Source organism: Pelobates fuscus, chromosome 2 (genome assembly GCF_036172605.1).
Source record: "Pelobates fuscus isolate aPelFus1 chromosome 2, aPelFus1.pri, whole genome shotgun sequence".
NCBI classification, from domain to species: domain Eukaryota; kingdom Metazoa; phylum Chordata; class Amphibia; order Anura; family Pelobatidae; genus Pelobates; species Pelobates fuscus.
Genome location: NC_086318.1, coordinates 416,451,592 through 416,523,680, shown reverse-complemented (window position 1 = coordinate 416,523,680; position 72,089 = coordinate 416,451,592). Strand labels below are relative to the sequence as shown.

The following is a 72,089-nucleotide window of genomic DNA, read 5'->3' as shown; positions in this document are numbered from 1 at the left end:
CTGTGTAAAATTACTCAGATTACTTTATAAGCCTTTCCCCGCCCTGCGGAGCTTAGTTTACACAGTGCCCTTGGATTAAGATGGAATATTTTTTTTAACAACGGGATTATTTTTCCTGCTGATTTTTTTAGGCGCTCAGTTTTTTTTTTATTTCATTAGTTCGACTGGTATTATGTTTTTTTATTTGACCCTTATGGGGCTGAAAAATGTAAGGTTTTTGAAAAAAGAAGACATCAAATTGTAAGTATTTTATATATATTTTATTTATTTACAGGGATTTAGCTTTATTGCCTCCCCCTCACTATTTTTCGGGGGTGGGGGGCGACTTGCGGCTTGGGGACCCCTAGTCACCTAGGGGGAGGGAGGTTTTGACAGTTAGCCCCCACCCATCACCCATGGGGGGGAGGACAGTAGGTGTGTCCCCCATTTTCAATTAGGGCCCCTACCCGCCGCCCATGAATGGGGGCCGGGGGAGGACAATAGGTCCATCCCCCCATTTTCAATTAGGGCACCCACCTGCCACTCATGAATGGGGGCCAGGGAAGAGGACAATAGGTGTCCCCTCATTTTTATTTAGGGCTCCCACCTGCCGCTCATGGGTTGGGGCTGGGGGGGAACAATAGGTTACCCCATTGTCTTTTAGGGCCCCCATCCGCCGCTTATGGGTGTGGGCCAAGGGGCACTCTATGTCCCCCATTTATTTGCATAGATTCCACATGCGAGGCACGGGTGGGGACTGGGGGGACACTATGTCCTCCCGCTGGTTAATATATTCCCCAACACCCCCACCACTAAACTCACTGTAGACATGCCCCTACTCACGGCATAGAAAGATTTAAATCTCCCTTATGCTAATATGAGGGTCATATTGACCCCCAGAGAGTGACGGAGGACATGGGGGTACTCATTGGGGTCCTGACTTCATCTCTTTTGTTGGGTAGCGTTGTGGGTGGTCTCTTTCTTATCTGGCAGCAGCAGGTATTGGTATAATTTCAACACTTTTTCATCTTATCCAATATTCCTATTTTTTGCAAATATGTTCCATTTTTGCCTGGATACTTGGAGTATGATTAACATTTTAATTCATTGCATGCTGTTTGCATAATACCATGCCTGCCTTGATATTCATCATGTATGAGGACTGCCATGATACACTTTCTTTCATATTTCCTTTTTTGCACTAATTATCAATAAATGTGAATTTTTGCAACATATTCATTCCCTCATTTATTTACATAGAAATCTATTTTTTTCTGTGGATTACAGGGGTTTATCCCTGAGTGCAGACCATAACTTTATTCTATGAAGTACATGGGGGGGCTTAGAAAGTGGCGGGAAGCACAGCTCCCTGACGTTTCTATTTTTGCATATTACAAGGAGGGATCTGCACCCCGGTCGTTCCCTACTTGTAATAAACTGAACAAACACCGATATTCTGTGTTTGTTTGTTCATCTGAAATTTCTATTCATTACTTCGTCTTTCTGATGAATGAATGGACGAAATTCCCGTAGCGAATGCCCAAGTGTTTAACTGAGCATGCGCTGGAATTTCACAGTGCTACCTAGTGACTTGTCCCACAGATAACTTGTCCCACTTCATCTACCCACACAAAGATAGCGGCGCCCAGGACCTAGGTTCGGGCAGAAAATAAAGATTAAAAATAGGTAATATGGTGGGTTTAGGAGCATTTGGGGATTGCTAGGGGGACAATTAGATGTAGTGGAGTCAGGAGGGGGGTTTATAAAAAACGGGATTCGGCCATGGCAGTGCCACGTTAATGAAAAAAAGATGATTCATAGTTAGAAGACAACCTATAAATGTTGATTTTATTTACAGATCATGTAAGAAGTGACCTACAGAGGGAAAATGGAGGGGCAGTAAAACAAATGTATATTTATATATTGTACAATAAATCTATAATATATAAATATAGATTTTTTTACTGCTCCTCCTTCTTTTCCGTCCGACTCAGAGCCGGCCTTAGGGGTGTGCAAGCTGTGCGGCTGCATAGGGCGCCATGGCTGCAGGAGGCGCCATGCGGCCAACACAGCTAACACATGGCCGGGTGTGAAGGGGGTTCTAATGCAGGTCCGGCTACTTGGATGGAGGATTTCATTATTCTCCACCTGGGACTGTAACATTTTTGTTTTTTAAATGGCAGTATGAGCGGGCTTACCGAGTGACAGGGTGGGGCTTACCAAGCACCAGAGGCGGAGCTAAAATTGCAGCAGGGGCGGGGCTAAACTCGACCAGAAGCCGATGCTGCACAGGAGGGGGGAAACATGTTCTGCTGCATTCTGTATCTTAGACTTTGTTCTCTTTTATTCATTTCTCTTCCTTTCTTCCTAATTAATCAACTATTTCTGTATATTGAGATATATATACATATATATGTATATATATATATATTTTTTTTTTTATATATATATATATATATATTTATTTTTTTGGGGGGGTTGTATTGTAATGTTAAAAGATCACTAAACACATCCAGAACATTTCATGTCAATGAAGTGGTCTGGTTGAATTTGTCCTTTAGTTTTAACCCTGCAATCTAAAACATTGACATTTAGTAGATACGGCAATGTTATGACTGCAGGGCAAACACACCTCTAGTGACTGTCTTTCTGATTCCTCTGGTGGGGGAAGGGTTAACACCCCAATAGGTAGGTTAAAACTATAAGTGTTTGTATCCTTAATGCTATATCGTTCCTTTAAGAGACGGATTCAGCTCTTTGATCTCTACAAAAACAGGATTGTCTATCATACTTTGCATATTATTATATATGTATGTATTGTTTAAACTAAAAATAAAGATGTATAAAATAAGAATATAAAATATAAATAAATAACGTATTTGGCAGGGTAATATTTTGATAGAAACATTAATTTCTATTCTATTGAATTATTTTAATTATTTTCTCTGTGAATTTATACATTCTTCCCAGTACCAGTTTCTGCACTGTACCTTATTGTACTTTATGGTATAACGTGCATCTTTGTAAAATTCAATAACTTTCAATATTCAAAATTTTGGACAAGCTTTTAAAATAATTTTTTTTAAGTACTAAAATATTAAAAGATATATCAATATAATGACAAGTATCAAAAATATTAAAATATTTTTCAAAATATTAAAACACTTTAAAAGTTTATCCAAAAATATGAAATAAGGCAAAAAGTTGAATCCAACAATATTAGATTGAGGCCTTAATGTAATCTGGCCAGTATTAATGCAGAATCTAGAGAAGCATGATTGATTAATTATACATTTTCAGCAGCCGCGGTTTAAGAATAGATTGGTGTCATGGGAGATTTTATTTTCCTTAGGTCAGTGGCTGCTTATGCCGTTACCGCTTGTCAAACTGTGTACTAAATGATGCATCACAGGAACCTGTGTGTGACTTCATATTATTTTTAATATTTATAATATATTTATAAAGTGCTGCTCTCTGACAGTCTGTACCCACTGGAGTGGATTTTGGTCTTGAGAGGTACAAATAAAACATTAAAAATAGCCGAAATCTATTCTGGAAATCTAATATTTCATATCATCCATTAAGAAAAAGTCCAAACAGAAAACATCACGGTTTCTCTAAGCTGAGAATTGTTTAGAGTTGATGCAAAATGTTAGTTCAAAATACCTGTACTGCAAAAGTACTCCAACTGTTTTCACATATTTTGATAAAAAGTTGAAAATCATTTGCCATTTCTCCATAATTTCCTAAGTAGTAGAACTATAAAGACTATGCAGCGTAGTGAGGACCAATACACAAGGTTCCGTAGATAGCATATGGCAACATCATTCACTGTGTCATTAACGTTTTTAGTTTTGTAGCTCTCTGTCTTTTTGGCAGCAGCAATGCTGGTATGCAAAAACACTTATGTAACGTGCCTGAGACAGGCCTGGATTGGCCTTGCTTTTGACTGCCGCCAGAAATATCCCTGGGAATTGGCATATGAGGAAAACTATTTACTCAGTCATTAGTGTTGAAACAGCGGCCTTCAGTACCTCTCTTGGCACAAATCTGCTGCCCTGTTTGCTAATGCCATGGTCTTTGCATGCCAACCAATGTAGAGTATGCGTATATGCCTACATAACCCACGTCATCTATCGTCTGTGGTTTTGTCTGTATGCTTGCATCTATGTTTGTGCTTATGCATGTTAAACCGTATGAATGTGAGTATATGACTGTATATATGTATGTGTGTATGTGTATCTATGATTGATTACATGCGTGTGCTACCTTATCGTTTTTTTAGGATAGTGCGGGAGTCAGGGGCAGTTGTTGACCAAGCATTCTGTGTCTCCTTACTCATGAGATGTATATCCTAATCAACTATCTCTGCCAGTTCTGTTCTGCCATCACTTGAATTTAAACCAAGCTGGTATTCTTAATCTAAACTGAATGTAAATGACGTAACTGTGCAAATTGTGAATGTTTATAGAGAACAATCAAATCCTCAATCAATTTGTATCTATGGAATAGTCAAACCAACGTGTGTTGTCCAATTTATTTATTTATTCAATTATTATAAGCAAATCTTTCCAATTTGAACATATATAAAATAATGCATAACCTTAGATACATACTACTTGGCCTTATTTGGGAAGAAAAAGGTAAGTTTTTCTGGAAAAAAAAACACCTATTTTTTATAGAAGAATGAAGATGTTTGTGAATTGCATTTCTCATGATGTTCAGACAGTTTAAATTCTTGGGTTCCACAATAACATCACTGATGTGCTGCACAAGTACAATTTTATACCTTTTATTCTCTGAGATGATCTGCTCCAACTCTCACCGCAGCTGACACCACTTTGTTCCCTATTATAGTGTGACCCTAATAGTAGTGTAATACTTCTCCAAGAAATTATTAGGGGGTCATAGATTCAGAATGTATAGACCATAATCCTTACCACCCTCTAATAGATCAACTGGAGTACAGAGGTACGTTAACTCTCTGGAGTACTCTTTGCCTCTCTTGGCAAACTTATTACCTCTTTTGGATTCCGCTACCACCTGTACGCTGATGACACCCAGCTCTATCTCTCCTCCCCGGACCTCTCCCCTGCCGTCCTGCAACGTGTCACTGCTTGCCTTTCTTCCATCTCTGACTGGATGTCCTCCCGCTTTCTGAAACTAAATCTCTCTAAAACTGAGCTCCTTGTCTTTCTTCCTCCTAATACTTATCCTCCTCTTTCACTCTCCCTTCAAGTTTGTGGTACCAACATCAGTCCATCCTTGCAAGCGCGCTGTCTTGGCGTCATACTTGACTCTGGTCTCACCTTTAAGCCTCACATCCAGCATGTTGCTAAATCCTGTAGATTCCATCTTAAAAACATAGCCCGCATCCGCCCCTTTCTTGCACCAGATACTACCAAGGAGCTTGTCCATGCTCTAGTAATTTCCCGCATGGATTATTGTAACCCTCTCCTGATTGGTCTTCCCAAAAGCCGTACTGCACCCCTACAGTCCGTAATGAACGCTGCTGCTAGACTGATTTTCCTCTCTAGTCGTTTCTCTCACACCTCACCCCTCTGCCAGTCCTTAAAAAGTGTGAGTGTATTACTTTTATTTTTTTATTTCAATACATTTTACACACTACACTATCAGTTTTTCCTTTTTTTTTCTCACTATATATATCCTCAAGGACATCACAGACGCTATACCATTTTCTGCTTTTTCCCATCCTCTGCCGGACAAGACTCCGGATCCAGTGATCGAGCTGCCTCTTGAACTGTTACAGTATTGTAAAAGCACTGGATTTCCCTCTGCTTTTATTAATTCAAGCATGCCTCTAGGTGGGCTGTGGTCCCTGGATGTCATGCAGGCCCCTGGGGTGTATGAAGGCTCTGTGCTGTGGAAAAATTTGGCTAGTATTTGTGATAGTTCTGCTCCAGGCAGGGAGTGGGCAGTATACTGGGTTTATAAATATATATAAAACACTGGCACTCTTCCTTAAAAATACACCTGCCTTGGTACTTCCAATGCTGTGTACAATATTCAATATGAAATACTGGAGCACTCTTATGACTTCTTAATTGCAAAAAATATATTACTTCTTTATTTAAACTTCTCACATCGTGATTATTACATTTGTGTGTCGTGTGTATCTGTGCACGTATGTGAGTACACAATACGTTTACTCATATACAAACAGTTTTACATATATACACAGAAACGTTTACACGTTGCATATGCACATACTTACACAGAAATGGTGAAGGGATGTATGTCCCTTTTCTGTGATGTTTCCTGAAATATTCTGAATTTGATAAACCCCTGGCCATGCCTTCAGAGACACTTGCTAAATCGTGTGCTGTTTGTCACATTTAATAAATAATATTCCAAAACAGGCAAACTTGGCAAAACCACGGATTAGGAATAACAACCACAGCAGTGGTCAAAGATTTTTGCTTCAATGTTATATTATGTTTAATAATTATATTGGCTACATTCTCATAATGGTTTTAATAGCTACATTTTTGGGAAGGGTGCTGACACATAAATATGTGTTGCTGATAAGGACCACTAGATGGTGCTAAGCAGCTTACAAAACATTTAGGTTTAGGTGGTCTTTCGTGTTAGGTGTGATCTAAGGCTTTCCTAGATCGAAACCAATGAAGTCACAGTCCACAACAACTTGAAGGCACTTTTTACACACTACACGCTTTGAATTTTCAACAATTGTCATTTAAAAATAACCCTGTATACATCAATCACCATATTCCCAGAATTTAATGTCATTTTGTGACAGTGTCTTCTGTATCCATTCCCCCATTAATGTTTTTCAGGAAAATAGTCATGAATAATTAACATTTGATATGTTGTATTATTATAGTTAAGGCTATTACTACTTCCTACAACCTCGATTAATGAATACACCAGAACAAAATGTCACTAAACACAGAATGCAGCTACCAGGAATCCAAACAGTTAGACAGACCAACTGCTGTCTGTGTAGAACTCAGCATCCCACACTGGAGGAAGGGGGATTACCTAGCTACAGTCAATAAAACACTAATACCAGGTTTCTATGCAAGATAAGGGTTTACCACTAGGATGGATGCATTAACTAACTCAATAAACAAGTTAGCAACCACAAACTCCCACTACATTCTATAGAGAAAAAAAAAGATAACACTAAAGAAACACTAAGGGGTTAATTTAACAAACCAGGAATTGGAATGAGTTGAAAACACAACTGCAAAAGTAAGGCCAAAATATTCAAAAGGTAACTCAATTCCATAAAATTCACTGTTTAATGAATAAACCTCTAGGGATATCATATGAGAAGCGTGTCCTTGTGGACTTACTACGGCAATTAATTAGAAACATTTTTGTTCGGTTTGCCAACACTAACTGGTGGTTGGTACCAGTGGAGACATCTATAACTAGCTGTCAGTATTTTGGCCCAAGAGAGATAGTGCCGCTAAGCGGACAAGGGCGCATGTATGAGTGTGTGTATGGGTGTGTGATTGATTGGTTTGTATGTGTGGGGGAGAGGTTTGTAAGATGAGTGGTTGGTAGCAAGAGTAACTGACCTCAGAGCCATTTTAGTTTCTAGCCAGTAACCAGTTAAAAGTAAATGGTCAGACGAGTGGGGAGAACCCAGTGGAGGTTATGAGCATATGTATTTGGTCGGTTAGAGATTGGCAAGGACGTTTAACTAAAGTTAATTAAAGTTTAATTAATCATTCTGTATGACTCTGTTAGTTATTATTTTTTTATTTATTGCTGTTATTACATGTAATAATGATTTATAAGTTTATAATAAAAGAAGAATGTGTTATACAGTATTAATATGTTTAATAAATGCTGTGGCCTATTTCATCCAAGTTGGTGTCCAGTGCCCACTACGTACATACATGTAGCTGTAATAATAATATGTTAACTATTGGTGGTAACAATGTTTAACTTTTTTGTTGTCTAGCATGGAAGCGAACCCTATACTGGAATGTTAGAATAATTCTACTGCGCAATGCATTGCTTAGAAGATCCAGGTACTTTCTCTCTCGGTAGGTAGTGATATGACAAAAAAAAACATGGGGAATTTCTTCACTTCACATGATATGTGAAAAACAGTATGTAGATTATTCACTAAATAAAACATTTTGAGTTGAAAAACAAATATCCAAATTTAGTCTAACATAATCTAGCTGTAATTAGAGCTGAATCTGACAATTTTTCAGAACAATGCTTTTTGCCTCGATTGTTTTAATTCAATTTCCAGTTCTTTTTAACTTGCGTTTAGTTAATAAATCTTCTATTTTTCCTTGTGTGTTCAAAACATTCATCCCCACATGCACCCATGCAGATAACTGTCTTGAATACTATTGTTTATTTTCTACTGGGACTTAATACGTTACTTATAAGGCATTGGTTAGAAAAAAACATTATTAATCATTTTGTCTTGGGTAACTCTGATGAATGAATTACTCATGCATCCTTTTCATTTAGGACATGACTTTAATTTTCCTGATCTGTCGTCACGCCGAGACATACTTTGTAAGGGTGTAGCCAGACAATATAAACGCACTATGCGTAATTAAAGAAAAGGACAACAACATTACACCATGTGTACCGGTGATGAAGACATTAGTAAGGTTGTATGTTGTAATATTACACTGTGCAAATATTATATTTCAGACAGAAAACTGCCGCCTTTTACTTTCTTTCTGGTTTTATACCCTTGAGTATGACTAAGATCAAATGTATATCTCGTGTTTCTCTGCCTGTTTATGTAGGTCTCGGAAAACAAAGATTTAAAACAAAATGAATCAGATATAGTGTTTCTTTAACTGTGTCATGTTTCCCAGCCCCATGGTGTCCAAATAGTTAGCATTGTTAGATTCTACAAACTATTCAATTTGTGAAACTTAAAAGTTGAAGAAGAACCCTTGAAACTCTCAACAAGTCAAAAGTTAATCTCATATCTTCAAGTTGGTCTTAAATATTATTTGGCACATAATACAAACCCATCTTGCACATGTTTATCTATGTATTTTCCTTTTAGTTTCTGTTTGCACAATTTATATTTCAATTTGACAAGTGCTCAGGTTGATCTGATCCCTAACTGTTTATTGATGCACGTTGTTTCTCTGATCTCGTGTTTTATTGAAAACCAATAAATATGGAAACGTGAAAACAAACCAGATAATTTTCAATCTGCAAATATATTTGTGAAATGTATCCAGCCATCAACAGTACAAGCAAGATGTCACACTTAAGATGTCTTTATTAAGCCCCTTATATCATTTTGTATGTGTTCAATACTTTTTTCACCTTTTCCTGACCAGTGTCCTCTCAGGTACATTACAGGTAATATATATGTAACAAAATAGAAAAAGCAAAATTTACCAGATATGTGACATGATTTTTTTTACCCATCCCCTCGGCAAGGGATAGGCTGCCATTGGTACTGTAGATGTTGTGGGCTACATCTCCCATAATACTCCTGTAGCCACAATGCTGGCATGGAAAATGCTGTCCACAACATCTAGAGTGCCAAAGATTGCCAATCCCAACCCTAGGCTGGGGGATTGACGGGATAAAAATATGAGTTTTTTGATGATTTTACCACAGGACATGGTATTTAATGGTTCTCTCCTTCCTCTCACCTGATACGCCTTGAGCAAAGAGTTAATCAATGTAGCAACTGGACAGTTAGCCTGGATAGTAGAATGGGAAACTACAATTTATTTGATGGTCTAGAGCACCACCTATGCCTGAAAATAGGACACTGCACAATGGTTCTCCTCTTACCCATGTATGGTGGATTAGGGTTTTTAATATGACTACGGTGGTCCCATGAGATTTCTTCCATAAATTTTAATCCCCATATCAAGGGTTTGCCATGCACTATCCCTTGTTAACCCTCCATATTCACAAGACTGCCTTATTAAAGGTTCAGAAAAAGTTTTCCATTCAAGAATTATGAACTTTTATGATATTGATGGGTTCCTTCAGGACTCTGAGCATTTCAGTGAGCTTCATCATATGGTAACGAATGGCCTTGTACACCTACTGGTAAAGAAGTTGAATAGATGTGAAGACATTCCACAACAAACCAAGGGAGACAATCAAAATGATATATATGATATACAAAGTGTTCTGAATATATATGACCGACCACTCCTGAGATGTACACAAACAATTTCTGAGAGCTACAGAAAAGGGACAAAAACATAAATTATAACTGTGTTATACCAGGCTACTGTAAGTGAATGGTGAGAAGGTAGAGGCTTATAAGGATGATGAAGGCTATACGTTGATGATATTGGAATGGAATCACTGACTTTTCATCTTCTGGAGTGAAAACATAGAAGGGGTTTCAGCATTCCAAAACCTCTGCCACCACAGACTGCTCTACTCACTTGGCTTGTGGCAAAGGAGTGAAACTGTGTCAAGGAATAGCCCTGATCATGGGTTAAACTGGATCTTCAAGCCATTCCATTTGATTAGCTATTTCTGCTAAAAGCAGATAGTCACTTGGTATGGCGGAGTACCAATTATTGCTTACTACTTACTGGTGTCTCTGGGTATCTCAATAATTACCTGTAAACTACGAGCAGGTGGCAACAGAACCACCTCAACTTTTACAGTGATAAATAAAGAACGCACCATAAAACTTTATCCCTCTTCGGCAAGACAATGTGGGTAAATCAGCAACGCATACGTGAGAAGTTCATGAAGGCATCAGTAAAATTTAGAGCCCAATAAAAATGTTTTAAAACTACCTTGTTAACCCTACACCCAACCCACTAGAACATCTTAATTAATAATTAAAAATGTTAGTTCTATTGTTCCTTTTTTTTAGTTTTTAGAATGAAAACCAAATTTGCAAAATGTAGGCTAATGTAGCTGAACTGCTTGTGACCAGTTGAGGTGCAGAATTTTTTTCAAATGAGCAGTTTTGGCTTAAAATTTACAATTAACTTGCACGAGTACAGCAGTGACATTGGCTCCTCACAGTGAAGTGCCAGAAGCTAAAGAGTGCTACCAGAGTGTATGTCACTCATTCTGGCCCTTTAAATACAGTGGGGTCATTTGGTACTTGCCCTGTGTGAGCTGTGGTAACCCAGATAGCTATGCCATGGAGCCTATTCGTGTGATTAAAGACTTTGGCTCTATGGCGATTAAACTGTATTCGGTTGGTCTGAGTGCCATTCACCTAATAATGTGCACTCAGACCTGAGCTATTTGGGGATATGTGAAATGTCTGTGTGTTATGTGTAAAATGTGACTTTATGTATTTTAAAGTGTTTTATGTCGTTTTGCAACCATGTGGTTAATGGAGTCTGCCTCTAGTCCTGGATAATTTGATTACTTCTCCAATTATCTCCAGGGCAGAAGGGAGGAAACCAGGATGCATTGTGGGGATGTTTTTTCTGCCAGCCAGGGGGAACAAAAGATACTTTTACTAACTTTTGAACCCCTGGTCTGATTCATGCCATTTTTTAATATGTTGTTCCCCTGAATGGATTGATTGTGGATATGTATTTTTATGTGAATGTGATGTATGGTTTTAAAGTTACAGAGTATGTGTGGAAACTGTATTTTTACTGTATGTATAATGGGATTATGTGTCACACTAAGGGGAGGGGATGTGTGGGTTGCACCCGTGATACTATTGGTTATTTTATGCCTCCCCCTGGGTGTGGCCTGTATGTGTACTCATGTAATAAAAACCAGGCTGGGTGCCCCAGCACCTCAGACCACTGCTTGACCCTCAACACGAAGCCTTGTCTCGTTCTTGGGGGGATTCACTGTATGCTGCTGGGGATTGATTGCTAGGAGTGTAAGCTGATGCCTGCTTTTCCTGTTCGTCTGCTAGCAGCTATTCGTGAGGTTCCAGTTCGGGAGTTTGGAGTGCTACCTTATTCCCTTGTATGCAGTTCAGGAGTTTGATGCATTCATTTATATCCGAATTCGTGAGTTTTGATGTTCTGCAGTAGCTGTACCTTTCTGAGAAAAGGGGATTATCGCCTAAACTGGGTTTTATCCTCTTGTAAGTGAAACGGTCCGTTACAGTATCCATCTTACTCAGTCGTCACTTGACATTTGATAAAATTGCAGTAAAGCATGCACAGCTCCACGTACACTATCGTAAATGCATACCTACCAAATGCAAATCAAGGGGGGTACCTCTACAACTTACTGAAACTAATTACACAGCTGCAAACGGGTACCACAATTCTATACAGAGATTTCAGTCAGTTTCAAGACCCCTCGATAAACTCATCAGCAATTCCCACGCCCTGCAGATCCAAAGTACTCCACAAGCAGTGCAGATCCCTGACCAAGCTCTTACACACATTCGGTCACTATGACATATGGCGTACAATACACCCGAACAATAAGCAGTTTACACATTATCGCAGGTACATAATACGTATTCGAGAATAGACAGATTTCTGATGCAGAGTGCATATCTAAATAGAGTGATAGCATGTGACATAGTGACCTCCCCCTGGTCAGACCACAACCCGGGAATGCCAACGATTGCAGACCATTACAACTAAGAATCGTAGTCCCTGGAGATTGAATGAGCAACTCTTAAACAACCCCCACTTTGTCCAAACTCTACAAAATTACCTCCATGTATATTTTGAAGCCAATGACACCAATGACATATGCCCAATTACCCAATGGATGGCGCACAAACCGGTCATCAGAGGCCTACTGGTGCGCCAAGCCTCTCACCTTAAGACACAACACCACACCACGCACATTCAGAACCTAAAAAAAACTGCAAGACTTACACAGAGCTAACCAACTCACTCCCGCAAAAACAACGCAAAACTTCATAACCGACTTACAAATGTAAATCAATGTCACAAATTTCCAAAAGGTGAGCTACGCAATCAAAAAACTAAAAGCCACGACATTTGTCCTCAGGAACAGAGCCAGTAAGGCACTGGCCAAGAGGCTTAGAGACAAAAGAAACCAGTCTAAAATCAGTGGCGTCTCCAGCATTCATATTTAGGGGGGGCACATGGGGGGCCAGGGACAAAAGTAGGGGGGCAATTACAATATGTGTGTGTATGCGTATATATATATAACAGTAACATGGAGGGAGCCCAGCGAGCAGTAACTTCATTTACAGTTGGGGGGGCACAAAGGGGGGCACAGTCTGATCTAGGGGGGCCATGCCCCCCTCCCTTGCGACGCCACTGTCTAAAATTCCTTACCTACAATCGCCAACCGGCCAAAAAATGATTCAACCTACACAAATTTGCAACGAGTTTGCAAACTATTATGGCTCCCTTTACAACCTGAAAGATAATATACAGGTCAAGCAGCCAACACAAGTCACAATCAATGAGTACTTAAATAAGCTTACCTTACCTAAGCTTCAAGAACACCAAGTCACCCACCTCACAAGTCCTCTCACAACCCAAGAGGTAACACAGCTTATAGACACCATGCCCAAAGGGAAGGCACCAGGCCTGGACGGGTCAAGGCCCTTTACAGCTCTCTTTCAGCTATGGTATTAAATTCAGGTTTTAGCTCAACCCCATTCACAATCACTAACGGCACTCGGCAGGGCTGTCCCCTCTCTCAATTGCTGTGTTAACGCTGGAACCATTAGCAATAGCTATCCAAAGTAATCAGGACATTAGGGGGATCACCATAGGCATCAAGGAATATACACTAAACCTATTCCTGGATGATATTCTGCTCACACTCTCCAACCCGACTGTGACGGTACAATCCGTTACTCCGTCAAGCATTCCCTTCTTCCCATAAAATAAAATCACCAAGTAATCCACAGAGTAATAACTTGCTGGTCTCGCCGAATAATATACACACATGAGCCAAAGCTTAATGCTGGAACAAGACTGACTTTTAATGACACACACTCTGCTTTTATGCAATTCTCCCCTGCAAGAGAGACGCCCACAGACAATTATGAATTACCCAATCACACAATGGTTACATCCCACACATCTCCTCCCCTTAGCCTGAGAGGTAACCCAATTATACGTACAGTTTAAAACATACTTTTTACCTAACATTCATAACTCTAAAATCATATATCACATTCACATAAAAATTACATATTCACAATCAATCCATTCAGGGGAACAACATATTAAAAAATGGCATGAATCAGACCAGGGGTTCAAAAGTTAGTAAAATATCTTTTAAAACCCCTGCCAGCTCAGACCAGTTTTACAGAGCCCTCTCTCCTGGAGACAATGAAGTAATCCAATTACCTCCAAGGACAGAGACAGACTCCATTGAGCACATGGGGACACAAAGACAGTAAAACACTTTAAAATACATAAAGTCACCTTTTACACATAACACACAGACATTTCACATATCCCCAGATAGCTGGGATCTGAACGCACAAAACTACCGAATAGCGCGCAGATCCTATTCACACAGTTCAATTGCCATGGAGCTAAAGTCTTTCGCATAGTCTTTCATTATATGAATAGGCTCCATGGCATAGCTATCTGGGGTATCACCGCTCACACAGGGCAAGTACCGAATGGCCCCACTGTGTTTAAAGGGCCAGAATGAGTGACATGCACTCTGTTAGGGCCGAATACTGTTTTTAAAGGGCCCAATCTCCCAGGGCCATAGTCCAAAGGCAGGAGGCGGGCAGCCAGGGTGGGTGCCCTTGTTCAACGGATAATCACTAAGGGGGAGTACTCATCCTCCCCACTCAGGCTGCGGAAAGCTTAGATATATATATATATATATATATATATATATATATATATATATATATATATTTGGGAGTCTAGCCAACTCCTTGGTTTTGCACCCCTCCCTGTCACAGGTGCCTCATCCCAGGGCCCTATTTAGCCTTATACTGCAGAGAACCCCAGATGGAATATTTTCCCAAGTAAGTAGTTTATGAAGCAGACAGTAGGCTGTTAGAGTAGGACCTGCCAAAGATGGGGTACAGTGACGTTGTGGCAGGCTTTTGCAATGTATGATCATATAGTGTATAGATTAGGTGTTTTTAAAAACTTAATCTGTCAGCACTGAAGTTGCTGTTTAGTGGATAAGGGAGTGTGCTATATTTTCTTCTTTTTATTATATAAATTGGCTCCCAGCAGCACCCTATTTATGCATGTTCATGTGAGTTCAGCTAACCCCCTGTTTTCTCATGCAATCTTGTCCCTGACATCCTTGGACAGCTCTTTGGTCTTGGTCATGGTGGAGAGTTTGGAATCTGATTGATCAATTGCTTCTGTGGACAGGTATCTTTTATATAGGTAACGAGCTGAGATTAGGATCTCTCCCTTTAAGAGAGTGCTCCTAATCTCAGCTTGTTACCTGTATAAAAGTCACCTGGGAGCCAAAATCTTGCTGCTTGTTAGGGGATCAAATACTTATTTCACTCATTGACATGCAAATCAATGTATAACTTTTTTGACATGTGTTTTTCTGGATTTCTTTTGTTGTTGTTGTTGTTGTTCTGTCTCTCACTGTTAAAATACACCTACCAATAAAATTATAGACTGATCATTTCTTTGTCAGTGTACAAACGTTCAAAATCAGCAGGGGATCAAATACTTTTTTCTCTCGCTGTATTTTCTGAAAGAGTTAACTGGAGATCAGACGGAATGGAATGCAAGCAGCAGGTATTAAAGTCCACAAGTGAATTCTCTGCCTCGAGGCCACACTTCCTTGAAACACGAACCATGCTTCGAACCTCTCTCTCTTTGCTATAAAACCTCGGTGGTTGGCATGACGAGCATTGAGCATTGTTGATGTCTATTCACAATCACAAACGTCACTAGTTAAACAGACTCTATATGGCCAGGGGATTTGTAGGTTTTTGGAATTTGCAATCGAGGTAAAATTGCTGAATCTCATAGGAGCGAGGCTGCTCTCTGACATGCTGTTACCTGCTCTGATAACAATTCTTATTTGATGCCATAATGGCTGGGCGGGACACATTGTAAACAAGCGGAGGGCATTCACTGAGTACTGCCTTCCTTTCTCCTGGGTGGAGATTCAGAGCTCTGTCTAAATCTACTGTTCCTTGTCCCATAACTTGATTTTATTTACCCGTTGGACAGTATACAGAACAGGAAGGGACGGTAAGAAACACTTTTAATGTAATGTAATTATTATATTATGAAAATAGATAACACTATATTTATTGACTTTTACTTAGAATGTTAGAATGCTGTGTAAGAATGTTGACCTTCTCCGCATGTTGTTATGTAGATCTATTGTACACTACACTATTAATGCTGCTAGAAACTATGTATATTTATCTATTAAAATCTATTATATACACAGAAATGTACACAAGAACACCGAAGCAGTGGAGGCTTATTTATTAAGCAGTGAATTCTGGTGAATAAAACGGAATTTGCTACATTTTGTCTGTAATAATCCAGTTGGCAATATAGTCAAATTTTTGGACAATTGTTCTCAGTCTCCTGTTTAACCTTAAATTGTACAATTTGATTTTGAAATCACTATTGCATCTCTGTTCAGTAAAGAAACGCCAGCTGTATTCTAGCTTGTTAAAAGCCAGAAATCACATTTGACTCGAACAAAGCAAAGTAAATCGTTTTCCAGCATAGTACATCCGTAAAAAGTATATAAAGAGACAACGTGACCTGAATATCCATGCGATAAGAGCATGAACGGATTTTTGGCCCGCACGACAGATTGTTTACCTATAGCTGCAGGGTCAGGATACACCTAGGAGCAGAGTAAATAGCTGCCTAAGACACCACACTGCTGGAAAAGCTTTTCAGAGCCTTTTCAGACCAAAGACCAGTAATTTTAATTAAGGAGGTGCCTGGTGTTAGGCTCAAGTGGGTTTCCTATAAAGAACACTCACAAACTGTGTGAAGACGGCTGCTTGCTAAGGCTGGGCTCTGCAAGGAAAGGAAAGTTATGGTTACTCTGCCAGGATAAGTAACTGTGCTACAGCACTCCGTGTTAGGACATTTCGGGATTAAAGGGTTACTCCATGCATCGTTACCATTGGGTAACTGGGCCCACTGTAGTGGTTATGAGACTAGGATACCCTGATTTGGTTTACCAGTAATGGGGCAAACCGTTTAACAATAGTTTGCCCCCTTATCTGGGTCCCTGCCACACTCTGATGCTCTCTGGTGGTCAAGCTTAAAACCCTTCGCTTCTGCAGAGCTTCAGAAGCCACGGCGATGACCACTCTCAGCCAATGACTGACGTTGCACAGAATTGACATTAGCCAGTCCAGAACTCTAGTTCCAGGCTGTCTGATTATACCTTGGAGGCAGTGGCGTACTAAGGGGGGGTGGGGGGGGGCGGTCCGCCCTGGGTGCCATCAGGCAGGGGGTGCCACCAGGGCTGGCCAGGCTTGCTATTCTGTGAGCTGTGTGGCTGCACCGGGTGCCATAGCAGCAGGGCGCCGGGCAGCCGACACAGCTCACACGCAGGGACTGGGTCTGGGAGCAGGAGCTAGAGATCTGGCTGCACAGAGTTGGGGGAGCTAAAACGGCCGTGGGGGCGGAGTCAAGCCGGATGCGGGGGCGGAGCTACATGCAGCCTCATACTGCTGCACACAGAGGGGAAGCAGGAAGGAGTCCCTGCTTCCCCAACTACAGCACAGGAGCCAGAGGTACTGAATCCACTCCTCCTCCAGCCCAAGCTTACAGTAAGTGAGAGAGTGTGTGCTGTGTGTAACTGTGATTGTGACTGTCTTTTACTGTGTGTGTAACTATATGCCTGTGACTCTGTGTGTGACTGTCTGTGACTGTGTGTGTGTGTGTGTGTGTGTGTGTGACAATCTGTGACTGTGTGACTGCCTGCCTGTGATTGTCTGTGTGACTCTGTGTGTGTGTGTGTGTGTGTGTGTGTGTGTGACTGTGTGTGTGTGACTATCTGTGACTGAGTGAGTGACTGTCTGCCTGTGATTGTCTGTGTGACTGTGTGTGTGTGTGACTGTCTGTCTGGCTGTGACTGTGTGTGTGTGTGTGCGTGTGACTGTCTGTGAGTGTGTGTGTGTGTGTGTGTGACTGTCTTTGACTGTGTGTGTGTGACTGTCTGTGACTGTGTGTGTGTGGGTGACTGTGTGTGTGTGGGTGACTGTCTGTGACTGTGTGTGTGAGACTGTCTGTCTGTGACTGTGTGTGTGTGACTGTCTGTGTGTGTGTGTGTGTGTGTGTGTATGTGTATGTGTGACTGTCTGCCTGTGACTGTGTGTGGGACTGTGTGCATCTGACTGTGTCTGACGGTCTTTGCCCTGCAGTGAGACAGCAGCATTACAGGGCATGCGAGGGACCTGTGCAGGAAGACCACAGAGATCCCAGCAGCAACCACTGACCACCAGGGACTGAGGATCCACTCCAGCCCTTCTAGAGCAAGGTAGGGAGGCTGGGTGGACCTCTTATTTATTGAATGTGTGTATGTATGTAATGTTTGTGTGATTGTGTGTCTGTGATTGCATGTGTGTGGTTCTGTGATTGTGTTTGTGTATATCTGTGATTACGTGTGTGATTGTGTGTATCTCTGTGTATGTGTTTAGTAGATAGCTCCCTTATTTGGTGTCCTTAAATATTGCAATCTAATATAAGGATAACAAATAAGGGATTTATCCACTAAACAACTGAAAATATTTTTTTAAAAAAGGGCTTTTTTAATTTTGATCCTTTAGCTGTTTAGTTAATAATTCCCTGAATTGGTGCCGTATGCGAGATTTCCATATTTAAAGATACCAAATGAGGGTGCTGTTTAGCAGATAGTTCCCTTATTTGGTGTGTCCTTAAATATTGCAAGCCCACATAAGGATAGCAAATAGGGAAGTTATCTGCTAAACAAAGATCGAAGTTAAAGGACCATTCTAGTGCCAGGAAAACATACTCGTTTTCCTGGCACTATAGTGCCCTGAGGGTGCCCCCACCCTCAGGGTCCCCCTCCTGCCCGGCTCTGGAAAGGGGAAAAGGGGTAAAACTTACCTTTTTCCAGCGCTGGGCGGGGAGATCTCTGCCTCCGATCCTCCTCCGTTCCACCCCGTCGACTGAATGCGCACGCGCGGCAAGAGCTGCGGGCGCATTCAGCCGGTCGCATAGGAAAGCATTTACAATGCTTTCCTATGGACGCTTGCGTGCTCTCACTGCGATTTTCACAGTGAGAATCACGCAAGCGCCTCTAGCGGCTGTCAATGAGACAGCCACTAGAGGATTTGGGGGAAGGCTTAACCCATTAATAAACATAGCAGTCTCTCTGAAACTGCTATGTTTATAAAAAAAATGGGTTAACCCTAGCTAGACCTGGCACCCAGACCACTTCATTAAGCTGAAGTGGTCTGGGTGCCTAGAGTGGTCCTTTAAGAGGTGTCAGCCAGCCCACAACAAGAAATCAAGAATTATATGCAAATGTGTTGCCAGCATGCCAGCATGCAGAGCACAGTGTTTCTGCGTGTGTGTATATGTATCTGCATGTGTGTATGTCCGTGTATGTGTATAAGTGCAGACATCTCAAAATCTCACCAACACTACACACAAATATACTCACGCATTTCAACGTCAACACTACATGCAAACCCCACCATTATATATAACCACATCACTGCATTCAAATACCACACAACACACAAATGCATGCTTGCATTCAAACACCAGCACTGCACTACATACAAACACACCCCTACATTCACTCACACATACTTCATACAAAAACATGCATACATTCACACACAAACACTGCTCAGTGCTAAATACATAAAAAAAAATGTGGGTTGTTTTTTACATTTAAAGTTGGGGGGGGAGGGAGGGTGCCAAAAATAGGACCCGCCCCGGGTGCCAAATGCTTTAGGTACGCCCCTGCTTGGAGGTGGAGTTACAACTCTTACAACTAAGGGGTTAATCTCTGTATGTGTAACATTTCAAAGGGAATCACTGAAGTGGACATGATAACCCTTTAATAAAGTTAGGGTTTGGGACTGGGTTTGGAATTTTGCTAAATTTATCAATAACCCTAATCATATCCCTAAACTTAACGCTAAATATCCAAACATATGCATGCACAGCACTCACCCTAGCCATAATTGTCAGATTAACATTAACTTACCTTGCAGGACCCTCTTAAAAATGTAATTTTAGCCACTGTGCATGCGCGTTCCTGAGAGATCATTTAACCTATCTCTGCAAGACTCAGTCTGAGCATGACAGGGCACCAACATTACAGCTTGCCTGCTTTACATGTATATCTTTCTAGATTACTGTTCCTGTGAGTTTTAGTCATCATGTGAAATAATAGATAGAGTTATGCATTGATGGGGCTTAGTACCTGCAACCCTCCAGGTGATATTTCAAACATGAAAGTGTGTCATTTCCTTTAACAAACGATGCCCAGACAATACTGGGAATATTTTCTCTCTTTCTCTGAGAGCATGAGTGGTGATCGGGTAACTGAATCACTGAGTGAAAGTTAAATGAAGCGGCACATTTGGAAGCAGCTACTAAAAGTTAACAAGCTCTCAAGTCCTACGTGGAAGGACAATGTTTATACCACCTCTGTTTAAACCCTTACATATCTAAAGGAAAAAGTTACTATATTTTAAAAAAAGTTCTATTTTGAGCCACTTATTAATTGGTCGCACAGTTGAAGAGTTTGAAGATTGCTTGGCATGAATGTGTATTGAATGTCATATAAATCTAAAGCATGCTTCCCCAAACTCCGGCCCTCCAGATGTTGCTGAACTAAAACTCCCATGGTTCTATGAATGAAAAAGGCTGAGAATCATGGGAGTTGCAGTTCAGCAACATCTGGAGGGCCGGAGTTTTGGGAAGCCTGATCTAAAGGAACCAAGGGAACCAACAACTTATTGTAAACAAATAATTCTGACGCAGATTATCAATGTACAGTAGTATGTATAACAATAATGGATATTTCCTGTAGAAATAATAGGACAATATCCTAAAGACATTGTTGGTTAAGGAGAGATTATTTTAGTTTTATAATAAAAGAAATTGTATTTTAGGAACCACAGACAGCAAGGGTTATTCACTAAAGGGAGAATCCAAAGTGAATTTCAAATTTAAGGTCAAAATAGCCAGCTATTCTTTCAGTTCAACTGCTCAGGTCTTTGAACTTCATATACCCAAGGTTCAGTCTTTGGTCCCCTAATGTTTTCTATCTATACTGCCTCCCTTGGTAAACTCATTAGCTCCTTCGGCTTCCAATTTCTATGCAGATGACACGCAAATCTATCTGTCCTCTCCTGATCTCTCCCCGTCTCTCTTGACTAGTGTCGCTGACTGCCTCTCTGCTATTTCTAACTGAATGGCTGCCCACTTCCTTAAACTCAACTTGACCAAAACTGAAATTCTGTAAGTTACTATAAGTTACTCAAGTGTTGCTGCTCCTGTGTCTGTCTCCCTCCAAGTCAACGGTGCTACCATCAGCTCCACCACGCAGGCTCGTTGCCTGGGTGTTTCCTGGGTGTTTGACTCCGACCTCTCCTTCACGCCTCATGTTCAGTCTATCACCAAATCCTGCCGCTTCCATCTCAAAAACATTGCACGCATACGACCCTACTTAACGCCAGATGCAACTAAGGTGCTGGTTCATTCCACTGTCCTTTCTCGCCTTGACTACTGTAATCCATTTCTCAGTGGTCTTACGTGCTCCCAACTTGCGCCGTTACAGTCCATAATGAATGCGGCGGTGAGGCTCATCTTCCTGTCCGCCCGCACCTCCCACGCTTCACCCTTCTGTCAGTCCCTACATTGGCTTCCTGTAAGATATAGGGCTCACTTTAAAATTCTGGTTCTTGCTTTCAAATCTCTACATAATGCTGCTCCCACCTATCTATCCTCTCTAATACACAAATATGTCCCGTCTAGGCCCTTATGCTCTGCTGAAGACTTACGTCTATCTTCTGTCCTTACTCCCACCTCTGATGCTCGCCTTCAAGACTTCTCGAGGGCTGCACCGTTCCTGTGGATCTCACTTCCCTCCTCCGTTAGATGCTCACCCAGTCTCCACTCCTTCAAAAAAATCATAAAAAACCCACTTCGTCATAAAAGCGTATCAATTAAACTGTTAATAGCTCCTGACTGATTCCTCTCTTGCAACTGTCATTAGTCTAATACTATCCTTACCTTTTGTGTAATTTTACCCCACTCCCTCTAGCATGTAAGCTCATTGAGCAGGGCCCTCAACCCCTCTGTTAGTGTGTGTCTAACTTATCTGGTTACAACTACAGCTAAATGCTTTTCTGATCCTAGTTTACTGCATTGTGAATCAAACAATATTCTGAAAAGAACACTCCAATCACTATGACCACTACAGTTCTGTGTAAGGGTATGGTGTTTGGAGTGTTCTAGAAATCTTTAGTGTTCTTTTTGCTTCCTATTATTATTATTAGTATTAGTATTATTATTAGCATTTATAATTACTTGTATTATTGTTTAATAATAGGATCACTTAAATCTGAGGTTTTACTAAATTATTGAGGTTTTTCTGGCAAATTACTTTTCGTAACTCTATTGAATATGGGATTCCAGTGTAGAGTTTTCTTTAACACGTCGGAACTTGCTGCCCTGGGAGGCTGAATTGTACAAAGTTCAGCCTCAGGAGACATATCCTGGTTTGAAGTAGGAATGTTGATAAACCGGCTGAATTTTTTCTGTGCTTTTTTTTTTATTATTTCAGTTTAGCTGTGAAGCATCAGATTGTTATAGGAACACGGATTTATTTAGCAACGCATGTTACTTTATTCCATTTGGTACACAATCTCTGCTTTGTGTCACTTGCAAACATTTTGCATTGAGATCTTTTGTGAGGACGATAAATAGCTAAGTTGTATCTTTTCCCAGTATTTATAAAATGTTTGTATGAAATTAGGAATTTGAGGTCCTACACGTACTTGGAGATAGCCTGTGGAATTGCTTGACACAGTATATTATAACTCTTAATCAGTGAAGGAAAAAATATTTATGAACACAGAACCAATAATATGCAAATAATACCGAAAACTTACATGTATTTCTGAAAGTGCAAATAAAGCACCTTGGAATGGATCTATAACGTCCAAGAGGGGTGCTCCCCCTACAGATGAACATAGCTAAAGAAAGACATAAGCAACAGGTAGAAGAAAATCTGAAAAATTCAGAAAAAAAATAGAAAAAATTAAGGGCCTGCTGACTAAGCAGTGAATTGGTGGAAGGATCAACATGAACTAGAAAGCTACAATTTCTGGGGAAATTGTGTGAAGTGTTCTTGCCTCCACCAGTAGTCTACAACTGGAGTGGGCGGAGTAACTGTTATTATTTATTTATATAGCACATTCAATTGCAACGTTGTTGCCCAAAGTGCTTCACAGTTACATTAAAACATAAATTTATAAAAACATTACCAGATGTACAAAAGGCCCTGTCTATGACATCACATGCTGCTCCAGCCTGGCACAGGTCAGAGTATTTTGGCGGTTGCCATCTTCAAACTGTCATATTTTAAAAACTGTACATCCTACAGCTCAGGGGTGGGGGCCAGGGGGGAGGACATTAGGTGTCCCCCCTTATTCTGATTTAGGGCCCCCACCCGCCGCTCAGGGGTGGGGGACCGGGGGGAGGACAATAGGCCCCCCCTATTATTTTACATTAGGGCCCCCACCTGCCGCTGGGGGGGGGCAATAGGTCCTTATTTTTTATTTATTTTTAACAGTGAGCAGCCACAGGCTTAATAGACATGCCCCTACTCGCGGTATAGCGAGTAGGGGCATAATTTACTAATACTAAGTAATGTTTACTCGGTATTAGTAAATTTGTCTGAAAGACCAATTTAGGTCTTTCAGCCATTTAGTAGATAACTCCCTAATACCGTGGGAATTAGGGAGTTATCTATTATTCATTCCTGTCATTACATTGGCAGGCTAAGTAACTTACATTTTATATGAATGTATGTTACTTGATTGTTGTAAGTGTTGCAAATGCTTACAGCTGAATCCTGGCTATGTTTGTATACTTTTTATTTAAAATTGTATACAATGTAACATTCTTCTTCTTTCACTGGGTAAGTATATTAGTACTTAGGCAATACTGTGCTTCGGAACTTTGGCACTTCGGCACTTTGACACTTCGGAACTTCAGCAACTTTGGAATTTAGGAACTTCGGCACTTCAGCACTTTGGCAATTCGGCACTTCGGCACTTCGGACATTCGGAAATACCCGAATATCCGAATTTCCCGAAATTCGTCCAAATTCATATTTGGACCGAAACTAATTGCACATGTCTACTCACTAGCAGGCAGACACACACACAAGTTCACTCACTAGCAGGCTCACACACAGACACACAAGCTCACTCACTAGCAGGCACAAACACACAATCACTGTCATGGCTGAAGCTTACCTGGCACTGGTAGGTAAGTGGCCATTCTTTCCAGCGAGGTCAGAAATGTGCGTTGAGGTGGGACTTGCATGCAGAAGGTGGAGCTATGTTCAGGAGGTGGGGCTTACGTGCAGAGGTGGGGTATGTGGCCGAAATTAAGTTAAATTTTGAAGGCAGACTGACATGTCTCCCTCAGGCCGCCAGCAGCCTAATTGCGGCCGCACCAGCCCTTAGCTCCTCCCTCTTTTCTCCCCTTGGACTGCCACAGGCTGGTACAGTACAAGGGGAAAATCATTTATCATTTAAATGAAATTAGCCTAATTTGGGGCTGTCTGACCGACCCCAGGTGCTGCGACCCACCAAGAAATTTCCTGGTATCCCGGTGGGCCAGTCCGGTCCTGCTTTAGACTGATACCAGCTGTACTGTGACTGCTATGTGTTTTTATACTGCCTGGTTAATTGATTAGGGAAGTTTTAGCATAGACTGAGCCCCAAAGTACCCACACACAGTCTGTGGCACAGTGCAAACTGGGGACAAAACTTACTATGGTAGCATGGAGATAAATGTTTTCAGTAGCCTATTTGACAGTCTGGTGGGCTATCTCATAGTAGTAGCAGTTTTTACAAAATGCTTTTGTACCCCACTCTGAGCAGTGCGCATAGGCTCAGGTTGCTCTAAGCATCTTGCACTTTGCACTGATGCAAAGTGCTGATGGTACTTAGAATGGCCCTTTAAGTGTCAAAACTCTATATTGCCAATGCATTTGCATTACAGTGGAATTCATTGAACATTTATGTGAACAGACAGAAACTATAATTTTAAGTAATGTCATATTACCAGAACAGAAAACAATGTATTTGTATTCTGGATGATGATAAAATGTTAGGCTACTTTAACCCCTTAAGGACACATGACATGTGTGACATGTCATGATTCCCTTTTATTCCAGAAGTTTGGTCCTTAAGGGGTTAAAGGGACACTATAGTCACCAGAAACACTACAGCTTAATAGCCTCCTAATGCTTTCCTATGGGAGAGCATTGGATTGGCTGAGATCATCAAACCTTATTAGATCAGCCATGGAGGCGGGGGTCTATGAGGAGATGCTGATTGGTGCAGCGTGGTGGTTTGATGTGCATGCACAATTGGCTCCCAAAGCTTTCCTATGAGCATCAGGAGGTGGGGCCAGCTACGGCGAGACCAGCAGGGTGTGGGAGAAAAGGTGAGTTAAATCACTTTTGATCTTTGGAAAGATAGTGGCAAGGGACCTAATGCTGCATTCCAGCAATATAGTGTCATGAATATTGTTTTTATGTACCTTTAAGAGCAGACTAATTAAACAGGAAGATAAGTCATTACAATGCTAATTTGCATCTCCAGCTACCTTAACGCTGATTCTTTATTTTAATTTGCATTGACCGGCATCTTAAACATCAATTCTATGTTTTTATAATTTTTTTGATTATTTTTGTTAATATATAACAATGATGGTGATAAATTAACCCCATATAATTATATTCGTATTTATATATTTAATCCATTGACATGAAAGTTGAACTTACAGAAAAAACTCAAGATGTATTGATAATTAATTATTTTAATATTGATACTTAAACGATGATGGTGGAAAAAAAATCCATCTGTTCCATCTAGTCTTTACTGTTTGGTTTATATACCAAGTTTTCCAAAAACTCTTCCAATGTCTTTCAATTTTCTGCCTGAAGGCTATTCCATATATTCTCATATCTGTAAACATTCATGAAATTATCCCCTAAAGCCCCTCCAGCGTTACATTGATATAGTCTTACTGCCCACTCTCCAGCAATGCATTCCCTAATAATTATGTTGAATCCTTTACAATGTCTGTTTGTTTATATGTTTTTTTATTGTATCTTGTCTTTTGCTTTGCAGGTTATAAATCAATGTTCTAGAGATGAATTAGGTAAAATCTTTATAAAGTGTTTCTAAAGGCAGTGCCAATATCCAATAAACATCTTAATGTTTGGACTTTGACCCTCAGAGGTCAGTATCCCTGAGTTAAAGTGTGCATATCACAATGGAATGATGTTTAAAATCCTTAACCATGTGAGAATTTATACAGATACGGAAAAAAAGGGCATTGCAGAAAAAAATAACTTTTCCAAGTCTAAAACTACCCAATAAATAAAAGGATTTTTTTTTGTTTTTGTTTTTTGTTTTTGTTTTTTTTAAAAAGGGAAATTGTTAATGAAAATATAATTAACCAGCAAAAGAATACGGTAATTTCTATTCAAACTAAAAGGTCGCTAAACTTTTTTAAATTACCAGCTGGAACTTTAAATACAAACTTGAAACCAAAAAACTTGTGAATTTAGTGATTAGCATCATTTGCAAAAATAAATTATAATTTTCATCTTTAACCAAATAGTGAGCTGTTTCAGACTGGCACATATAAGCAAAAGTAGAAGAATTATTATTATTAATATTATTATTATTATTATTATTATTATCATTATTATTATTGTTATATCTTGATCTGATCTCTACATGCTTTGAAATCAATAGAGAGGTGTGACACATTATATGAATGTGCAGAAACTTGTCACTTTTATAAAATTGCCTATCATTTCTGTTTCTTTTTTTTTGTTTTTTTGTTTTTTAGAGATATTTGGTGTAAAAGTTGAAGAAACACTCTGTTGTTTTATATATATACACTTTGTTGTTATCAATACATAAAATGTTGTTGAGACCCATTTTACAAGATAAAATAATAAAGTTAAACTCATCTCACCAGGGTCATTCCATTGTCACCTTGGCCCCCCACCCCAACTTCTTCTGGTTTGGTGATCTTGGGCAAATCCTATCCTTCTCCATTGAGAGTCCTACTGCCCGAGTGAGGCAATCGCTGAGTTGTACCTATAAGATTCTCCTTATAAAGGAGCAATATAATATTTCTCTGTGGGAAGATTTAACTGCCTTTAAGTTAAGACTTTCAAGACTACATTTTTTTAAAAAGTTTTCACTAATAAGTACTAGTCACCGTGACTCCAGTGGCTGTCAATCAGACCATTGGTCAATCAGTCAGCCACTAGGCAGTGCTTAAATTTGTCAAAGTGCAGGGACAGCATCTATAAAAACAAAATCCCTACATTAAGCTGCAGTTGTTTTGGTGCTTCGAGTGTCCCTTTAGGAAATATGTTTGGTCATCTGGGTCACGTTTCTTGACTGTGTGACCATAACTACATCACTAATTACTTCATGTCCTCAAACTAGCAGCCTTCTCCTCACTCTGTCTCAATCTGTCTGTCAGAACCCCTGAATCTCTAATGAAATAGATGGATAGGAAAATGGATAGAAACAAGCGTACAGGCAATTAAGATGGCTGCTCCACTGGCATATTTAACTTTAAATGTTGCATATTGCCAATGAAAACATGTCAGACCATTGCGAAGGTTTATGAAGTATCCAGAACGGAAGTATACAATTTGGAGTTTTGGCAGCCCTTCTTTTCTTGAATTTGCAGATAAAATCAAGGAACTCAGTTATGACTACCTGTGAATGGAGATTAGGGTGATCTGCATCTTCTGTGTGTAGACACCATCTGTAAATACCAGCACCAGTTATATATCACACCAGATTCTGTTTATTTAACATAATGTGTTTACCTACACTACAATAACTGTAAGGCATCTGCTTTGATGTATTGAGAAACACACACTCTTTCCCTTACACAAATCTATACACATATACACACTCTCCCTTACAAATTCCCTGAACAGTGAATTAAAGGTAAATGTAAAATTAACTAAAAACTATTTCTCCAACTGGGCCAACTTGGCCATTTAACCTATTACTTCAATTTAATACAGTTTGATATTTACTGTACAAACCTCAAATGCTCTCGCAGGTTATCATTTAACCCCTTAAGGACCAAACTTCTGGAATAAAAGGGAATCATGACATGTTACACATGTCATGTGTCCTTAAGGGGTTAAACTATGTAACAATTTAACTGTAACACAGCATTGATAATTACTCACCTGGGTCCACCGTTGAAACATTCTTATATGCCGCCCTCACATTGTCGGCACCAACCCTTTGACAGTTGGCATTGTGTGCCACTGAGTTGTAGGGACACACTGTGAGTGCAGCATATATTTAATTGTTCTTAGGTGGATGTACAGTAAGTACCAATTAAAGTTGGCATTGTATTGAAAAACATATTATTAACCCTAGTACTCCTTCAAGTAGCTGGTGACCAGTATGTTTAATATACAATTTCTACATTAATTTTCTACTTAATTTTCATTGATTTTTCTAAATAATTTTCTACGAATTAAATAAATATTAAGGACATGGGAATTTTTTTTTACCTACCTGGTAAATGTGGTACTATTGTAGAATATATTTATTTTATAATGTTTTGAATGGCCTGTAGTAGATTCTTTTAAGGGGTAAACTAAAGTGTGAATTCGAAGTGACTTTAAAACCAAAGGCTGAAATATCCAAACTGGAATAATTCTCTACGTCGGCTATGCTAACAGTTCGGCTACTTTCAACTTTAGTTTGAAATTCACTTTGAAGTCTCACGTTAGTGAATTATCCTCTTAGTGTCCTACACCCGCTTCACTATACCTGTTTTATAAATAAAACATAAATAACCATCTTGAAGTATGTTCAAGCTGTTGATCGTCTTCTTAAACCTGCATCATTAAAGGGACACTATAGTCCCCAGAACAACTACAGCTTAATGTAGTTGTTCTGGTGAGTATAATAGCTCCCTTCGGGCATTTTCATGTGAACACTGAGTTTTCAGAGAAAAGGCAGTGTTTACATTGCCCCTAGGGACACCTCCAAGTGGCCACTCCTTAGATTGCCTCTGGAGATGCTTTCTGGCTCAGGGCAGCCCTGCCGCTCTGCATGGAGATGCTGAATTTTCCTCATAGAGATGCATTGATTCAATTCATCTCTATGAGGAGGTCCAGATTGGCTAAAATGGCATTTGGCCCCGCCCCATGCCAATTTTAGCAAATCCAAAGCTTTCCCTTTCTGCCATTTTGATGATGTCACAAAGGGGGCAGAGCCAGCGCCGGCGGACCCGCGCAGCGCTGTAAATAAGGTGAATTTTAAACTTTTATTGGGGGACTAAGGGGAGTGCAAGCCACCTATATGGTGGGTTAACCACTATAGGGTCAGGAATACATATTTGTGTTCCTGACCCTATAGTGATCCTTTAAATACAAGGATTGTAATTGCAACAAAAGACAGCTTGAAAATTCTATAGAAAAAGTTGGGAAATAAATATCCACTTCATATCCACACAAACTTTAGTTTATATTTCTCAGCCTCGCCAACTCACCATAAAACTGGATAGACTTGTAAATGATCTTATTGTATATAACAAATACAGCAATATATAGCAGTTCAGAAGTTTGATTCATTTCTCCTTTACTGCTGACAGATTCACTAGCCTGAAATTACTCCATGCGTGTATCTTATCTTAATACATTTCTATGAAAACATAATGGCTCTGCAGATCAGATAAAATGACTAATTATCACTTACCTTTGAATGTAGTAACAGAGTTAGATGCTATCTCTTACATGAATTGTTATATTCAACCAGCCTCAAGGTTTAAAAATAAAAGCAAATCTTTTATTTTTAAGCATCAGAGCATTTGGGATCTTAACCACATCTGTCTAAAGGTTCCAAAATCAACATATTAAAGAAAAGTTATAACTTGTGAGCGAGATATATTCTGAACATGTTGCAATACAAACAGAAAGGGTAATTTAATTGTAAAATCATCTGCGTTAAAGCAGCACTGTCACCCGATAGAATCTTTATGAAATACTCGTTTTTATTGTGTTGGAATGTCAGTGAAATTCCAACCCAGCCAAGAGACATACTTAGACAAAGTAGGGACTACATACTACATTGTCTCTGTATTTCCCCTCCACCTGACTTTCTTAGACTCTAAGCAGAGCTACAGTGTCAATTCGAACAGCCGTCAACAGTGACGTCTGCAGGGAATTGGCTCTGTCTATCGAGGATCCCACGGTCTTGCTGGATTCTCCATTCACCTCAATGCTGTACTCTGGCGCATGTGCGAGAGAAAATAGCAGTGACGTCGGCTCCTAGTGCTGAATTGTTTATAATCAGAGTTGGTATTGAGAAGGGGGGATGAAACCCACTTGGGGAGTGGACCCCACACACTATTTGTTGTGGTTGTTTGGGTTTGTTTTTCTATTTACATTAGGCAGAACCTTCTCAAAAGAACTGCCTATTTTAAATTATTTAAAAAAAGAAAGCTCACTAGTACACTGTTATAAAAGTCTACTTGAAGGGTGGATGTTACCCCATCCCCCGGTGACATCAGGGCAGTATAGGTTAAATTAATAGACCGGGATTATTAAGATATTTCCAGGGGGAGATAGACATTAGAAACCAAATGTCTTGAGAATAGTATAATATACGCAGTACAGCTGCACTGCCCCAAAGTGACACTACGTGACACACAATAGAAATAAATACCAAAATCCGGATTTATATAAAGAAAGAAAGAAAGGAATTTTGCATATAATTATATGTCTATATTATTTCTTTTAATTGGTATACAAGGTGTGTAGATAGCTAAGCTATGTAGGGATCAGTTCCCAAGTATAATCATTTAGATGTATAGTTTTGCCTAGGCTTGATTCTGTCACCAAATGAAGAGTGGATTATCTACCGAATCAAAATTTGTTATACTATAATGAAATATATAGATAGCTACGCTGTATAGAAGTCAGCTATCAAATATAATTCTTTAAGGTTATAGTTGCACATAGATTTAAACTTACTAGCAGGGAAAAAGTGAATTATCTACTAAATCAAGATTTCTAGTATTATGCCTAATTACATCTTTGGGGTGAGTATTCAACCTGGAGTGTACAGTTATTCGGTATCACAATCATATATAATAATAAACAAGTAAAAATAAAATCTATATAAATGCAAATGCAAAAGTATAATAAAAAGCAATAGATCATAATACAATATTAAATATTAAATATTTTCCAAACAAAATATAAAAAAGAAAGAAAAAATATAAAACAGAAAAAAAATTTAATTTATAGGAAATGGCAGATATCAAACTCCCCATGAAGGCCCCTAGGTAGGGGATGGTGATTTTAATTTAAAGATCCACCTCATTTCCTGTTGTGCTAATTTTTTATCAAGATCTTCCCCTCTCTAGTCTCTGATAACTTTTTCTATTCCCAATAATTTGAGTTTGGTGGGAGAGAGACATTAAATTGCTGGCTGAATTTGTACGCGTTCGCGTGACCTTTGGAGGCGAAGCTACAAATGGCCGCGACCTCGTGGTCGGCGCCATTTTGGATCCCGAGTGTGGAGGGGACAAATACCCCAGTGGGTCAGCTCCCGGCTCGTTGCTGAACAGGTAATTCCTCCAATCGGTCAGCTTGGTCACACCGATCGGGTGCGAACACGTGCAGCCGCGAGCCAGGGTCCATGACACAAACTTACACACAAGACATGCACACATTCTGTATTATGGAACAGGAGCGAATGGATCACATTTTGAGGTCATGATATTATCAAATTGGAAGCGACGTATACAATACATTGAGAATCATTTCACAAATGTAGAATATGTCAATGTTACCAGGTGCATTATGATTAACCCAGCTCAGATTGTCTAAAGTTCCTGTACTATCCATAAAGCTAACTTTATCCTTCACACTATCAATAATTAATGAGACTGCTAAAAGACAGCTACCAAATCACTCACATTCTTTGTATTCCACATGGCTTCATATAATATATCCATTGTTTATGAACAGAAGGAATGCGGAATCCATGGCCTCCCACTACACTACATTTCATCCAAACTATGAAAGAACAAAGTTTATTCCCATGATGAATAAATGTATCTTTCCAAGGTCAAACTAGAAATGTGGCTTCTAATTTTATTTTTCTCTAATTGTAATTTTTTGTTGACCTCTTATTTCACCCAAAATAGACTAGAGGTGGATTTTTCCATGGGATCTTCTCAAACTCAGTCCCATAGTCATCTAGACATCAATGACATAACAGCAATGAAAACGAAATGTCGTCATTATTCACAGTTTGGATTTTAGAAGATTGGTTGGAGTGAGGTGTCTAAAGTTCTTTTGGTGACTGTAGAAATTAGTGTGTGAAGGAAAATGTATAGTGGAAGAACAGATAGGGTGAAGGGGACTGTGGAAGCATAGTGTTGGGGGGATGGGAGAAGTGATGCAACAAGAGAATTTAATTGAAAAATAATAAGCTTCCCTTAGAGGAACATCTAATGGGACTAAGCAGGGCTTTCCATTAAAATGATGCGACCCTGGGGCGTGGCCAACCAAGCAACTGAACAGACGTCTAAGAGAGGAGCTCCGCAAAAACGGCTCAAAAAAGTGACCTTACAGCAACAATCTCGCTCCCAAACTTTGTCACCCCATGGCCCCACACCCAGAGTCGACCATGGGGCGAAAAAATTAAAAAAAAAAACAGCCAGAGACCTCGAAAATACCAGACATTAGGCTTTCGTTTGCGAGGCCGACTCCGCGCGCGCCAGCTAAGATGGCGCCGGAGGCTCAGAGCGATGAAGAGGCCTCAATGGAATCTAGGGACGAGCAGGAGGAAAGGGCCTCCACATCGGAAAGCAGCATGCACTCGGAATCAGAGGCAGAGGGGGACTCACTACCGGCGACACGGGGGGATATCAGAAACCTCCTACAAGACTTCAGGAAGGTGTGGAAAGCAGACCTCAAAGAAGCCCAAGCGGATCTGGGTAAGCTCAAAACCAGAGTAACTGATCTTGAGTCAAGGGAGGCGGCACGAGACACTCGAACCCAGGCCACCCACGATCAGCTTGAGAAAATGACCACCCAGATCCAGAAACTTACCCGAATGGTGACCGTGCAGGAGTCCAGGCACAGGCGCCGCAATGTCCGAGTCAGAGGGGTTCCTGAGCATGTCGGGGGACCAGAGCTACTACCCTTCCTGCAGCGAATGATAACAGCCATGGGCCTAAAGAGAGGGGAGAACAACCAGCTGCTGGTGTCGGCGTTCAGGATACGCAAATCGGCATCGGCTCCCACGGAGGCACCACGAGACCTCATAGCAGTAACATCTGACGTGGCTGCAAGGTCTGCTATTATGACATACTCCAGAGACACCGGCAACATAAACTTCGAGGGCAACTCGATTACGATATACGCAGACCTACCATTCGCAGTACTGACAGAGAAAAGGAAGCTGGCCCCAATTGCAAAACGCCTGCGAGATGCAAGAATTAAATACCGATGGGGGATGGACGGAACACTAGAGGTCCCAGGCGACAAGGTGGTGAATACGCTGGATTCCACAGGTGACCCAGAAGCCTTCCTCCAGAGCCTGCACCAACCAAGGCCACCACAGCAGATCACACAGCTAATGGAATCAAGCGATCGGGGCAATTCTGGAGCCTCTGCCCAAAGTCTGCGAAAACCGACACCAGGAGAACATAACCAACGCAGGAGATGGGAGATAAAGCGCCTAGCTCCGATATAGGGGACTTTGCTCACCTTACCTACCTTATAATGACAAGTAGCTTTACAGCGCAATCAGTCCTACACATAGGGCCCATAGCCTGCACTTAACTCACACACGACCAACACCAGCACACATACTGCACAGAGGTCTGTCCCTCCTGATGATCCCGACGAAATTAGCGTCACCTTGCCAAGTTATATAAAGTTTACTGAAATGCCATGATGTATATATGTTTGTTCAACGTTATGATCTATGTGATGCATTGAATGCCGTAACCCATACGAGAAGGCACAACAGTGTCGTGATATTGAGAATCATATATTGGAAAAGTGTTTTATTGTATATAAAACTCCAATAAAATATAAATTTAAAAAAAATTTAAAAAAATGATGCGAGCCTTCACAAATCCTGTTGATTAGTTTTAGCAATGTTAGAAGGAACAAATGATCAGAGAAGGTCAACAGAAGAGTAACATATTCGATAAATGGTGTATTTCTGAGCTATAGAAAACATGTACGAGTGATTGGATTGGTGACTATACAAGTTGATGCTAATAATTTGATAATTATGCCATTTCATGAGACTAATTCCTTAGTGCCTGAGGACATTTGTAACATTTAGAATTGTATTTATCTCTGTAGAATTCTGAGATTTTAAGATGACCCACATAGCTGCCGTTGGACCGGCCTCTTGGGAGCTCTGTGTTACAGTTGATCACCAAAATGAGAAAGAAAACGAAGGGTTGAAGATTCGAGTGTCAGGAGACCTTCACATTGGTGGAGTGATGTTTAAACTTGTCGAAAAAATTGGTAAGCAGTTTCTGAATTCACCATCTCTGTTTTCTTCATTGGCAACCAAACTATTCATATTAACACTGTGATATTTCAAAATTAGAATGTAGGTTTTGGAATGTATATGAACGTCTTCTCCATAGTTAGTAATGGGTCACAGAGTGATTCTTGTCACTGGTACATTTTAGCCCATTTATCATCTGTTAAATACATGTTAAAGGGGTTTAGAGTAAAATCTAAATCATAAATGTAGAAAATTTTTCATTTATGCATTTAACAATTTTTTGTTATTGTTTGCATTGTTTTATTATATGATTAACATATTATTTAATGCAACATTTATTAACAATATTTATGTTGCTGAACAACATTTAAATTGATAAAAAGTCGTGGGAGTGGAACCAAACCACGGGTAGACTAGAAGGTCGGATCATGGGGGAATTAAAAAGGAATAATAGTCAGGTAGGCAGTGGGGTGGTGGGGTGGTGGAAAATAATAAAGAATTCAGTAGACGGAGGCTGGGATAGAAAAATAAATAGCACCTGAATAATCCAAAGCTTTTTACTGATATAGGGGAATGTTGATGACCATTTGTGAGCAAGTCAGAACAAGAAACATTTACAGTTAGCCTATCATCTCATCTCATAAGTTTGTAGATTGGTACCGCTATAAAAGTGTGTATTTTAGAACAGATATTACTAGGGAATTTCTGTTCGGTTCGTACTACCGATATGATTAAGCCTATTTCTGGGTGTGTCAGTTAATTAAAATCGAGGGTTATTTATCCCGTCCCAGTTCTTGCTATTTCGCTTTCGGATATTTAGTTTCCAAACATGAATGGAAAGCCTCATAGTAATGTTTTTTAACACAAAGAAAACTTGTCATAATAATATAATTTTTCTCTTGCCTCGGGCCCAAAGGAAATGAATTGCGAGCTGGTATGGATATTTTCCATTCTACTTTTGTAATAGATATTTTACCCAGGTGCACAAACTGATAAACCACTCCATTTACTCACTACGCAATTAGAGCCTTATATTACACCATTCACAATAAAACTTAAAGGGACTCTATAGTCAACATATAAAAGCAAGAAAGACAGGTCCCCCAGCCTTCCTTCTTGCTTTTATATGAACTTACATTTAATAAAAAAAAATTCGAGGTGTTTTTATATTAAAAACTTACCTCCGTTCCAGCGCCGAGCTCCCAGCCATGCCGCGCCCCCTTTTTTGTCAAAATGACGAAATCGCGGGGCCCAATAGGACGCTTCTCTGAGAGAAGCGTCATGGCGATATGGTGCGCATGCACGGCTTCGCACTGCACCAATCGCGTTCTTCATAGAGCGGCATTGACAGCCGCCCTATGAAGAACCTGAGCGCTTTACCGCGCATGTGCGCGGAATGCGCGTTCGCGAGCTGAGCTGTCTGACTGACAGCTCAGCTCGCTTTCTAAAACTATGAATAAGGGGGGGACCTACTGTCCCCCCCCAGCCCCCACCCCTGAGCGGTGGGTGGGGGCCCTAAAATTCACAATGGGGGGGAACCTATTGTCCCCCCCGGCCCCCACCCCTGTGCGGCAGGTGGGGGCCCTAAAATTCACAATAAGGGGGGGGACCTACTGCCCCCCCCCCGGCCCCCACCCCTGAGCGGCGGGTGGGGGCCCTAAAATTCACAATAGGGGGGGGCCTACTGTCTCCCCCCAGCCCCCACCCCTGAGCGGCGGGTGGGGGCCCTAAAATTATCAATAAGGGGGGGGACCTACTGTCCCCCCCCCGGCCCCCACCCCTGAGCGGTGGGTGGGGGCCCTAAATACAAAGGGGGTGGGGGGGCCCTAGTTAACCCCCCCCCAAAAAAAATTATCTCCCTACCTACCCCCCTCACCCTAAAAATAATGAGGGGGGACCCTTTAACTAAAAACCTGTAAAGAAAAACAATAAGATAAAAACAACTTACCATTCGATGTTTTCTTTCTTCTAAAATCTTCTTTCTTCAGCTCCAAAAAAGGCCAAATAAAAAGCCATAATAACCGACGCAATAAAAAAAAAAAAAAAAAAAACCCGAGCGCAAAAAAATAATCCATCTTCACCCATGGAGGGCTCCGCGCAGACTGAGCTCCGCAGGGCGGGGGAAGGCTTATAAACCCTTGCCCCGCCCTGCAATTAGGCTAAGAACACTCTGATTGGTGGGTTTAAGCCAATCAGAGTGCTCTTTGTCATTTTACAAGCGTGGGAAAGTTCTTTGGAATTTTCCCACGCTTGTAAAATTACACAGAGCACTGTGATCTGATGGATTTCAAGCCATCCAATCACAGTGCTCTGTGTCATTTTACAAGCGTGGGAAAGTTCTTTGGAATATTCCCACGCTTGTAAAATGACACAGAGCACTGTGATTTGGATGGATTTCAAGCCATCCAATCACAGTGCTCTGTGTCATTTTACAAGCGTGGGAAAGTTCTTTGGAATTTTCCCACGCTTGTAAAATGACACAGAGCACTGTGATTGGATGGCTTGAAATGCATCCAATCACAGGGCTCTGTGTCATTTTACAAGCGTGGGAATATTCCAAAGAACTTTCCCACACTTGTAAAATGACACAGAGCACTGTGATTGGATGGCTTGAAATCCATCCAATCACAGTGCTCTGTGTCATTTTACAAGCGTGGGAAAATTCCAAAGAACTTTCCCACGCTTGTAAAATGACACAGAGCACTGTGATTGGATGGCTTGAAATCCATCCAATCACAGTGCTCTGTGTCATTTTACAAGCGTGGGAAAATTCCAAAGAACTTTCCCACGCTTGTAAAATGACACAGAGCACTGTGATTGGATGGCTTGAAATCCATCCAATCACAGTGCTCTGTGTCATTTTACAAGCGTGGGAAAATTCCAAAGAACTTTCCCACGCTTGTAAAATGACAAAGAGCACCGTGATTGGATGGCTTGAAATCCATCCAATCACAGTGCTCTGTGTCATTTTACAAGCGTGGGAAAATTCCAAAGAACTTTCCCACGCTTGTAAAATGACAAAGAGCACTCTGATTGGCTTAAACCCACCAATCAGAGTGTTCTTAGCCTAATTGCAGGGCGGGGCAAGGCTTTATAAGCCTTCCCCCGCCCTGCGGAGCTCAGTCATGCGCGGAGCCCTCCATGGGTGAAGATGGATTTTTTTTTTGCGCTCAGGTTTTTTTTTTTTTTTTTTATTGCGTCGGTTATTATGGCTTTTTATTTGGCTTTTTTGGGGCTGAAGAAAGAAGATTTTAGAAGAAAGAAAACATCGAATGGTAAGTTGTTTTTATCTTATTTTTTTTCTTTACAGGTTTTTGGTTAAAGGGTCCCCCTTCATTATTTTTAGGGTGAGGGGGGTAGGTAGGGAGATAATTATTTTTTTTGGGGGGGAGGGTTAACTAGGGTCCCTCCCCCCCCTTTGTATTTAGGGCCCCCACCCACCGCTCAGGGGTGGGGGCCGGGGGGGGGACAGTAGGTCCCCCCCTTATTGATAATTTTAGGGCCCCCACCCGCCGCTCAGGGTTGGGGGCCGGGGGGGACAGTAGGTCCCCCCCTATTGTGAATTTTAGGGCCCCCACCCACCGCTCAGGGGTGGGGGCCGGGGGGGGCAGTAGGTCCCCCCCCCCTTATTGTGAATTTTAGGGCCCCCACCCGCCGCACAGGGGTGGGGGCTGGGGGCTGGGGGGGGGACAGTAGGTTCCCCCCATTGTGAATTTTAGGGCCCCCACCCACCGCTCAGGGGTGGGGGCCGGGGGGGGACAGTAGGTCCCCCCCCTTAGTGATAGTTTTAGAAAGCGAGCTGAGCTGGCAGTCAGACAGCTCAGCTCGCGAACGCGCATTCCGCGTAAAGCGCTTAGGTTCTTCATAGGGCGGCTGTCAATGCCGCTCTATGAAGAACGCGATTGGTGCAGCGCAAAGCCACGCATGCGCACCATATCGCCATGACGCTTCTCTCAGAGAAGCGTCCTATTGGGCCCTGCGATTTCGTCATTTTGACGAAAAAGGGGGCACGGCATTGCTGGGAGCTCGGCGCTGGAACGGAGGTAAGTTTTTAATATAAAAACACCTCGAATTTTTTTTTTATTAAATGTAAGTTCATATAAAAGCAAGAAGGAAGGCTGGGGGACCTGTCTTTCTTGCTTTTATATGTTGACTATAGAGTCCCTTTAATTAATTCACCGATTGATGGACTTGGTTAAACCTCAGGATTATTTTGAAACAAGCCTTGGAAACACATAGCGTTAAATAGTTAACTATATAATTTTCATATATATATCAAGGATACTATAGTGTCAGGAATACAAACATGTATACTTGACACTATAGTGCTGGAGTGGCTGTTTAGTTTACCAGCCCCTCTCTGATCTCAGTAAAGTGATTTTAGTCACATTTTCTCGCACGCTATGCTGGTCTTGCTACAGCTCGGCCCATCTGGCTCCGCCTCCATGGCTGAGACAATAAATCTTGATGATCTCAACCAATCCAATGTTTTCCCATAGGAAGAGATGCTGCACCAATCAGCATCACTTCATCGAGATCCATTAAATCAATACATATGTATACGGAACGTTCAGCGCCTCTATGCAGAGCATGTAGACGTTGAACGTAGATGCTTCACACTGTGATAAACTAATACACCAGAGGTATTACTAGGCACCAATAGTTAACACTGCCTTTTATCTGAAACATTTACAGTGAAAAGCCTGCAGGGACAGGCTATAGATACCAGAACCAATACATTAAGCTGTAGTGGTTCTGGTTGCTATAACGTCCCTTTAAGAGTCTGGCAATTGTCTGGTTTGTAAATTATACCTCCCAAGTGTCTCTATTTAGGAGGGACAGTCCCTATTTTGGGCCCAAATCCCTCTGGCCCTCTTTTCTAGGTGCTCATTATTCTTGTCTGAATTCAAATTCACAGAGTTCCACAGCAATAATATTCACAGTAATTTCCCTTTAAACTACAATAAATGTGTTTCGAAATCCCTCTGTGTAAATAAGATACATTGTTATTGTTATGAATTACATTTTAGTGCCATACATGTTTGTCAGTCACCTAAAATTATTCAGAACAGCTGCGCCCCCAGGCCACACCCCCACTCACACCCCTAAAATTAAATTGTCCCTATTTATTCATTGGAAATGTTAGGAGGTATGATGTTATTCATAGTCATTATTTAATTTTTGATCCCTTTATGTGCTTTTGCACATATAGATAAACATATGTGGTGAGTGCCATATGGCAGCATATTCTGTGAGCATTAAAGGAACACTATAGTGTTTGGAATGTAACACTGTATTCCTAACACTATAGTGTCCCTCTGCATCCGTGGTGCCACCCCAGATGGCAAATAAAGGGTTAATAGCCCCTTTTGTCACCTGATTCCAGCACCGATGTTCCTTGGTGCGTGATCACACTCCTCAGCCAATACCTGTGGGGTTTTTCAAGACACTCGATGTCCTTATGCAAAGCTATTGGGACAGTTTGGGTGCCTATAGTGTCCATTTAAAGAGGCTCTGTCACTAAATAATGCCCATGGCCCCCACCCAAGGGATTCCTACCTCTAGCCCCCCAAACAGTTTTTGGACTGGGGTCTGATTCAGCTTATCATTTTTATCATTGTGCCAGTCTCACTACAAACCTCCAATGGTGCTGCCATCTTAAAAGTTTCTAAAATGGTAGTGCCCAAAAATCCTTCTACCTGCCTTGGGCATGCGCATGAAATGACAGGCATGCCCATTCTTACAATAGACCTGTGTACAATGGGCAGATAAAAGGGGAATTTAAACAAACCAATTAAAAAAATAAAAAAAGTGACAGAGACACTTTAAGTAGTGGAATATTTTATTAATAATTTTCTTTTTTATTGCATTGCTTTAAATATTGTATTGTTAAATTACAGGACGTATTTGATAACCTGATCCATCTAATTATGTATGCTAATTTCAGGTGTAGCCAGGGACTGGTCAGACTATGCCCTGTGGTGGGAGCAAAAGAACTGCTGGTTACTGAAAACGCACTGGACACTGGACAAATATGGCGTACAGGCTGACGCAAAATTATTTTTCACACCTCAACACAAGTTGCTGCGCCTGCGATTGCCAAACATGAAAACTGTGCGGTTGAAAGTTAGCTTTTCCGCTCTTGTCTTCAAAGCTGTAACAGAGATCTGCAAAATGCTGAGTAAGTACAAATTCATAAGCCTGTAGAATTAAAAGAGATACAATAGGTATGTCCATCCGTTAATGAGAAAATAAGCCATGAAACCGAATTAACAGCAATGTGGTTCATCCTACATTATTCTTTCAGTTTTTTTGTTTTTTTTTACTAACATGAGAATTCAAAGTGAATTTCAAACTTGTTTGTGTTGTATATTAACTTTACTTCATGACGATTTGAAATTTACGTTTTTTCCATTCCCTCCCCTTTACATACCTGTGATTTTATGTAGATAATTGGAATCTTTTCCTTTAATTTCATTCGCTAAATTATTGCAATAAAGGTACATACGTTAAACGTACACATCAGACCCCTAAAGGACTTTATTGCACTGAACTGCTTTATGTGTGAATAGTGCGTCCTCATTTTTTTTATTTTAGAAAAAGTCCAGATTCCAATAAAAATTGGCACTTTTATAAATTAATTGTCCAATAAATAAATTGCCCCTACTTAAATTAATCTTGTTACACCCCCCCCAACTGTCAATCATACCACTGGTCAAGTTACTTCCTGGTTGTTTAACTTAGTGGAGGATCAAAATAGCGCAACTGGAAAAAGGGTTACTTGAGGATTCTTGTTTCTAGTTTGACAATTTGGCTAGGTACATTATAACTGCTTTTCCAGTTTTTTTTTCTTTGGTCAAATATTTTTAATTTTATGGTCAATTCTCCACATTTCTCAGTAAAATTAGTAAAGCTCTGCAATTGATTATTTTTTTTTTACTTCCAAATTGAAAAGGGGCAGCACAAGATACTTAAAGGGAACCCTATATTCACAAAGAACCACAGCTGCTTAATGTAGTAGTTCTGGTGTCTATAGCCTGTCCCTGTAGGCTTTTTAATGTAAACACTGCCTTTTCTCTGAATCTTTCAAAGAAAAGTCAGTGTTTACATTGCTGGCTGCTAACACCTCTAGTGGCAGTCTCTCAGATGGCCATTAGAGGTGCTTCCTTGTGCAGCACCTATGTGCAGCGTCTCCACTCACTTCATGGAGGCTCTGAACGTTCCCCGTGGAAATGCATTGATTCAATGCATCTGTACGAGGAAATTCTGATTGGCGCAGTGCAGCGTTTTGCCATACATGCGCAATAGCCTACCAATCCTTTCCTGAAGCCAAGCAAACCCGGCATGGGAGAAAAGGAGAGTGCACTCACCTTTCTACCAAAATAGTTACTTTAACACCATAGTGTCAGGAATACGTGTTTATGTTCCTATTACTATATTGTTTCTGTTGCCATAAAATAATCCACAGGTTGCCGGGCCATGAATCCGGCATAGCCACCACACCAATCCCTGTAGTAGTACATAAAGTAGCAACAAATATAAATGAATTGTATGCATACAGCACAGATGTGCAGTTACCGTTTTGTGCAATGTTGCCTGTGGATACTGGCATTAAAAGGCTTATTGTTTTATTGTTTTAATAAAATGTTAATTGTTTTATTGAGAGCAACACAGAATGAGGGCAGCTACCCAAAACAGCACAGGGACAGCCCTGATGGAATGCACACATACTTATGGAAACATAAAACAAGACAGTGCTTGAACTGTTACAGTATAATGAGACGAGGTTATAAACACACATATGACATGCCTTATTAAGCTTTTACATTTAGTCACTAAATAGTGATATGTAGTGAGCTGGGAAGCAAATTATTTTGGTTAAAATGGCATGGCTGAAGGATGTTTTGAATTTTTTAGTGTATAAGCCCCAGGCTTTATGCTGTCTGCATTTATATAATACAACATTGTAATTTCACAAGAAATGGCAATTCTTAGATTTGTAATAGATAAAGGGGAATTGGGGGCAAACCTGGAACATGCGTTTCTCAATATAAACAATTTAAAAATGAAAAACCAGTGTGGACCAGATGAAATCCCAGCAAAGTTGCTGAAGCTCAGTGCGCCAGCATTTGCTAAACCTGCCACTACCCTTATCAAAGAATCCCTGGTGTCAGGAGGCATACCCAAACTTTGGAAGACTGCAAAAGTTGTACATATCCATAAAAGTGGTGACAATACTTTGGTATCTAACTATCGCCCGATATCATTGCTCCCTGTATTGTCAAAAATTGAAAAATGCCTCCACACACAACTATGTGAATATTATCAACGATCAAATTATCTGACCCCTGACCAATCAGGCTTCCGTCCAAATCACTCAACTTCGACTGCCCTCTTACAAATTTGAAATTACATCCAAATTGGAATGGAACAAGGAGGCTTAACTGGAGCTATTTTACTTGATTTTGCTAAGGCATTTGACAGAGTAGACCATGGCATTCTTTTGCAAAAACGTAAAAACGTAGGCATTGGTATCGTCCGCTAACCTGGATTTGATCGTATGTTTCAGACCGATTGCATTATGTGACCATTTCTGATAGCTCCTCCCTCTCCCAGTCACGTGTGGTGCTCCCCAAGGCTCCATACTCAGCCCCCCACTATTCACATTATTTATAAATGATAAGCCTAACGTCTGCAAATCCTCAACTGTACACATGTATGCAGACGACACTTTAATCTACGCTAGTAAACCCAATCTACAGCAGCTTGAGGCTGTGCTCCAAAACCAATTCACAGAGGTAGAAAAGTGGATAGCGGATAACAAACTCTTCCTAAACACTGACAAAACTGTTACAATGATCTTTGGAACTGTACCTAAATTATGTAAACTACAAAATCAACAACTGTGTATCAGAACAAATTCAAATTTCAAATTCAAACACTGACAGCAGTCTGCTCTTTTAAATATTTAGGTATGTTGCTAGACCCCAATATATCCTTTGACCTTCATATTGAAAAAATCTCTTCAAAACTTTACCCAAAACTAGGTGCCCTGTACAGGAACAAATCCTGCCTAAGCCCTACAGTAAGGAAACAAATGCTAATGCCGGTTATTGATTATGGGGATGTAGTGTATGCACCCGCACCGCAAACCCACCTTAATAAACTTAATACGTTATATAATTTGTTCTGCCGCTTTGTACTAAAATGTAATTACTTTACCCACCACTGTGACATGTTAAAAGAGCTAAACTGGCTATCGCTGAATTCCCAACGCACTCTTCATCTTTCCAGCCTTGTGCAGAAGAGCATTTCTGGGAAGCTCCCACCCTACCTGACTAGCATGCTCTCCCCGGATGTTCCGACCTCCCCCAACCTCTGATCCAGTACAAGCACAATATTTAGCATACCACAATACAAAAAATAAAGTGTCTCGATCCTCATTTTCCTACAGAGCACCGCAATCATGGAATAACCTCAGGGACACGGTCAAATCTTCATTCAATCTAAAATCTTTTAAGAGATCTATGGCAATATACCTCAATACAGAATGCACCTGTCATAATTGAATATATTTGCTATTTACTTATTTATATATATATATAGTTTGTATATTGTATTTTTGTAATATTGTACCCTATTGTAACAATGCAAACCCAGACAATATTCTTTAGATGGTAAGTTTAGGATTCAACTACTGGTAATGCAGACTTCGAGCTTCAAACTGCCAACAATTTCCTTTAAAAGTACAATAGCTGTACTGAAGTCAGTTGGCATGCAAACGCCAGACCAACCTGGAAGCAAATATATCCTGTAGTCTAGAAAATAAACTCACTGCCAATTTTGGAATTCAAAATCTTTGTTAAAATCAGAAAGAGGGAAGGAGTAATCAGAACTTCAAAAGACTTGAGTGTATCACCAACGAGGCTTGATCAACTAAGTCATTTGAGTTGCATTTCCTGCTCTAAACCAAAAGTAGAAAAACACCTTGATACACCTTAACAAATAGCCCTTTGGAATTATTGTTGTTTCAAATACACACAGATACACATTCCCAGATACATACATGCATTCCCAAACAAACACATAGACATATGCATTCACAGACGCCACTCACACACAATTATACAATGCCAGAAACATCACAATGATTCACAAACACATAAATATGCTGTTAGAAACACACAATACACACTGCCACACACTTGGTTGCACATTGTAAAACACATAGATACACAAACTGATACTCACCCAGTTGCACACACAGTGATTTGCACACACACATACCCAAACATACACACACTGCCACAAATACACAGATGCACACACTGAAACATTCACACACATATATATACAGACAACACACGCATATGTAGAAGCACAACTTGAATTGTGAAATGCGTACAGATTATTCCAGTTTAGTTATTTTGCCAAAACTTTGCAATAACTTGTTAATTTTACAGATTAAACCTAGTGAGGTTACCCCTTAATGTATCACCTAATATCCCATTATTAACTAAGATTAATGGAATTACCTAATCAAGAAGAGTGACAACTTCTCATAAGAACACTTAGGACCGGTGAAACATAAATGTCTGACAATTATGCGTACACTGCTGCTGGTGACATATAACCTATCTGGTGAAATGTGTGATATCATGTTTGTACATTGTACATATGATTGAATATAAATATGCATAACAAATGGTTCTGTGTGAGATCAAGTAGATACATTGATGACAATCATTGTGTGGTTCTAGATATAAGACGACCTGAAGAACTCTCATTGCTGAGACCTTTGGAAGATTCTGTGAAAAAGAAAAAGAAGAAGGACAACAAGGAAACTTTGCTGGAAGAAGTTATAAACTTGGACAATTCTCATAACAACTCTGGATCACTAGGTATAGAGTGGTTTTAAGCTTCCAAATAAATCGTATAGCTGTGCATTGCAATCCTTACATGTAATGTTCAGCAAATTTCTACTTTAATATGCATAATATATTTTTTATTTTGCAGCAAGCCCTGGGCTGTATAGCAAAACAATGACTCCTATGTATGATCCAGTCAATGGGACTCCAGCTTCGGCCACAGTAACATGGTTTACGGATAGTCCACTTGCAGAGGAGAACTGCAACATGTTAGCAGTCAGCCAGCCAAACTGCTCTCCAGATATACTTTGTCAAATGTACCAGCCCCGGACACTGGTAGATAAAGCAAGACTGAATTCAGGGTAAGGGCTTCTAACTTTCTTGCCACTAGAAGCAGTCTCTCCCAGGAAACGTCTGAGAATGTCCTACATGGGATGTTGCAAGTCCGGTCCATATAGACCTTAACCCAGCAATGAAAGTCTTGCATATTTAACATGAGCACCTCTACACTGCCTGGGGACTGGTCAATATGATAACTCTCTCCCAGCTATTGGAACCTGGAACCCCACTGAAACAACATGGGGGTCTCATTCATCACCTTAACCCTTTGTAATTGTTTAAGATGTGTATGTTATTCTTGCAGGTGGCTAGACTCCTCTAGATCTCTCATGGAACAAAATATCCAGGAGGACGATCTGCTTTTCCTGAGATTTAAATATTTTTCCTTCTTTGACCTCAACCCAAAGGTAAATCACTTTAGATATTTACTCTTGGTTTCCAATGTGTTTTTAGCCCATGCTTAACCCTATTACTACCAACAACATGTTTTATAACTTTTAGTTTGATCAATCATTTAGTTAAAAAAAAAAATGTGATTTTTTTATGTTTCTGGTTCTTTTAATTAACTATTTTACATTGAATGAAAAATCAAATAATTAATGAAACATCGTACAAGAAATTAAAGTAGGATGTTAGGCACAGTACGCAGAGCGACAGTAACAAACAATCAATGTTCGCTGTTTCTCGAGTAACCTAAACTGCCCTAGTTCCCCAACAAAGTAAAAGAATGAAAAACAAAGGCAAACCGTTTTCTGGATACACATTTTCTATTGTTATTTTAGGGAACAGATTCTCCAAATTCATCTGTGTGATGTTTATATATGTGTGCAGAAATTGTCTAGACTCTGAAAGCATGGAATCAATATGCTTCTTGAGTGGTATAGCACCAGTGGCGGATCCAGAGCCTGATCTCGGGAGGGGCACTTGTAGATTATTTAAAGAAATAATCCAGACACAATAACCACTACAGCTCAGTGTAGTGGTTATGGTGTCTATAGTGCCGGGACCCCCTCCCAGAGTAAGTAGTCAAACCGTTTAAGAACAGTTTGACAACTTACCTGAAGTCTGCTGTGAAATGGGGCTGTAGTAGTGCATAGGAGCAGTAGTGTGTGTGAGTGGTGCAGTGTGTGTGTGAGGGGGACAGTGTGTGAGCGTGTGTGAGAGCGGCAGTGTATGTCAGGGATGCAGTGTATGTGTGGGACAGTATGTGTGTGTAACAGTTGCAGTATGTGTGTGTGAGTATTGCAGTGTATGTGTGAGTGTGGGCAATGTGTGTATATGGGGTGGCAGTGTATGGGGGCAGTGTGTATGGGGGGCAGTGTGTGTGTATGAGGGGGCAGTATGGGGGGCAGTACGGGTCTATGGGGGTCAGTGTGTGTATGGGGGCAGTATGGGGGTCAGTGTGTGTGTATGGGGTCAGTGTGTGTGTATGGGGGTCAGTGTGTGTGTATGGGGGGCAGTGTGTGTGTATGGGGGCAGTGTGTGTGTGTATGGGGGCAGTGTGTGTATGGGGGGCAGTATGGGTGTATGGGGGGCAGTATGGGTGTATGGGGGGGCAGTATGGGTGTATGGGGGGGCAGTATGGGTGTATGGGGGGCAGTGTGTGTGTATGGGGGGCAGTATGGGGGTCAGTGTGTGTGTATGAGGGGGCAGTATGGGGGGCAGTACGGGTCTATGGGGGTCAGTGTGTGTATGGGGGCAGTATGGGGGTCAGTGTGTGTGTATGGGGGTCAGTGTGTGTGTATGGGGGTCAGAGTGTGTGTATGGGGGTCAGAGTGTGTGTATGGGGGTCAGAGTGTGTGTATGGGGGCAGTGTGTGTGTATGGGGGCAGTATGGGTGTATGGGGGGCAGTGTGGGTGTATGGGGGGCAGTGTGGGTGTATGGGGGGCAGTGTGGGTGTATGGGAGGCAGTGTGGGTGTATGGGAGGCAGTGTGGGTGTATGGGAGGCAGTGTGTGTGTATGGGGGGCAGTGTGGGTGTATGGGGGGCAGTGTGGGTGTATGGGGGGCAGTGTGGGTGTATGGGGGGCAGTGTGGGTGTATGGGGGGCAGTGTGGGTGTATGGGAGCAGTGTGGGTGTATGGGAGCAGTGTGGGTGTATGGGAGCAGTGTGGGTGTATGGGAGCAGTGTGGGTGTATGGGAGGCAGTGTGGGTGTATGGGAGGCAGTGTGTGTGTATGGGGGGGCAGTATGGGTGTATGGGGGGGCAGTATGGGTGTATGGGGGGCAGTGTGTGTGTATGGGGGGCAGTGTGTGTGTGTATGGGGGGCAGTATGGGGGGCAGTATGGGTGTATGGGGGGCAGTATGGGTGTATGGGGGGCAGTGTGTGTGTGTATGGGGGCAGTGTGTGTGTGTATGGGGGGCAGTGTGTGTGTGTGTATGGGGGGCAGTGTGTGTGTGTATGAGGGGCAGTATGGGTGTATGGGGGCAGTGTGTGTGTGTATGGGGACAGTATGGGGGCAGTGTGTGTATGGGGGGCAGTGTGTGTGTGTATGAGGGGCAGTATGGGTGTATGGGGGACAGTATGGGTGTATGGGGGGCAGTATGGGTGTATGGGGGCAGTATGGGGGCAGTGTGTGTGTATGGGGGCAGTGTGTGTGTGTATGGGGGACAGTATGGGTGTATGGGGGCAGTATGGGTGTATGGGGGCAGTATGGGTGTATGGGGGCAGTATGGGGGCAGTGTGTGTGTGTGTGTGATATAAGGGTATGGGGGCTTTTTTTTTAATATATATATACATTTTTTATTTAAATAAATATTCTATGTCCCCCCTCCCTTCTTACCTTTACTGGGGGAGGGGGGACCTTTCCCTGGTGTTCCGGTGGGCGATTCATTGGTGGTCCCAGTGGTGAGCGTGAACTCTAGCCCACGCTCCCGGGCTAGAGTTCACTCTCGCGAGATTTGGAGCGTTGCCGTGGTAACCGCGGCAACGCTCCAAATTTCGCGAGAGGAGGACCCGGAGGAGCTGCAGCCTGACCTCCGGGTCCTCCCTCTCACTCACTCCCTCCCTCCCCCGCCGGCCACCAGCACAGTGCCTGCGGACCGGGGAGGGAGATCTGTGATCTCTCCTCCGGTCCGCACGCACATTGCAGGGCTGGAAGGGGAGGGAGAGGGAGACCGTCGGTATTCTCGGGGGGGGGCAATTGCCCCGTTGCCCCCCCCCTGGATCCGCCACTGTATAGCACATAGATTTGTATCAAAAATGTTTAAAATCTTGATTAGTTCTATACTCCTTTGTTTGGATAAATGCCATATAGCGGTACCCCCTAGTAGTAGAAGGGTTTAACCGCCAGAGACGTCCTTTTCCCAAGAGTTCGTTACACTTCAAAGAGACTTGTGGTTTAGAAAGTATCAAGGGGGTCAACAGGGTTAACTAGGGCCACACTCCTCATATGGGTGGTCAGTTGTGCGGTAGTTCTTTAGGTAAACGACCGGGCCACCTTGCTAAAGGGAATGGAAGGAGTTTATGCGAACAGACAGACGAACAAGATGATGGATATTTTAACCCTGAGCCAGGGGATCTGTCACATACCAATACGCATAAAACAAGTGATTTGGCAGTCAGTTCTGAATCTAGGGTGTTTATAGTTACAGCTAATATAACACATACTGGTGTGCGTCACCCATCCCAGCCCATGCGTGTACAATGTTGCTGAATTCTATTTGTAAAATCTTCTTATTTTCAAACTGGGTACATCGTGCCTTCTTTTGCTAATGAATGCCCGTCTACTGTTTTATTACAAGATTAATATTGAGTAAAGCCAAATCCTATTTACAGGCTCGCTATTCACCTTCCCACCATTTAAACAGGGCTCAGGAAAAAATATTGAGAACTGTTAAATAGAAATACTTTTAACTGTGAATTCAAATGTAGACATTACATTTAGGAAAGCCTACCCAGAAATATAGGATTGTTGATTTTTTTCTGTTTATAAAATTATTATTAACCAGTCCCTTTCCTTCCATAGTATGATGCTGTGCGTATAAACCAGTTGTTTGAGCAAGCCCGATGGGCTATTTTACTAGGGGAAATTGATTGTACAGAAGAAGAAATGCTAATGTTTGCAGCCTTGCAGGTACGTTATCAGTTAGTTAATATATTCATCATTCAGATTACTCTAGTTGTGTTGAATTGCTTTCACTTTCGCACCAGTCTATCTTATCTTCCTGTTGCATAGTTTATTATTTCTTTTATACACTACTTCTTCTAGACTGTAAGCTCATATGGAATAAGGTCCTTCTAACCTCTAACCGTTTCTGTATACCTTAACATGTTTTTTTATTTACTGACTGACATGAGTGCCTACAGCTCAGTGGGAAAGTAATACTTCCTGTTATGACATCACCGGGTAAGGAGGTGGAACCTAATCATTCAAATCAAAATGTGCAAAGATAAAAATCATAGATATGCTGAGAATTTAAAAGATATCTTTTCAGAGACAGCTTCTTAACTTCACAACCACTCCTATAACTGATGGGGTTTTGTGCTTAGTGTCTCTTTAAAGTAAACAGATTTCAAAAAGTGTTAACATTTCCAATATCTGTGTCTGACTTTAATATTCTAAATATAGAATCAGCTTTAGCTATCATTACTGATAAATTGATGTTGTAGCTCAGGAGTTCCCAACCTGGTCCTCAAGTGCCAACTACCAGTCCATGAGTTAGGGATTACCCTGTTGTGTCTAAAGTGCTTTTTTTTTCTTTTCTTTTTTTTTTTTTTTTTTTTAAACACCTTAGACTCAACTGGGTTATCCCTAAATCCTGGACTGTTAAGGGGTACTTGAGAACTGCGTTGGGAACCACTGTTGTAGCCGAACAAGTAATAAATATAATTCCTGTAAACATGAATGTAACATAAACCTTCTCTCCAAATATAGTATCACATTAGCAAGTTATCATTGTCCGCTGAAGCCTTTGAGTTAACAGCAGATGGAGAGACAGATGAAATAGACGCTGCTCTATCTAACTTGGAGGTTGCTTTGGAAGGAGGGAAATTAGACAAGATATTGGTAAGTATTTTCATGCCAGGGAAGCTGTTATCAGCAGATGTAATAAAATAAACTCTAGAACCGGGTTAAATGGTATAAAATGGATCTATTATGTTTTGGTCTTATTTGTTTATTGTTTTCTAGTCCTCTGGACGGTTTATTTTATTTTTACTGAATATATATTGTATATATATATATATTATTTATACAAGTTAAAATATTAAAACAATGATGATAATGTGTGTCGCTGGTGTTTTGCTTGCCATAGAGATTATTGTGACAAGCCTTTAGAATAAATAAATATGTGGTGGTGACAATTAAAACAAGCCGAGTGATAGTCTATGTAAATAAGTACAGCAGTGTTTGCCAGACTTTCTATTGTTACTGAACGCTGTACGATACGGGGAAGAAAGAAAGGAAAGGTCGCATTTATCAATGAAACTGATCTAATTATGGAACAAATTGCTAAAAGATAAAGGAGCAGTCGTCATAGCAACCGAAAAAATATTTCTGTGAATAATTTAGTCCTTATTAAATATGGCCACTATGGGGGTGTACTAACCAGATACAATTGAAAATACTGTAAATAAAAATAAACCAGGTGAAAACTAAAGTCACAATCATGATTACATATTATTTTTCTGATATGCACTATATAAGTGCAAATAAAAGCAGTCAGGATGAGACAGTACACAGAGTGACAGTATCATACAATCACTGGTAGCTGTTTGTAGAATGTCTTAAATGTCACTAATCCCACCAACAAAGTAAAAAAATAAAATAAAATACAAAGACAAACAGTACTACTGAATCATATTTAAAAGAACATTATTATTATTATTATTATTATTGCCATTTATATAGCGCCAACAGATTCCGTAGCGCTTTACAATATTATGAGAGGGGATTTAACTATAGATAGGACAATTACAAATAAACTTACAGGAAACAATAGGTTGAACAGGACCCTGCTCGATCGAGCTTACATTCTATAGGAGGTGGGGTGTAAAACACATTAGGACAGGAATTTGCAATCAAATAAGGTGGACTGCCCTTTAGGAGAGGGCAAGAGACAGGTATGTGAGGTATTGGTTAGTCTTGGAGGCCATAAGCTTTCCTAAAGAGATGGGTTTTAAGGCACTTCTTAAAAGATGCAAGACTAAGGGAGAGTCTGATGGCGGTAGGCAGGCTATTCCATAGGAAGGGAGCTGCCCGCGAGAAGTCCTGCAAGCGCGAGTTGGCCGTACGAGTGCGGACAACGGACAGGAGGTGGTCACGGGCAGAGCGGAGAGACCGAGAAGGGACATACCTATGGATCTGTGAGGAGATATAAGAGGGGCTAGAGTTGTTCAGTGCTTTATAGGTGTGAGTTAGTACCTTGAATTGACTCCTACAGCATACAGGAAGCCAATGTAAGGACTGGCAGAGGGGTGAGGTGTGAGAGAAACGACTAGAGAGGAAAATCAGTCTAGCAGCAGCATTCATTACGGACTGTAGGGGTGCAGTACGGCTTTTGGGAAGACCAATCAGGAGAGGGTTACAGTAATCCATGCGGGAAATTACTAGAGCATGGACAAGCTCCTTGGTAGTATCTGGTGAAAGAAAGGGGCGGATGCGGGCTATGTTTTTAAGATGGAATCTACAGGATTTGGCAACATGCTGGATGTGAGGCTCAAAGGTGAGACCAGAGTCAAGTATGACGCCAAGACATCGCGCTTGCAAGGATGGACTGATGTTGGTACCACAAACTTGAAGGGAGAGCGAAAGAGGAGGATCAGTATTAGGAGGAGGAAAGACAAGGAGCTCAGTTTTTGAGAGATTGAGTTTCAGAAAGCGGGAGGACATCCAGTCAGAGATGGAAGAAAGGCAAGCAGTGACACATTGCAGGACAGCAGGGGAGAGGTCTTGGGAGGAGAGATATAGCTGGGTGTCATCAGCGTACAGGTGGTAGTGGAATCCAAAAGAGGTAATAAGTTTGCCAAGAGAGGCAGTATAAAGAGAAAATAGAAGGGGACCAAGGACGGAGCCTTGGGGGACTCCAACCGAGACAGGGCGAGGGGAGGAGGTATCATTAGAAAAGGAGACACTGAATGAGCGTTGGGAGAGATAAGAGGAAAGCCATGAGAGGACAGAGCCACAGAGACCAAGCGATTGAAGAGTTTGAAGAAGGAGAGCATGATCAACGGTGTCAAAGGCCGCTGAGAGGTCAAGAAGAATTAGTATGGAGTAGTGGCCTTTGGATTTAGCTGCGATTAGGTCGTTAGTGACTTTGATAAGGGCAGTCTCTGTAGAGTGGAGAGGGTGGAAGCCAGATTGAAGGGGGTCAAGGAGAGAGTTGGAATTGAGGAAATGAGACAAACGGGTAAAGACAAGTCTTTCCAGAAGCTTTGAGGAAAAAAGGAGCAGGGATATGGGACGGTAGTTAGAAAGGGTGGATGGGTCGAGGGATGTTTTTTTTAGTATAGGTACTACAGTGGCATGTTTAAGGTCAGCAGGGACGATGCCAGAAGAGAGCGAGCAGTTGAAGATGTGTGTTAGAGAAGGCACGAGACAAGTGGAGAGATATCTGATAAGGTGAGATGGGACAGGATCGAGCGGGCAAGTGGTGGGGCGAGAGGAGCAAAGAAGAGCAGCCACCTCTTGGTCCGTAGCTGGGGAGAATGTCTGAAGGGTAGGAAAGGCATGATCTATGTGTGATTGAGAAATGTGGGGCATTTTCTGCTGATTAAAGTAGTTATGGTGTAAGGAATCTTTGGGTACACTGGGGGTGCTCTGAACAGTGCTTGCAATCTATCATTGCAATGCAAAATTCAGAGCTTATACATAATTAAGCTTCTACATTATCTGTGAAGTGAAAAGAATGTGATTTGGATGCCTGGAGAACCCATTTTTTGTCCTGTCACTAAAAAAGTAGCCTGGCAAAAATGATAAAAATTCCCACAAAGGCTCCTTCCATCATAAGCTCTACAATAAGATGTGGTAGTTATGATACTTAACGTGTCCCATTGATACAAAATACTAGCGTTAAATGAAAAAAAATGGCAAAAAACAATTCTGCAGTTTTTTTGTGATTTCTAAAATACATACCTCCTAGGGTGCCTTTGTTTGTCGTAGTTGTTGTAAATAATTAATACTGTGATAATAATAATAATAATAATAATAATAATAATAATCAAGCTAATCTGGATGTAAGAAGGTTAAACTATAAAATACATAGTTCCCTATTTTACCTTATGTAACTTTTTAAATAATCATTGTTTTACAAATAAAAAAATGGGCCTACGCAGGGGGACATATAACAAAACTTTTTTTTTAAATTACAGAGCTGCTTTAATATATATTACATCCCAGTATAAAGATAATGGAATCAATAGATAAATAATAATAAATGGGATAAAGCCAGCACTGATTGCTGACTTTTTTTTTGCCAAAATTATGTTTTGATGATGGTGTGAGTCACATTGCCTTCTTTGTAAATTTAAAATGTTGTTGTTTTGTACAGGAGGATATTACAGACATTCCCAAACTTGCAGATAATCTGAAACTTTTCAGGTATAGTAACAACATAAATATATTCTAAGTATCTTGTATCGTACTGAAATAGAAAATGTTTAATGTTCTTTGATCTCATGCACACACAGACTCTCCACAGCTACATACCCTCAAACCGCAGTCCATCCCAATCTCAGGAGCTCAGGCACAGGCCTGCCATCAGAAATGTTGGGGCTCATGGTTGTCACCCGCTGATGGCGGCCCTGGTCCAAGGCCCTCCTCTTCAATATACTACACAGCAGGGGCCCGCGGTGGTTTATATATATATGCACATTAGGGGTACAGGGTGTGGACACGCCGGGCCCTGTACAGCTATATTGCTTGTAAACCCCTGATGGCGTCCTTACTCAGTTTCACCAACATCATTTGAAGTCCTCTGTTTGTCCTCAATTCAAAATCTCGTCTAAAAGACTTCACTAGGGCTGTCGATAGTTCTTTCCTGTCTGTCTCTAATCCTTAAAGGCCTTCTTTTGTAGGTAAGATGATTGGCTAATAGTGGCATAACTAACATAGAAAGGGCCCTGGTGCAAGAATTATTTAGGACACCGCCCATCGCAAGCAGGGGCGTATTAGCCGCGAGGCAAACAAGGCATTTGCCTTGGGCGGCATTTTCAAGGGGGCGGCAAAAAAAGCCGCCCCCAAACGCCCAGGGCAAATGCCTTGTTAGCCTTGCGGCTAACTGACATGCCGTCTGGGCGGGCGGTCTGCTGGGCAGTGCTGGCGGGCGGGCGGGCGGCGAGGGAACACTTCCTCTGAGCTCTCTGCTCAGCTCCCTCGCGCGCCACCTGCAGAGTGAGGCTGGGAGCCGGACTATGATGTCATATTCCGGCTCCGCCTCCCAGCCTCACTGTGCGGCGCGCGAGGGAGCTGAGCAGAGAGCTCAGAGGAAGTGCTCCCTCGCCGGCCGCCCGCCCGCCCGCCATTACTGCCCAGCAGCCACTGGACCACCAGGGAGAAATAGGACCCCCCCCCCAGCATTCCCAAAGGTAAGGAGGCTGGGGGGGGTAAATTTAAAAAAAAAAAGTGTTAAATATGTGAGTGAGTATGTGTGTATGTCTGTTAGTGTGTGTGTGTGTATGTCTGTTAGTGTATGTCTGTTAGTGTGTGTGTGTGTATGTCTGTTAGTGTGTCTGTGTATGTCTGTTAGTGTGTGTGTGTATGTCTGTTAGTGTGTGTGTGTGTGCGTGTATGTCTGTTAGTGTGTGTCTGTTAGTGTGTGTGTGTGTGTGTGTGTGTATGTCTGTTAGTGTGTATGTCTGTTAGTGTGTGTGTATGTATGTCTGTTAGTGTGTGTCTGTTAGTGTGAGTGTGTGTGTATCTGCTAGTGAGTGTGTGTCTGTTAGTGAGTGTGAGTGTGTCTGTAAGTGTGTGTGTGTTTCTGTTAGCGAGTGTGTATTTCTGTTAGCTAGTGTATGCGTATCTGTAAGTGAATGTGTGTGTGTGTATTTAGAAGGCGGGGCGGGGGAAGGGTGGGGGTGGTGCGGGCGGGGGGAAGGGTTGGATGGGGGTGGCGCGGGCGGGAGGGGGGCACTGAGTTTTGTCCTGCCTAGGGCAGCACAAAACCAGGATACACCACTGATCGCAAGTATGGGCAAAAATTTATCTACATCAGTTATACAATGCTAAATACAATGCTCTACCATTTGTCCATCCTTACAGGTTTGCCTTTTGCACTGAGTAGTGTTTGTGTGTTTGAATGCAATTTTGTATGGAGTATGCGTGTTTAAATGTAGGTTGTGTTTTCATGTAGTGCTAATGTTTGAATGCAAGGGTGTGTTTGTGTGTAGTGTTGGTTTTTGAATGCTGACACACATACATATGCACACACTGACCCACATACATATGCACACACTGACACACATGCAGATACACAGACGTACACACTGACATATATACAGGTACACATATACACACACTGACACCCATACATACACACAGACTGATAAATATGTACACTTTTTTAGACACCCTTTAGTTGCTTATTTTTTGGATGTAGAAGAGTTGCTCCAGTCTGATGGCTGAGGCTATTGGGAGTCAGAGGCAGGCTGGCTCTCTCAGTTCTCTCCCCCCTCCTCTCCCTCCCGAGCTGCTCAGTCTCTGCTAGCTAGGAGGAGACAGGTTCTCACTTCTTCCCAACGCCGCCGGTCACACTGTAAAAGGACCGCCACACACGACTGGGCCCCTGATAACACATGTCCATTGGGTGGCTCTAAGTGGGCCACCTAACAGACGCTCTCAGCACGCGGGCCCGGTGTGGCCGGTATTTCCGCCGCTGGGCTAACAAACGGATTCCTTTTCCTGTAAAAATCCCCCCCAATCTCATCCTCGTGTCACATAACGTATCCCTCTGTCTGCACTGAGTCTGTTTCACATGATTCAAAACTACAGATACCATTTGTCATATAATTAGCATAATTACAATATATTGCTAGTAGAGCTCAATGTCTGTCTTCCTTTCTCTATAATTTGTAGCTTCCCCTATAACATTTTATGTAATTACACCCCTGTTTCCTTTTGTAAGCTCGCTTGACTAAGACCTTCATGTACCTGAATACCTGAATCCCAAACATGTTTCACCACAATTACGTCCTCACTGTACAGCACTAAGGAGTATGTTAGTGCAGTACAATAATAGAAAAACTGATATTAACTATGAACTGCTTACCCCATCCTGTGCAATTTGTATTATTTGTCTGTAGAAAGTGCTGACAGTATAGTTGATTTTGAATATATTGTATATGTATATGTTTGTGGAATTGTTTCATGACTGCAGTGGCTATTAGTACAAAGTAATGCAGAAACTAAATTGGTGCTATATCAATGGCAATAATAATAATAATATTTGGCTGAACAGGCAATGTTATATGGAAATATAAAACATCACCTGACACTCCATGTGGGGCAGGGGAACGTGTTAAACAGTCATATTGCAGGACAGGACATATTGATGGAGGAAAAACTATTTGACCCACATATCATTGACTGGAATGTGTCCCCCCCCCAATAGTTATTACATTTTACTCAATCCCACTGCTAATAGGATGGGAAAGAAACCGGTGGGCAGATGCCCAGCTGGATAACTTATTTCATTATTTAACCCCTCACATGCTGGCATTGGATAGCGGTATGGGAAAAATGAAATTATCATCAGGCTAACTGTGTGCTATAGAATTGAACATACTTTATATGTCATTCACTAATTAGTCGAAAGTTCTGCAATTAGTTTATATCTAGTAATTTACAATTCTAAATAACATGCTACAAATCAGACTCTACGGAATTAATAGGCAACATTATTAGAATAGACTCCAACTATGAAAATTCTCATTTAAATCACCATGTACAAAGTCTTGTTTTAGCATCATCAGCCGTGTTACTAATAGAGGGATGCAGCTCCATTTGACATAAGTCATTTTCATTGGTGTAGGGATATTTATATTTTGTAAAAGTAACAATGTATTTTTTTACATTTTAAATCAACCATTTATTACACAATACAAACGTAACAGATATGGCACAAAACACAATTTCTTTCCTCTAGTGAAACCCTTGTAGGTAGTCAATTATAGTGATGTGTGCATTTTACCAGGTAATGTGCTCACCCAGATTGATCATGCTTTATGATGTGCCTGGGTACACACGGCCCACCCCTTGTACACACCTAGGTTATCTTTAATATATAATTGTGTGAAGAACAAAACCATAAATGTTCCAGCGTTCAGCCTTATTCAGTTGCATTCATACTTGTCATGTTTAGAGGCGGCTTGAATTGTGTTTTATGAGCTCTGTGAATTGCAATAATTACAGAGTTGTCCATCTGTCTAAACCAGGTGGCCTCGCACTAGTAACAGGCAGGAAATGTTTGGCTGTTTACAATATGGTTATAAATGTGTTAAAATTAAGCTATAAAGTTTCGGTTTTAATCTTTAAAGGGCACCGCTGATAAGAACTTTCTGTTTACCTTTCAGGCCGAAAAAGCTAACATTAAAAGCGTACAAGCAGTATTGGTTTGTGTTTAAAGATATATCCATATCTTATTTCAAAAGTAAAGAAGCAGGACATGGAGAACCCATTGAGAAGTTAAATCTTCGAGGTGAGTAATGTCTACATTTGATTGCACAACATTCCATACTAAGGCCCTTTTAAACTTTATGATTACAGTCCTCAAGTTCCATTCAATTGCTGGTGCCACCTCGTCAGAAACCTAGCTGAATGTCCCACCCATTCTATGTGATCATGCAATTCCCTTCCCTCCATCTATCACTCACCCATTCTATTCAGCTATCTTGCTCATTTCCCCCAGTGGGAGCAGCTGTGTTCCTGAGTATTCTATACACTGCAGTTGGTCTGTCTAACTGTTTGGATGGCATTTTGTTGCAAGACAAATACTTTCGTAATTATAGGGAAGTATATGACAGCTTGTGCTGCAGTTCTACCTGTTTTACTGGCATTCATGCGTTTAAAAATGACTTCTTTATTCCTGTTTATTTCTGTTGTGACTGCAAATATGTTATTTTGATAAGATCGTAAAACATAGTACATAGCTGGTTAGTGTTTGTTTATATTGTGTGACGTTAAATCCAAAGAATTCATACTATGTAAGGGAGCATGGAAAGGATAATACATACAAACAAACCATATATTTAATCCAACTCCCAACGAGGACCATATTAAATAATCATTAAATCATGCAGCTTGTGCCATACATAGATATGTAAACGTTGGTGTGGGTGTAAAGTACATTTGTGGTTTTAAGGTTAAGGCTTTTTAAAATTTTCCCATATCTCCTGTTCATTACATAAAATAGGTGAAGCTCCAAAAATTTAAATATGCAAATTAATCTATGTACAGTGTAGCGAGAACTACATTATAATATATGTATACACACACACACACACACTATACATACTGTATAAAATATGTGTGTAAATAAATTCAGAACTTTTTAGACCAATACACATAAAGATCTTTCACCCAAGGGCTCCTACATATAATAAAATAATATTGTTATATGAGTAAACATAAAAATATAGCAATTTATTCATTCATTCATCACTATTTATATTTAAAAAAACAAATATGATAAAAGTAAAAGTAGGTCCTTGTAATTATTCTCCAGAAGGAGAAATATTTGAAGTGTACAGGGTAATCTGTAGCGGTCTCACTCTGACAAGAGCAGGGTTAGAAGCCGGAGTCTGTTGTCTGTAGATGTCTTTGAATTAAGCTGAAATAGACAGGGTCCTCAGAAGTGGGCAAGTAAAGGCATGGCGTGATGGTCATAGATGCTACAAAATATAACAACAAATCGCACGGGTCGTCCTTATACAGTAACATTTTAAAATTAAATTCTAATAAAGAGCAAAGATATCATTGACAAATCTGCTTAATGTATTTCGCAGGATGTGAAATAGTACCTGATGTTAACGTGTCACAGAGAAGGTTCGGGATTAAATTATTAATACCTTTTGCAGAAGGAATGAATGAATTACACTTGCGTTGTGAAAACGTAAGTATAAACAAACCATATTTTGTTGTGAAGTGTTTTAGTAAGGTTACAGGATTCGCATACGCACACAATATTAGGCAATTTATTTTAAATGGATATAGATGAATTCATGAAAAGGAATACTTCGTGCAGAGAACAAAAATGTGTCTTTGCATAATATCACTCAATTTGGTAGGGGAGTAAACAGTTTTTGTCTGTGTTTTTCTCCTGTTCCTGTTAGTGAGAATGCAGTATTCACAATTCCTGTTAAGCAGTGGAATTTACCGAAAATTGTCTGTTGTAGGTACTTGGGCATGTGTGTACAACCCCTGACCAGTTTATAGTTTATATATTTTTCTTTGTTAATAAACATTTTATTAGGTATTTTCATTAAATAAAATTAAGCAAATTTGACAATATAATACATTGTAGCATTACCTAATGATTAATAAAAAGAAAGTTATGTGATTATAATATATATATATTGTAAGGACAAGCAGAATAAAAAGAAGGTTAACGATTTTAGGACAAGAATTTTTGGTTATCCCATGTGGGTTTGGATTCTAGATTCTGCGATTTCATACGTCATTTAAAAGAGGCTTTTTATTTTAATAATAGAATATGAACAGTAACTGATCCTTTTCTTTATTTTCTAGCACTATATATTGATCACCATAGGATTATACACATGCGAACAATAGATTGTTTGCATATAATCTCAACGAATCCCTTCTTGGATTCCACCATACGCTGTGCACATCCACCGTCAAAATAGGGGTTGTTTCCATACCTGTTGGGGAAAAGCAGCCAATAAGCATTGTAGATGCCAACATCTGGTATTTGCGTGTAGCTAAAAATACCAACAGGTTTAACCCCCTAAGGACACATGACATGTGTGACATGTCATGATTCCCTTTTATTCCAGAAGTTTGGTCCTTAAGGGGTTAAAGGAACACTGTACTTGCTATAACAATTTCATCCAAATGAAGTTGTTATAGTGCCTGCAGTTGTTCCCCCTTCTTAGTTCTTAGTTTAACTAGTTAGAATGTTTGGAAGTGCATCTTCAAGCAACAACTCCAAGCCCTCTGGATATGAGAGCTGGGACTATTACTTCTGGGCCCTCATATCCTAAAAGTCTGTGATGTCATATGCGCATGCGCAGTGCCATCTCGGTTTGCTATAGATAATTATTGCATGCAATGATTCACAAGGCAGAATTGAAGGTGGCATTGGATTGGACCGTGGCAGTGCCAAGAGAGACTCGGCGCCGGAGAAAAGGTAAGTATATTATTTATTTACATTTCTTAGTTGCAGCCTAAAACTAACTAGTGACATTTAGACTGTAGCATTTGGAATACAGATTTGTAGTCCTAACTATATAGTGTCCCTTTAACTGGTCAACTTCTACATTTAACACCTGCACACATCTTACAATTGCCTCTACTGATACCACCCACCATGAAGAGTTTACCACTTTTGCAATTTAATACCAAGAAACTAAGGGGGAAAAAAGCTACATTTTCCGATTTACTGCCATAGCAACTCCACCAGGACACTATAAAAGGTTCACCTGGCCCATGAACACTTTACCTTCAATTGACTGAGGAAGTTGGTCTCAGTGTTTTCATACACCTTGAGGGTTTAACCTTTTTTTTTCCCCAATGTTCTATAGGAAACGCAATATGCCAAATGGATGGCTGCCTGCATCCTGGCATCCAAGGGAAAAACAATGGCAGATAGCTCGTATCGACCCGAAGTACAAAGCATCCTTTCATTCCTGAAAATGAAAAACAGAAATAATACGTCTCAAGTACCCACTGACATGGAAACGGTGGATATGAAACCAGAGTGCTTTGTTTCACCAAAGTATTCAAAGAAATACAAATCCAAACAGGTATTTAACTTTATATTCATGGTCTGTTTTAATAAGTAAGTAACTCTCAATAAGCTCCTACTGACAGTGGAATTATAGTAGAAATTACTAACTATACCTTTTCTGCAAGTATTGTGGGTATTGGGCCGATTCCACATGAACATTGTCATCTACTAAAGACAACACATCTGTCACTCAGGGAAAATATATATATATATCTTACTCACTCTTAAAACCAGGCTATATTTTAAAGGGACCCTCCAGACCCCTAAACTTTAAATGTGAAGAGTGTGTCCTCTTTTCTTAATTTTACAAAATGTGCAGCTTTCATTAGAAACAGAAACTTTGATCATTTAATCTTGTTACGTCCCCTCGCTGTCAATCAGACAACACGTACTATTACTTCCTGGTTTGGTTAGCTCAGTGGAGCTAAACTCAAGATGCAGCAATTCCCCAGAGCACCTGCCTAGCAAAGTCTTCTCATTGAGCTGGATTGGCAAGTATGTGATTGGGCAGCCAGAGAAAGTCTGGGTGGGGTTAGAAGGGGATAGTTTGCATAGGCTTCAAACAATAGATCTACAGCTTCTGCAAGATGTTTATAGATATACTATTAAAAACATGTATGCAGATAATTATTCCTTTTTTTCTTTGTTGGTATGTCTACTAAACAGTGATTTTTTAATCTTTGGGAAGTAAAGTGTCCCTTTAACATTGCTTGAAATTAAATAGTTCAGACCTTTCAGCAATATATTTGTAATAAAAATTTGAACTTAAAAGAAACATTATAGCGTTATCCTACCTATTTAGATTAATTTTTTTTTTTAAATGTACTCACCTTTACTACCCTGGTGTGCTGGTGTGCTGGTGTACTCTCAGTCAGTCCAATGCGTTGGTTTGTGCGCATGCGAGGCATATCAGCATCCCTACTGGGAGGATTCATTGTCCCCATGCAGAGAGTGGAAAAGTTAAACATCATTCCTGAAATCTTTGCATTATAGAACCCATGATGTCCCTCTAGTGGCTGTTCAAATGACAACCACTAGAGATGGACTTAAGCAGCAACGTAAATACTGTCTTTTGTCAGAAAAGGCAGCGTTTACATTGCTCAGCCTGCACAGACAGACTCTAGACATCAGAATAGCTACTTTAAGCTGTAGTGGTTCTGGTGCCAATAGTTTTCCTTTATGTTAGCTTTCTTAGTGCTCAACATATTTCCCAGCATTATTTTAAAATCTTTTCATTTTATACTGCCCAGTTAGCCAGTTTTTAAAACTTTATGAAAAGCTTTACATTGCGTACATTATACTAGATCAAAAATAAATGTGCCCATCGATTATCTTGTACTATGCACAAACAAGGGTCCAGTTAGTCATGTCCCCAAAAATATTAATTTGCGTCTGGTTTGACCCAATATTGATCAGAGGTGTAATATTATGTGAAAATGTTAGATTAGACATGTAACTAGATTTTAGATGTTTGCCTTTTCTTCATTGCCTAATTTTGTGCAGAATGCACAGAATATCATATTGTCTACGGGTGTTTCGGTCAAGATGTCATTCTACAATTTATAAAATGCTATGGACATTTTTAGATCTATTACCCAATGTCCGTAATTATTTTCTCATACATCTTTATAATCGGAATCTTTACATGGATATATATGTTTGGAATTATTTTTACAGTTGGCATCTCGCATTCTGGAAGTACAGCAGAACATTGCACAAATACCACTCATTGAAGCCAAACTGAGATTTATTCAAGCATGGCAATCTCTGCCAGAATTTGGACTGGCCTATTATCTCGTAAGGTAGTTTAATTTCCTTATCTTAATGGGCATATCTTATCATTCACTGTACAATATTGCAATTCAACTTAATATATATTTTTTGTACAATTTTTACAGGTTTGTCGGGAGCAAGAAAGATGATCTTCTTGGTGTGTCCTACAACAGACTTATAAGAATTGACATTGCAACCGGGGACCTAATTACAACCTGGAGATACTCAAATATGAAGCAGTGGAACGTACACTGGGAAATGCAGCAGGTGGGCTTAGAGAATCAATAGTATCTCAGTGTTTGTAGATCATCTGATTGTTCCTCTCGGTTGTTTGTTGGTAGACTTTCACCTTTGTCCATCAATCTACAACTAATAGCCTTAATGTGGCTCTGTAACTTCTTTATCTTTTACCTCGCAAGACCTTAGGGTAGCCTCACTAAACACCCAACGCTCACTCATGAACCTCAGACCTACTGCTACTTACTTTTTTTTTATTTCCTACTTGGTCTTCATGATTGGCACCACCGTCTTGAAAAAATAGTATTGATGGGTCTTTTTCTCATCCCATACTCCAAAATTACTGCATTTTTTTCCTTTACTAACCTATAGCTGCTACTACACATGTTCATTCTTTTGTATGTTTTTACAGACCCTAAATGGTTAAAAATTGGTTTACGTGACGTGCTTACCACACGTAGCTTTGCTAGTGCCCTACCTTATTTCCGAAATACCATTTTTAGGGGTTAGTTCACTAAACCATTAACAACAGAGCTGCATGTTTCAGGTTAAAAATAGATAGGTAGATTTTTTTTTGCAAACTTGGCGATTTTGCCCTAATATGTGACTCCCCTCTAATTCTCTCTCCAGAAATCTAACATTTGTCAACAGCCCTTTTAGTTCTGCTCCTGTGTGTTTCTGATCCACCTGTTCTGTGCCCATTAGTTGTTTTTTCTCTAAATATAAAACCAGGAGGGCTGCACTCACCTGAACATGTTGGTAAATCAGTGAGTGGGTTGGATCTTGAATGTTGATTTTCTCTAAATCACTCAATTCCAATCTTTTTCTACTGTTATCGCAAGCCGATTGCATAGTTAAAACGTTGCTTACTACATAACACTTTTTTTGTACATTTTAAACACTTTAAGACTTTGTTTCTAATAGAGAACAATGCCGTACAATGTCAATCAAAAAAGCATGATAATAGCACATCCACCAGAAGTCAGAGCAAGAATAGCTGTTAATAATTATTAAATATTGAAATAAAATACATTTAATATACATAATTAAATGTTTAGTTTTTTTTGTTTGTTTGTTTATTTAAAAACCTATGTCAATGCAATTCCTCAATAAAATTTAATTCAAAACAGGATAAAAAAAAACAGTATTAGCAAATCAAATAATACAGGTCCAATCACATACAACATCGTACATGCTCTCAGAGAGACTTCAACTTCTGCACCAGAACTGGCGCCATGATGATGAAACCCACATGGTTGGAACTGCAGTCCATGGCTGTTTTCTGATCATGGATCATTTTGGATCACAGCCCCCACAGCCAATGCTTTGGTTTTAAAAAAGCTGTTTTAAAAACAGTGTCTATTCCTGAGGACATCTACAGAAATGCAGAATGAAGTCTGACACACGATGCCGGTCTGTGCTCATTTGCATGTCGAGCTGGGAACTCTGGGATAGTTGTGGAAACATGATTACTCGAGTTTCTGTACCTGATAATTTGAGATATGCTGGTGATACATAACAGCATTTTATTTTCATTTTGTTTGTTTTTTGGTGAATGGATAGTGTTAAACTGTCCGTAATCCCAAACACTAGAAATTCTTAACATTCCTTGTCACTGGAAGATTGTCAGACTCGTTATTTTATTTTTTAGTAAGAAAGATGTTTCTTTGGCTATCGGCACATTCTCAATAAACTGGACAAAATGTGCTAATGTGGATTATCACCAGTCCACCTCACTGACTGAAACAGGATTTTTGGAAGGATAATTATTCAATTTACGTAGCATAGCATGTTTAGTAAGCTATTGCAGACTTGTGCGAAAATTTGTTTAAGCCAGTTTGTCGGAATCAAATCCCTTTCAGTCAACAATTGAAGAAAACAATTTGTCCCGGATTTAACTGTGGAGTCTTATCCACTGAATAAAACTCCTCGGGTAAATCCCAGACAGAACAACTCTTTTGGCATGGATTAAGAGGAATTTAATTTGGATGAACCAGCTGAAACAAAGTTTTTGCACGAGTCTAATCTATAGAGGATATATAAAATATTACATTATAATCTGCATGCTACATTTGAAATTAGTTATTCATTTATGGATTGTTTACTAAACAAATTAACTCTCCATAAAATTAGTCATTTTTTAATTAATTTCAGCCAAGGCACACAATTAGATCACACAGTGAGGTATTCTCACTCAAGTGTGGACTGATAAAAGATTTGCCAGTTTGAAGACAACATGGTGCCTTTGGAAAATCAAATTCTTAACAGATTTTATGGATTCTATGTTGACTGTTTTTGGATATTTTAGTTAGTTACCAAATTTCTGCAAGTCAATGTTTAGTGCACAGTATGCACACAATTGTAAAAATGTACACTTTATGAAATCAGTTGTTATCCACATCATGTTCTAGCAATTTAGATGATGTTCTCCAACGTGGCTTTCAATACATCAACATAAGCAAGTTTTGCTTTAATTCTGTATGTATTTGGTTTTTTTTTGTTTTTTTTGTTTATTGTTTTTTAAAAAGTTTTTGTAACATCAAACTGAGGAACTCAAAATATCGAGTACAGATCAGGACTACCTGATTGAAACTGTGACCAGTCATGACAATCTATAAAAGTACAATGAAAGAAGAATCTTTTATTTTTTCTTATTTTCTATTTTTCTGATTTTCATTTATTAATAGTAATTGAGCTGATGCAATGAAAGTATACTTAATGTACTTGCATTTTAATAATATATAGTATTGCTTGATTCATTTCCCATTATTTATTTTTCAGGTTACCGTTGACTTTGATCCAAAAATAACCGTTGTCTTTAAATGCCTGAGTGCAAACTGCAAAGTGGTCCACGAATATATAGGGGGTTATATTTTCCTCTCCACTCGCTCCAAAGACCAGAACGAAACTTTGGATGAAGATCTTTTCCATAAACTTACTGGAGGCCAAGAATGAGCCAAGTAATAAGCTCAAACTCTGCTTAATAATTATATTGGCCAAAACAACAGACAATTAAGAGCACCCAGTCATTACTGTGGAATTCAAGATATAGAGTCTGTCAATGAACTATTCACATGTAACATTGTATACTATTATTCTTTGTAAGTAAAACTCAGGTCAAGTTGGGACTGTTTCAAATACTGTTTGTTGGTCCTTCTAACTCTCAGAGGTATCTTCAAGTTCTGATGTCTTTCCATCACTTCTCTAAAGCATTCCAAGATGTTTACTGAATTGCTAATGTTCCCTTCAGCTGCCAATCAGGGCCTAATTCTATTTGTACAGTTATATAAGGTAGTAACAGTGGCTACTGTTACCTGATCTCACAGGTAGTTGCCACGCACGAGTTGGTAGACAACTTTCACCCAACACTGGATGTTTTTTGCAGTAGGTCACATATACACAAAATTGTGACAGGTAGAAAGCAGCAAATGTTATGTAAAATATTCTGTGCGTATTCTACAGAATTTAAAATAGTTTTTTGTCTGTGTGATACGAAACGTACCCATTTACACACATAAATGCTGATAACATCCCTAAAAACCAACACACTGTCAGGTTCGTTTTTGCCATTGCTGGGTTTGGTTTATTTTCTAAACTGATAAAGCCATATTTACAGCAAATCCTTTCTGATTTTTATGCTATTTTTACAGTTTGCATTGGTGCTAGTGGGGTTTTGAAAGCATTGGTTAAAGTATGTTTTGGTATTCGTCCGAATAAAATTCACAGCAATCATCTAATGAACTGATTCAAAAAAATTGGTTTGTTCTTTAAACATTTCTGAATAAACTGAATGCTATGAATTATCTAATCCTAGAATTGCCATGAAGTTTATTTGGAAATTTACTTATAACAAATTTCAATACATGTCTACTCCATACGTGTTATCATGTACATAACAGTCATTTGCCTAGGTGAACCTAAACACAATAAATGTTCCCTATCAACCACTAACCCCATATCACAAAATTAAGTACTAAATATGTGGAGTTCACTGCACTGTATATTTAAAAATGTTTTATTAAAAAAAATTAAAAAATTAAAATATTGTTTTAGTGTTTTATGAGTTATTTGCTTCCAATGTGATGATCTCTGATGTGTTAGCAGACACAATGAAGGAACAAAAAAAAGCTCATACATTTTTCACCATTTAATGCCATATTACAGATGTGCAATTGTCTAAGATTTGACTTTGTAAGATAGTAAATGCTCATTGGCAAAGACTTGGGATTTGGTCACTACACTGAAATTTTGGAGAACTGACAAGTTTACAATTCCATAGTCACTTGTCTATATTTCTTAGTTGAAAGTATGAAAACTTTAGATTGTTATAGTAAAAGTTTGAAAATAATGATATTTAGACAGAAGTCTGTAGCAACGCCTATGTAGCTAGATTGTAATAATTATTAAAGAAATTGATCTACATCACATCTTTCTGAATCTCAACACGATCACAGCATGTCTGTAACAGTTACACAAACATTTTTATGGACATATTAAATATTAAAAATCATATCACGCTGATTAAACAACTGATACATGTCTCCTTACAGGGTAGTAATAACTAGTGTTAAATATAATAATAACTTCTCCCTTTGCATAATATAGAACATTATATAAAAACTTAGCAAAATATCTTATTAACAAATTTCAGAAGATGTAAAGCAACACTCTAGGGTCAGGAACACAAACATGTATTCCTCACTCTATAGTGTTAAGAACACCATCTAGCCTCCCTGCCCCGCCCCTTAACCCCACCTAAATATAGTAAAATCTTACCTTTATTCTCGTCTGCTGTTTCTGGCCCTTGGCTGACATTATCAGAAGTGGTGATCTCAGCCAATCACAATCCTTTTCAATAGGAAAGAATTGGATTGGCTAAGTGTCAGGATCGGGACAGGGATCCAACACGCAAAGTACAAACAGGACAGGGTACGTATACCGGACCTTAGAATGGCCGGACTAACGTACGGAGAGTAAAGAGAATGGTCAGAAACAAGCCGAGGTCGAGGGAACGAGAGGACAGGTGAGCGAGGAACAAGCCGGGTCAAGGATACCAGAGGGAAACAGAGTAAGTCAAACTAGCCGGGTCGGAACCAAAGGAATAACTGAAATCGCCAGAGCACTGTGTGACTAGACAGGCTAGAACCACGACAGGGCAATGAGTGAAAGGGAGAAACAGGTTTAAATACCCTGGTTACAGTGAGTATACCCGCCTCCGACGAGTCCTGAGTGGCTTCCAGTCACTTGAGTGACAGATCGGTCCGGACTGACGTCATGACGTCGGGCAGCGTGCGTGACGTCATAAAATGAGACGGATCCCTCGCGGCCGGCGTGAGAGTGTCTAGGAGAGCCGCGAGGGATGGAGGAAGCCGACCTGCTGGAGGAGTTAACTACTAAGTCTCTACCTCTTTCGGAGGTAGAGGCCTCAGGTACCCTGACAGTACCCCCCCTCTCAGATACGCCCACCGGGCGGAAGGAACCGGGACGAGACGGAAAGCGTGAGTGAAACGCCCTGCGAAGGCGAGGAGCATGAACATCCTCTTGTGGTACCCAACTTCTCTCCTCAGGACCATATCCATTCCAGTCGACCAAATATTGTACTCTCCCCCGAGAGATACGAGAATCAATGATGGAGTTAACCTCATACTCCTCCTGACCCTCCACCTGAACAGAGCGAGGAGGGGCGATCGTGGAGGAGAATCTGTTACAAACTAGGGGTTTCAACAATGAAACGTGAAAGGAGTTAGGGATGCGTAAGGCAGCTGGGAGAGCTAGACGATACGCCACTGGGTTAATTCGAGTCAAGATCCTGTAAGGGCCAATATATCGAGGAGCGAATTTCATGGAAGGAACTTTAAGCCGAATATTCCTAGTGCTTAACCATACTCTATCGCCTGGAACGAAAATCAGAGCCGCCCTTCTACGTTTATCGGCGTGTTTCTTAACCAGCATAGAATTGTGTAGAAGAATTTGTCGAGTCTGTTCCCACAACTTCCTCAAATTGGCAACATGTACATCAACCGACGGTACACCTTGGGAAGGAGAAACCGAGGGAAGAATAGATGGATGAAAGCCATAGTTCATGAAGAAGGGGCTTGAATGAGTAGAGTCACAAACGAGATTGTTGTGCGCAAACTCCGCCCAAGGAATCAAACCGACCCAATCGTCCTGGTGTTCGGAAACAAAACAACGTAGATATTGCTCAATCTTTTGGTTAGTACGTTCAGCAGCTCCGTTAGACTGGGGATGATAGGCAGAAGAGAAATTTAATTTAATACCTAGTTGAGAACAAAAGGATCTCCAAAAACGGGAAACAAATTGGGACCCTCTGTCAGATACGATTTGGGAAGGTATCCCATGTAAGCGAAAAATCGCCCTCGCGAATATCTCTGCCAACTCTTGGGAGGATGGAAGTTTAGGCAAGGGAATGAAGTGGGCCATCTTGGTGAATCTGTCAACCACGGTGAGGATAACAGTCTGTTTTTTAGAGATAGGTAGATCGACAATAAAGTCCATGGCCAAACAAGACCATGGTTTCTCTGGTACCTCTAAGGGATGCAGGAATCCACTTGGGAGCGTATGAGGTTGTTTGGTCTTAGTACACACTTCACATGCAGCGATGAAATCTTTAGTATCTTTACGTAAAGCAGGCCACCAGAAGTCTTTAGAAATCAAAGCATACGTCTTGCGGATACCAGGATGTCCCGCCATCTTGCTGTTATGGAAACATTGCAACAGCTCCAGTTGAAGAGTAGGAGGAACGAAATGTCGACCCTCAGGAGTCTGTTTAGGTGCTAGATGTTGCAGCTTAATGATCTCGGCCAGTAATGGGGAATGAATCCTGAGATTCGTATTAGCAACAATCTTGCATTTAGGAACTATAGAAGAAAGAATCGGTTCAGATACAGTGAAAGGTTCATATTGTCGAGACAAAGCATCGACCTTAGAGTTCTTAGAGCCAGGTCTGTAAGTAAGTACATAATTGAAATGAGTCAGGAATAAGGACCAACGAGCTTGCCTAGAGGACAAACGCTTAGCCTCCCCAATATAGGACAAGTTCTTGTGGTCCGTCAAAATAGTAACCGGATGTAAGGTGCCCTCCAATAGATGTCTCCACTCTTTCAAGGCTTTAATGACTGCTAACAATTCCCTGTCTCCGATGTCATACCTGCTCTCAGGCCCAGAAAGTTTCTTGGAAAAAAAACCACAAGGATGTAACGGTTTATCCACCCCCAACCTTTGTGAGAGAACGGCACCTACTCCTGTCTCAGAGGCATCGACCTCAAGTAGGAACGGCAAGGATGTATCAGGATGGACTAATATTGGAGCAGAAGCAAAAAGTTCCTTGAGATTTTTGAAAGCAACGAGAGCTTCAGTAGACCAAGTCTTAGTATCAGCCCCTTGTTTGGTCATATTGGTAATAGGTGCAATAATAGAAGAGTAACCCTTAATGAAGCGCCTATAATAATTGGAGAACCCAATAAACCTCTGGATAGCCTTGAGTCCCTTAGGCAATGGCCAATCTAGAATAGACTGGAGTTTGTCAGGATCCATCTTAAAGCCTTCCCCAGAAATCACGTATCCAAGAAAATCTATCTGGGTCTGGTCAAAGCTGCATTTCTCCAATTTGCAGTATAAGCCGTGTTGTAGAAGTTTGTGTAATACCTTTCCGACTTGTCTATGGTGGGTCTCAATCTCTCTAGAGTGTATGAGAATGTCATCCAGGTATACAATAACACAATCCTGTTGAAATTCCCTAAGAACTTCATTAATTAGATCCTGGAATACTGCCGGTGCGTTACAAAGGCCAAAAGGCATGACCGTGTACTCATAATGCCCGTAGCGGGTATTAAACGCCGTCTTCCACTTGTGACCTTGTTGAATTCTCACCAAGTTATATGCCCCTCTGAGGTCCAACTTGGTGAAAATCTTAGAACCTTTTAGCCGATCAAAGAGCTCGGTAATCAAGGGGATCGGATAGGCATTCCTAATGGTTATTTTATTCAAACCTCGGTAATCAATACATGGTCTGAGTGAGCCATCCTTCTTTTTAACAAAAAAAAATCCAGCCCCGGCGGGAGAAGAGGATCTCCTAATGAATCCCTTGTCTAAATTATCCTGAATATATTCCTCTAAAACAGAATTCTCTTTAATGGATAGAGGATATACATTACCCCTGGGGGGCATGGTGCCGGGCAAAAGATTAATTTTACAATCAAAGGTCCTGTGTGGGGGTAGTGTATCAGCGTTCTTCTTATCGAACACTGCTTTCAAGTCTATGTACAGAGGAGGTATCTGTCTCCCTGTAGACTGGGTAGAA

The 72,089-nt window shown here is 40.5% G+C and overlaps 1 protein-coding gene across 1 annotated transcript; it reads left to right on the top strand.

Moving 5' to 3' along the window:
• Window positions 1–34,499: 34,499 nt before the first annotated feature.
• On the top strand, window positions 34,500–67,790 carry FERMT1 (FERM domain containing kindlin 1). The gene is made up of 14 exons (XM_063444003.1): window positions 34,500–34,662; window positions 40,596–40,829; window positions 45,409–45,549; window positions 45,665–45,878; window positions 46,160–46,262; window positions 49,825–49,932; window positions 50,734–50,865; window positions 54,347–54,396; window positions 58,365–58,489; window positions 59,796–59,902; window positions 61,554–61,775; window positions 63,437–63,561; window positions 63,658–63,799; window positions 66,551–67,790. Exons 1-14 carry the CDS (start codon window positions 34,512–34,514, stop codon window positions 66,722–66,724), a joined length of 2,028 nt encoding a protein of 675 aa, XP_063300073.1. The 5' UTR covers window positions 34,500–34,511; the 3' UTR covers window positions 66,725–67,790.
• The last annotated feature ends 4,299 nt before the right edge of the window (window positions 67,791–72,089 follow it).

What these genes read in the sequence shown, in the direction of transcription:
- FERMT1 (XM_063444003.1), top strand. Translation starts at nt 34,512, where the DNA reads ATGACCCACATAGCTGCCGTTGGACCGGCCTCTTGGGAGCTCTGTGTT. An exon ending in TAAACTTGTCGAAAAAATTG is followed by an intron (nt 34,663 to 40,595) that starts GTAAGCAGTTTC and finishes TGCTAATTTCAG; the next exon opens with GTGTAGCCAGGGACTGGTCA. An exon ending in TAATGTTTGCAGCCTTGCAG is followed by an intron (nt 49,933 to 50,733) that starts GTACGTTATCAG and finishes CTCCAAATATAG; the next exon opens with TATCACATTAGCAAGTTATC.